Below are 60,948 nucleotides of genomic sequence, written 5' to 3' on the forward strand. Positions count from 1 at the left end.
TCACCTGTGGTGGAGGAAGTTTTCACATCCTTTACTTTACTGATCAGTACCACGCTGTGAAAAATATTCTGCAACAAGTACAAGTCCTGCCTTCAAAATGTCAGTAAAAGTATTATTAGATGAATTTACCTCAAAAGTAAAAGTACTGACTTCGATTAATCTTACTGCTGCATTAATGTGTATGTTGTATTTTACTGCTGTAGATGGTTGAGCTCGTTTTATCCACTTTATATATTGGCTAGTTTAATCTACAGCAATGCATCACGTTTTATAAGTTTATCATATGTTTGTAGTGTTGCCATCCTGTGAGAAACACGTATCTCTAAAAAAATCAGCTTTTCATGAGCTCTGAAAAACAGTCTGTTTTCAGCTCTGTGATTCCCAGCTAATCCAAGAGTTTCTTAAATATCTTATTTAGTTTAAGAAGTAGGAGAACACACACTGATTCCAAGTCAGGGCCCCTGTTTTGCTGTGGTTCAGCCAAAAATTCAGACTCACCAAATTTGGAGATACGTGGTTTTCATTGGACAAGAAGGGTCTGAAAATTGTAATGTGAAAAGTAACTCGTGAGTGAACTGCTGTCAAACAGATGTAGTGGAGTAAAAAGTACATTTGCCTCTGAGAAGTATAAAGTTGTACTTAAGTTTGTACCTAAGCACAGTACTTGAGTGAATGTACTTGGTTACCTTCCACCGCTCTGATGTGACTCATCCTCTCTGTTAGGATCAGTGCTGAGGACTTCTCCAGCCTGTTCGACATCGTGGAGCTCTGCAGCATGAGTCCGGACACTCTCGTGGAGGGACACACACCTGTCTCTCCCGCCTCCCCGTCCACCTGGACCATCAGTGAACATGAAGGATTCTGGGTACCGGGGAGCTCTGCTGGTGGAAGCCGCAGATACCGCAGTATGTTTTCCAGTTTCTGTTGTGTATTCAAACCCGACCTGGAGATCATGGAAGTGATCATACTCAACCTCTTCATGTTTTCTTTTCCCTCAGAGTCATTCTGGAGGAATCCTCAGTTCGAGTTGATTCTCACAGAGCAGGACCAAGCAGACAACGAGGATGATGATGACGACGACAAGGACGATGAAGACGACGAGGACGATGAGGAGATGAGCCCGGAGGAGAAGAAGAGAACAGAGAAACAGAGGCAGAAAGCCAAGCAGTGCACCGTGCTGGTGGAGCTGCTGCAGAAAAACCGCAGGAACAAGGACAAAGTCCACTTCCTCTACATGGGCTTCCACGTCTATAAGGTCACACCTCCACCACGAGACTTCCACCTCACTTCAACTTATTCTGCTTTTGAATAAACTCACACCTGTCTTTGTGTTTCTTCTTCACAGGTTCCTCCTGAGGTGAACATCTCACGGCCAATAGATAAATACATTTTCATGATCTGCTTGAATTAATACTAGAACAATCTTATATTCTTCGTAATTATTACTTCGTCATGTATCTGTCTTCATACAGCTGCAGGGTGTGTGTCTGAGCCGCAACTTCTTCATGAAAAATCGCCCCGTGGGTCGCTCTGGGAAATACAAGGCTCAGAGGTAAAAGGCCATCACGAAAAGAAATGACTGCTTATTAGTAATTATTATGTAATCTACTTATAAAAGAAGAACATTTGGTGCTGATGCTTTTATTTGATCCCTTTACGGGCTGTAAAACAAATGTACTGTGTGTAATCCCAGTTTGTTTCCCTAAAGTTTATATGTCCATGTGAAATCAAGTGATGGCTGTGCAACTAAATGCAAGTCACTGTTTTTTGCTAAGTAATATAATCAAATAAAATTTTACTTTATAATTCAAAATAAGAAAACTAATTTGGCCAGGGTTGGGGAAAAAAAGGCAAAAAGACAATGCAAATTCAGATAAAACCACACAGAGAGTCCATAAAACATGTTTAACAGTCCTCATTGATGCACATGGCTCTGATGGTGGCATGAACAGTCTATTTACAACCACATGTCCAAAGATGTTGGGGCACAGTGTGAAATGTAATAGAAACATAATGTGGTGATTTGTAAAACATTAAAACCCCATATTTAATTGAAAATAGCACAAATACAAACATATCGAATGTTGAAACTGAGAAAAATGTCATTGTTTTTTGGAAGTTTTATCCTCATTTCAACACATTTCAGAAGTTAGGACTGTGGTAATAAAAGACTGGAAGAGTTGTGAAATGCTAAAAGGAAACAGCTGGTGGAACGACTCACAGTTAATTAGGTTAACTGGCAGCAGGTGAGTAACATGACTGGGAATAAAAAGAGCATCGCAGAGAGGCTGAGTCTTTGAATCTTAGAGAGGGGATCGCTGCTCTGTGACTGGCAATTTAAGAATAATGTTTCTCAATGTGAAATAACAAAGAATGTGTGGATTACAGAACATAATGTCATTAAAATTAAAAATCTGTATGTAAGGGACAAGGCTGAACTAATACTGGATGGTCTTTGTGCTATTTTCAACTAAATATGGGGTTTCAGTGCTTTGCAAATCATCACTGACAGTCTTATAGCTGATAACTTGTAGGATGGCATAAATATAAGTCATTAACTTTGTCCCTCAGGGGTGTGTGGAGGAAGCTGCGTCTGGACCCGGGTAACTACATCATTGTGGCGTCCACCTATAGACCCAACCAGCCCGGAGAGTTCTTTGTTCGCATTTTCTCCAAAACTGGAAACACTCTGGGGTAAGATCAGAGGGATTTAGCTTCGACAGCTCGACGGCATGTCGTTTTTTTTCTCTCCTCTACCAAACCACCAACAGGCTGGTGTGAGAAAAACTGCTCCATTTACAAACCACCTCATTTAAATGTTATGTGCTGAGTGAGTGTGTCTCCTCGCGTCATAGATATTCTGTGAAATCATTAGACCCACAACACTTCCTGAGGGATCCACAACACCCCTGAATCACCTCCTCCCTCACTCACTTTCAGCAGCAGAGTCATAGTCACCCACACTCCCCTGGACCTGCACTCAAACTTCGACTCTGTTCCCAACATTATACCAATGTATGATTCAGAAAATGACATTGAGACTCAACAACAACAGGCTATTAAAATCACCTTTTATGGCTTCAGTTAGCGACAACAGGCGATTAAACAGCTGAGAGCAACGTAGTATGAGTACTCACTGACTAATAATCATATTTATTAGGGAAATATTGTACTTTTTACTCCGGTGCTTTTGCTTAACAGCTATTTTACATACAAAACATATGATGAAAGTATGCTTTAAGAGAGCAGCGCTGACGGTCTGTACCATGCGGTCTTTGTGTCCCAGGACTCAGGACTTCACCTGCTCCTCAGGCTTCCTCCAGGTGAGTTGAGTGCTCTCATCCAAATAGGTTAAAACACCAAAAGCAGCTAACCAGAAGAATATTATATGTTTTATGTTTGTGCCGAACAGGTTATGGCAACCCCCGTCTCACCAGAGGATCGAGTGAGAGTTCAGAAGACGTTTGATGCACAGGCTGGCCCAGTAAGAATTCCTCTTTCTCGTACTGCATTCCTTTAGCTAATAAAAGTGTAAATCTGAGGTTTTTGGTAAAAAAAAACAAAAACTGATTTATTCTGTCTCCCCCGACAGGATGACAGACTGAACGCCAAGGAGCTCATGGCGCTGTTCAATTCAGGTTCTATCATGTTTTTCATGTTCAAGCGTCATCTGGAGATGACACAAAGCTTCAAATATCTTCACCAGTGATCTTTGATTATATAATACCTGTAACGGCCACTAGGTGGGAGCAAAGCAGTGACACTTCCCTCAAAAGTTGGAAGAGCGAAGCCACAGAGGTCACCTGTCTAGACAGAGGCTCACTGCTGCAGTCAGATAGAGTACACTGAGCAGGGTTAAACTTGTCCTCACCTTCACCTTTCCTCAGATTAATCCAATTAAAACCCTTATTTTCTGTCTCTGCGTCAATCTGTGCCTTTCTTCCCTAATCACAGCTCTTGACAAAGATTACCATCTGCCGCTGGAGACGTGCAGACAGCTCATCTTTGGAGAGGATGTATCCTTTTGTCCTCAGTATTTTTTATTTTTTTTAATATTACAGTCTCCTTGCAGTACGATCCTTCTCTGGCATCGACTATACTGCGACTATATTTGTCTTGTTTGCTCAAGCTTGCAGAAGTTGCATATTTTTCACGAGTTAACATGTTACTACTGTTAAAAACTTGATTGGCCTTTGCTAGTCTCACAGTTCATTGGGGCAGATGCTTGCTGACGAAGGGGTTTAAAGCTCCCGGTTCTCCAGCTGAGTCATCATGCTGCCCCGCTGTTCACTCTGATTCTCCTTCCTCATAACTTTATCTTCTGTCCTGTTGAGATGTTCTTAACTCCGCCGGCAGATTAAAGGTCACTGCAGTCTCAGCCGTAAACAAACAGAAACCCTGCTGTCCAGTCTGCACTACCTGCAGGTACAGTCCAGTGTGTGTGTGTGTGCGTGTGTGTGTGCGTGTGTGTGTTGAAGACAGAAAAACAAGGAGAGTTGTGCCAATATTTCTTATTCTGCTGTTCTTTTTCAGTCCATCTTCTTCCAGTTCGATGAGGACTCCTCTGGGACCATGAGCCCCTTTGAACTCACTACAGCGCTGGAAGCTGTCGGTATGCATTCAAACGCACACGCATCCGCACCACTGTACGCACACAAACAGTTGTTGCAGTTTGGCCTTGCGTCTTCATCCACTCCTCTGTTTCCCAGGAATGCAGTGTGACAGCAAAGTAGCTCAGCTGCTGTCTGAGCGGTTTGCATCTGGCGAGCTTCACATGCCCTTCCACAGCTTTGTGTCATGTGTCACCAGGCTGCGCAAGCTCTTTGGTAACACACACACACACACATACACATCCATCAATGCAGCTATGCCTCACATTATCAAACACACACAAAAAAAAGCTAAACAGAATGACCAAGAATGGGAAAATGTATCTATGAGCTGACACCAGCTGGTCAACTATAATTAATTAATTTATTTCAGGAAGCTCTATGATCATCTTTCTTCTCCATTTTTACCAATCTATACTAAACCTGCCACCCAGTACCATTATTAGATTATTATAGCAGCTTGAGCAGCTACAGTGACATGCTGCTTACACTCTGCTGCATCAGTATTAATATTCTAAAAATGTCATATGTATCAGTCACAATGGACATTTTACTGCAGACCAAGTAGTTTTGATATATTTTACTGATAATCCCTCTGTTATTGGATTTATTATTGGAGTATTTGTACATTATGTCATTGGTACTTTTATTTAAATAAAAGTTCTGGATACTTCTTCCACCACTGCATACAGGAGACTGTTTCTAAAACGCTTAATATATATTTATATTATAGTTATATATCTCATGGTGTGATTATGATGTTTTACAGTTTGCCTTTAGATTATCTACATGTGTGCAGTTTGTTTGCACAAGAGGTTTAATACATATTTGGAGTAAACTCAGGATATTTGGCTTGATCTCCGTTTTGAAAATGAACATTAAACTTGATGAAGTTACTGAGTATTTAGCCTTTCTAAAGATACTGCATGTAGTCATTTCCTCTCCTCTTGTCCTCAGCTCTGTATGAATCAGAGACCAGCCAAGAGGTGAAAGGCAGAGGAATCAACGCTGTGAGTATCCGGTCAAATACTGTTATGTGTTCATACTGACCTGAACAAGGTTTTTTTTTTTTTGCTCTTTCTGCTCTCTGCTCACCTGCTGTCCCTCCACAGTGGCTTCTTCAGTTCCTGATGGTGTGAGACACTTCATGAGGAGGGTCTCCACATGAGACCCAGCTCAGCCACAGTATGCTGTTGATTCGAAAGCACATAAATTGTATTTCAAAACTGTTCTTCCATGTGTGTCTTATTCCAGAGCGACAGCGGTGGCTTTGAGAGTTTATGCTTTGCCATGCCATTGTTTTATTCTTGCTTCATCTCGTACCAGTCTCATACTTCTGGCTGTAGCTTTGATACCGGCTCAAGCTTCAGTGTTATTGTCATTATACAATACCGGATTGCACAATGAAACACAGTTGTACTTCCCTCCACATGACACACACAGAAAAAATTTAAACATGTATTCAAACATTTAAATTAGAAAATGGGCAAGAAACTACAACAAAGTATGTAAAAGTTGTGCTAAAGGAAGAAATTAAAAGGAAAACTACACAAAATATATGTACAAAATGTGCATGTAATATGTGGAGCCATCATTTCATGATTTGTTTTATGCAGTGTTAATCATTTAATTATTATATAATACTCTTATAATCTGCCCCATTGGAATAAAATGGATTTCATGACTACAGATGTCAGTTTTAAAGGTGTCCTTCTTCCTTTTGTTTCTTCAAAGCATTGTTCCACTAACAAGAAAATTGTTCCAAAACCCAAATATAGTCCACATTGCCACCCTTTTTGATCAAAGTAAGCGTCATTTTCTAAAGTTGCTCTTTAGAGATGATTGTGTAATGATGAAAAGAAAATGTGTTTTCCAAAAATCAAACTGAAATGGCACACATAACCATTATTACACAACTGAAAGAAAAGAAATCACTGCAACCCCAACAGTTTAGTCATCCATGCACACATGAACATACCCTGGGTAATATCTGTACACACACACACACACACACACACACACACACACACAGAGTCAGAGTGAGTACTGCCTGCCCCACTGAGGGTGTGAGGGTGATGTCTCAGCAGCGCTACACGCACCATCTCTATTCTTATCGCACTGACGCCACGTACAGCGTCAATACACACTCGCCCCCTCCTCCACTACGTTCCCTCACTCCCTCCATCCATCCCTCAGTCGTCCCCCCCCTCCCCCCCGTTCTCTCCAGTAACTGTCTGAGTCTCACAATCTGCATCCTCCTTCTCCCCATTACACGATGGCTGCACACAGGTGCTTGTGCACGCACGCACGCACACATAACCGCGAGTGAGCAAATGTCCTTTCTACACATGCTGCTATTAATAGCAGCTCTTCCTGTGTTAGGTGAGTACACACAGGTTGTCCTCGGCAACCGTCCATCTACATTGTGATGGAGAGAAGAGGAGAGAAAGTGAAGGACGGGAGAGGAGAGGGAGCCCATAGACTCTCAGATTCTGGCCTCTCCATCAATTATAACTCATTTACTGTTTTATTCATGTTTTCCAAACCCTGTGCTTCCTTCTGTTTGTGTGCTTGAGTTTCAGCTCTGCAGGAGGTCAACAAATGTGTCAAGCCTCAACAAGGCCTGTAAAATGAGGTAAAAATGAGGTATCTACAGGCCTCACAGGGCTCAGTGCAGACGTGCTCACTCTTCTACTATCACCATCTCTGTTTTCAGAAAAGACAAGAAACAAGACTAAGAGTCAACAGCCTTACAGAGCAACTAGTTTGGCACAGTGGTGCTTTGAGCTAAATGCTAATGTTAGCATGCTAACACACTTACAGTGATAATGCTAACATGTAATGTATTAGCATGCTAACATTTGCTAATTTGCACTAAACAGGGTACAGCTGATCCTGCAGTAATGTCATTAGATTTGCAGGAAAGTATTGGACAAATTAAAACTTTGACCAGATGATGGGGCTAGATGAAAACTCACCAAACTTATTACAAGCTGAAGGAGACTTGAATGTGTGCAACAAATTTCATGGCAATCCATCCAATAGCCATCAGGACATTTCACTAAAAAACAAAAAGGAGAACCTCAGGGTGGCACTAGAGGGAGAAGATCACCAAGAGTCAGGAGGACTCATCCTCTGGGGACCATGAATGTTTGTGCAAAATTTCAAGGCATCCATTTCACAGTTTAAATCAATCAACATTAAACCCCTCAATCCCACAAACCTTGAATCTCACCACTACATGACTAATCTCAACCCTAAAACATGCTCTTATATTTATATGTCCTATCTTAGAAGCCCCTAGTTGGACCTTGCAATTTTTATTTTCTAACCAGACTTAATCCATTCATCCCCCAAACAATTTATCCTCTTCCAACAGTCTCTTGTTTCCCCATATGAAGGATCTGCTAAATAGATATGGATTGGATTTTGTTATTTGATGTACCGTAGTCCAAGATTCTCTCACAAAAGCCAGGACCAGGTCTTGAAAAGGAACTGGTCTGTCTGTAAGGAAAGCCTCCACAGAAGAAGGATGCACTAATCGTTCCTCTGTTCTGACCCACACAAGGATCCTAGTAGGTGGTAAATGTGTTTCAGCCAGTTGAGAAAGAGAAAATGTCAGATGATACCAGACTATTTGTGATAATGCTAATCCCCCTTGTTTTATAACTGAGCAAGGCTTTTCTTCCTGCCCAAATAAACATTATCTCAATATTCACAATATATATTTGAATAATAAGGGAGGAAATGCAGCGTGGATGATGTGACATGGATGATTCAGTCCACCAATCAAGGAAATAATCAATTTATCGTAGTTTTGTAACAGCATTTGAGTTTTCTGAATGACTGGCAGCATGTTGGCTTCCATTATTTTTTGAGACCTGGTACTAATTTGATGACCTGATTTGTTAAGCCTTCTGGAGTCCATCTAAATTGTCATCTTTGTCTGATATATGGAGGACACATCTTTGATAAATTGAATGGTTTATCCCAGAAAAGAGCTTAAAAATGAACAAATTTCTGGTACTGCACATTCAGTGTTACTAGGCATCAATAAAACATCATCTGTGTATAGAGAAAGCTCGTATTTTCCTGACCTGTCTGCACCCTTGTATATTTGTATCATTCCTGAGGGCTATAGCCTATTTTTTCATCCACATTAATTAGAGAAATAGTGTGGGAATTAACACATTGCTGTAGATCTTTTATTATTAATAATGTAGGGGCAGATAATCTATAAATTTCTTAGAAAAATCTACTGAAAGCCCATCATTCTGAGACCTTGTCTACCCTGAAACTAATGTTTGTGTGTGTTGAAACCTTCTGATCTGTTTTCATCAATCCACTCCTGAGATTATACAAAGTGTGGTTTTCACTGTATGTCTCTCTTGGTTTGTAATAAGCTTACTGTCTTTATCAAAAATTGATGGAAGAATGTTTTTAGATGATATCTGTGAGCCAATACTTTTCCAGCTCTCTCACCTTGCTCATAATATTTTTGTCTGGATCCTTCAGAAAATAAAATCTTTATCAATGTTGACAGTTACCTGCAATCGGCTGGCGACCGGTTCAGGGTGTACCCCGCCTCTCGCCCATTGCCAGCTGGGATGGGCTCCAGCCCCCCGCAACCCCGAAAGGGATACGCGGGTATAGAAGATGAATGAATGAATGAATGTTGACAGTTACTTCCAGTTCTGTCCAGTCTTCTCATTTGTAACAGTGTCAGCAGGATTACAGTTAGCGTAGTTTTGCTGTAGAAACTTCTCTGTCCACATCCTTTGGGACGTTGGTTCAGCTCAAACGCTTCAGCCTTGTGTCAACATCCTTCTAGTAGTGGTGGTCTGTAGCATACTTTCAATTGCGTAGGTGCAGTCGTCCCCTCTGGTGGCCCCCGTTTTCCCCTCACCTACGATGTGGCTGGGAAAGGCCTTGGTATCGGCCAAGATCAAGAACTCGTGGTCCAAAGACAAAGCCGTTGTTGCTGGTTATCACAAGGTTGTATTTCTTGAGCTTTTCTTGTGCATAGTGTTGGAAGCCAAGGATCTTTGCACTGTAAATTGCTTCTTCTTTCTTGCCACCATTGACACACCTACCTCGGCCTTATCCCTTAGGAACCAGACAATGTGTGTCTTGGCCTGGAGTTGAATCTCGTCAACTTCATACCATCTGCCTTAATATCCAACACATTACACATAATATCCCACATTATGGACGTTGTTGCAGTGAGAAGAACCTTCGAGTGCCGTCATTTTCTCCTTAAGTATGCTATTCCATCCCGTCAGGTCATTCAGCAAACGCCCTTTTTGCATCTTTGTCTTCCAGTTTCTTGATTCTGCCTCAATAATCTGAAGCCAATCTATTGACCATCTCATTCAGATCCTCTAGTCCTCTATTTACCCCAGAGAGGTCTGTATCCAAGCTCTCAAGGATAGTCCTGATTCCCTGAAGTTCAGCAGCCACAACTAAGGTGTCTTTTGGAGGTGACTGCACTACCTTGGTTGCTTCTGTGGTTTTGCCATGTTGGTATAGAAGAGGGTTACAAGTGAAGTAATGACTTTTTACATATCACTTTCTGTTACTATTTCAACAGTAATACGTGGATTTTTTTAAAATCTCAATTTATGTGAAAAAATAGGTGAAATCGACAAAGTTAGCATAGCCTACTTCTCTTACGCAGCTAACACACGTAACACTGGACTTCAAGCGCTAAATTTGCTAAATTGTTCATAATAAGCTAAAATGTAGTTATAAGCACATTTTAAGTGTTTATCAATACACAGTACTTGTCAACAATCAGAACGTTTTCTATGAGGACATATTTTATGTTATTACAACACTTATGCCTATTATCATATCTATATCTATTACTGGTGTGAGGGTGACATTAGTTTGACAGGCATTATGATGTTTTCTCCTACGGTCCTCGTAAATGGTAAAATATAACAACCCAGACTTCAACAGACGAGCACCATCAGATCAAAAGAAATAGAAACAGTTTGTGGCTGATCCACAAGGATATAACTGTAAACTCCCTCATAGAGAGAGTATTTATTTTGTCGTTCGTCTCTCTGTTGATTCGTTTCTCTCGACAGCGGCTGTGCTCATCCTTCCACCTGCTCCTCTTCTCTTCGCACCGTCCTCCCCCCCCTCCCTTCCCCAGCTGTCCTGTGGGATGTGATGATGCTCTGACAGGCTTGGCGTCTGTTCTTGGAGGTGCTGGTATTTTTGTGGCACAGCAGCGGGGGCTGGTACAGGAATAGTGGCGGAGTTGTAGTGTATAGTGTGGGAGTGGAGATCTGGGGAGGGCTGTGATGGTTTGAGAACTGTGAGATTTTAAGCCATTGTATAGACAGGAGGGAGACCAGGGAGGATTGCGTAAGTTGGCTCCCTGGCTGCAAATTTAGCCTGGGCTTGCTCACGCATAAATTTGATGAGCAGCGCTATCTCAGTCGTCAGAGCTGGGGTATTTAAAGATGTGAGTGTGTGTTGGCATGGGACGTAGGGCGTATTTATCATGCGTGTTTATTTACAAGCCGTGAAGACTGATGGTGGATAATTTGAGATGCAAAGAGCAGCATTTGCATCTACAGTACAGCACCTCTCCTCTTCACTCTGCTCTTGTTCATCACCCTTTTGATGCTGCTTATTTGATAAATGGCAATTTGTTGTAGACAGTGGTGGCTAGCCAGGTGTCTCATAGTCAATGACTGTGCCACAGAAATATAATGTAACACTTGTCATCCAACTTTATGACATGAATAGACTGACACTACAACAATAGATCTTTCAGGCCAATTTATACATTTTTAGCTTTTCTTGGTGTCCTCTCTTCTGTCTATTGCATATGAAGATGACCATTTGGAGAGTTTTTATACAGTACAACCATCTCGACAGTGGTGGACTCAGGCTGTCTGATGAGCAGGAGGATAAATACAATTAAAGGTGCACCAGCTGCATACAGTGGGACACCAGTGCAGCGAAAATTGTAATTTGCTTTTGATGAAACAGCTCCAAACCTTTTCTAACACCACATTCTCCACTGGAATGTAACCCTGGTGGATACTTCATGATGTTTTCTCCATTGGAAGGGCACTCTAGAGGGTACATCGTCAGGTTTTTTTTTGGACATTGAGCCACCATCCACCAGGCCACCTCAACGTCTACCACAGTTTCCTGAAATTGGAAGGGCAACCCAAAGTTCATGTATCCTATTTTCTCCAAAAGAAGGCCACCCAAGAAGGCCCTTCAACAAACGTTTCTCCAATGGAACTGCACTCTATGGGGCAGTGTGTCCCATTTTCTCCACCAGGACACCCTTGTTTTTTTATTTTCATTTTTATTTCTTGCACATTAGGCCACTGTCCACAAGGGCGTCTCAACTTGTGCCACAGTTTCCAAAAGTTTAAAAAATGCCACTATTAAAAAAAATCCCTTAGAATTATAGAGGTTTAAAGGGAAACTCCAGTTTCGTTTTCACTTGTTTATTTATCTTCTTTCTCGTTCTATACTTGCATATGTTTACCCACCTACGTGTTTGCTGGTTAGCTAGTAGTGGATATATGTAAACTCTGAATGCTGTGCATTTTTGACCAGGATCGGGTTTAGGAGAGAGGGCTGTGTCAGGGACAAGATGACGGAGAGGACGGTGAAAGGGTTGTATAGTATGTAAGCATAAAAAAAAATACTTTTGAAATGTGAAGCTTCCATTGCTCTCCACACATTTTGCATTTGTCTTCAGTAAATTTGAATAATAAATTTGGTTAAACAGGTCTGATCAGTCTAGTACTGACTGGTGTATGGGCATCACATTATACATCAGTGTGAGGTAATACTCAAGAACACGTCAGCAGAACTACTGTAAATATGTACATCAAATGTTACGTCTTTTTTGTCATTTATGATCTTTTCTCTGTCACAGCCAGCGTTCTAGACTGATCTCAGCCGTCACTTTAAACACTCTCATACAGAAATGTTGGTTGAGACTTCAGCCGGCTGGCTGAATGAATAAAGTCACACATACACTTTTCTTCAGCAGTAATCAGTTATCTTAACACATTGTTTAGATGTGACATGATGTATGAAAAACTTGAATCATCATACAGGTGTGCGTATCAATCAATCAATATTCCTTTATTTGTCCCGCGAGGGGAAATTTCAGTGTATATATGAGTTCAGTGAGAAGGACTGGCATAATATTACTGCTGTTAAACAGAACATTACACTATTTTTTTACAATACAATTCACTTACTGTACACAAGGTTGTGCAATGAAATATATAATTATATAATAACAATTAAAACTAATTGTGAATACGCTCAAGGGGGACCAAAACATGCTGAAAAGCAGTCCACATGTGCGCAGAGGGGAAGAATGTGTAAACCCAAACATCAAACTGCTGCCGTCAGTCGTTCATGCCTGCGTTACTCTAATGCCCCCCGGCAAAAACAAACTCCATTTATGACTCGAACACTATGTCATCACTGTCGGCTGTGCTCAACTTGTTTGTACACTTATTGTACGCAAATGTGGTTTCAAGCGCCTCATAATCGTTTACACAGTTTACATAGAAATTGCTGGCTGATTGACAGATACGTTATAACTTAGTCCAGATGTTCCCACTGACTGAGATGATGATCAATACGTTCTTGTGCCTGGTGGGATTTCCAGTGAGAATTTCTCATTATGGGTTTTAAAGTTGAATGTTTTGTTTTAATTAACCGTAACAAAGGTTATGCATTGATTGTATACCCTGAGGGTGAAATCATGGTGAAACAGAGCTAAACTTATGACTTATGAAATGATTTTTATTTATTTATTTATTTATTTTACCATATCTACTGTCGGGCAGCTTGTGACTTTCACAGAGGGATCAATTAAGTATCATTACATCACATCAGTGCATCATTACATCAGCTCTGTGGTAGCTCCAGCCATCTTCTGCGGAGTGGGCTGCTGGGGCAGCAGCATCTCGACTGCTGATTGGAAGAGACATAACAGACTGGTTAAGAAGGCCAGCTCTGTCTTGGGAGGCATCCTCAACCCGATGATACAGCTAAACTATCATCCCCGCTGGAGAACATATCCTAATCTGACAGCACTGGGCAGCTCCTTCAGTGACTGGCTGCTTCACCCGCAGTGTGTGAAGGAGAGATATTGCAAGTCTTTCCTTAGTGCTGCTGTCAGACTTTACAATCAACACTCCTCCAAGTAGGCCTGACAAATTAACTAGTAACTAAAGATATTGCATTACAGTATATTTGGCCCCGAATGATAGTGAAGTAGAAGTATAAAGTAGCAGAAAATGCAAATAATCAAGTAAGAGTAAGTAGATAGATAGATAGATAGATAGATAGATAGATAGATAGAAAATGGTCATCATGTAGGGAGGCAGGGGAGACTGAATCTCTAAGAGGGAAGGTGATATTAAAGATTACGTACAATGGATTCAACACTGGGTGAATTCAAGAGAGAGAGAGAGCATGCAGAGAAGAGGAGAGTGATGTGGAGACAAAGGAAAGGGTAAGGAACAGAGGGTGAGGTAAGTGAGGGAGCACTGTGTGGGCACAGAAGGCCAGAAGAGGTGAGGGGGATGACGGGGACACATGCAGGTTTGTATCTTCCTGACGTGTGCAGTGTACACACAGCCCTCTCTTCTACCCCCATATCTCTTCTCTCTCTCTTTCTCTCTCTTCATTGGATCCAACCCTCCATCACTCCCTCTTCCTCACCCACTCACTCCCTTTATTCCTACTACTTACTGGTCCCTGAAAAAATAGGGCAGTCCTTATGTAAGGAGGAGAGAAGAAGTGGGGAGGGGGGCTGTGAGCTGAGGAAAAAAAGGTTGAAACAAAGCCTTCTGGATAGAAACAAGCAGAGAGAGAATGAGTAGGGGGAATAATGAAGTTGGCATCCACTCTCCTCATCCAGGTGGAAGAAGTCTGCAAATCTGCTTAAATAAATAATGCAGTATTTTTCACCGCACTGTGAGAAAGACTGCAACATAAGGCAGTCCTGCTTTCAAAGTGTTGAGTTAAAGAAAAGTGCCAGTTCTTAAGTCCCTCTCAGAGTGTTAAATTATTGATTTGTAAGCAGTATATGAGTATTGGGGTCCAGGTCAAAATTCCTCGTTGAAATTACAACAGTGCAGTTTTTTAGCATTTTGTGTGTTTTAGAGTAATGATATCGTCACACTGTTGTGGGTGTACGCCAGCAATTGAGATTGCAAACACAGGCTACGATGTTTAAAGGCAGACTTCAAGGGTATTTGGGATATTTGCATTCATACAGGGTGAACAGTACACACTTGTTGACCCTTGAGGGCATGTACAAAAATACCTATGATGTCTATGTTGGACCACAAAATAAAGCAGAAAGTCAGCAATTTAACATAGGAGACATATCAGCTTTTGTTTCATAAGATGCACTGTTATAGATGAAACTTCAAACTACACCAAAACATTAATAAGAAAAACAATAATAATACTCCCCCTTTGATTCTTGAAGTAAATTATGCAAATAATGCTTGTATTTATTTATATTTCAGTATTGCCACTTTGATTTAAGTTAAAAAATCTAAATACTTCATTCACTATGCATCTGTATTCAGTGAACAGAGTAGAATTGTTGGTGTTTTTACCCTTTCGGGGTTATACTGTATGTAAAAGTAGCACAATTTCTACCTGCTGCATCAAATTAAATCTGAGTCAGCTCTTTAAACTCATTACTATTGTTCCATTTCAAATCCAATATGGAATAAAAAGACAAAACAAAACTGTCCTAATAACATTTGCAGGTAAAATCCTAATCTGTTTCAGCTATCATGTGATAGCTGGCACAGGTGTAAAGTAATAGAATTAATGATGGCTGAATTCCATTTAGCTGCCTCAGTTTCAGGGCCCTGGCATTGTGCGTGCTGGCTCCCTGTCACGACTTACTGGGACACTTGAACAGAACACAGCCATTGTTAATGGGATTAGTAACATCTGCGCTTTTCTTCAACATGTCTGCTGCGAAAAAGGAAGTGGACTAATGTGTTTAAAATGAAGGAAATGTGAGTCATTTTATGTATAAATGCTGAAAATTAAAAACTCTTAGGTCACTGCCTCGACGCTGCATTTAATGACAGTACTTGACTAAATATACTGAGTTACTTTCCCCCTCTGATCTCATCCTCATTCTCTCTCACCCTCTTGCTCTTGTCCCTCCCTCTCTCTCTGGCACTTTGCCTCTCTGACTGGCAGCGAGCCTTTTGAAAGTAGGCTAGGATTGACGCGCTGCTTGTGTCTGAGTCACAGAGAGCTGTGGAATACTGAAACCCACTGATTGCATTTAACTTTAGGCATCCGACTCCCATGCAGTGCATGATACAATAGAGCCATCCGCTCTGCTTTCTGCATCTCGATGCTGACATTTATTGCTACACTTACATCAAAAAAAAAAAAAAAGGGAAAGGCAATTGTTCTGACACTGTGAACAATTGCAGAGATGGTTATTTAGAGACAGATAAAGTAGTAATCTCATTCGCCACGTACTGTATAATAGCAAAAACACTCAAATTTGATGATCCTACTTGTGGCTACACACCAATGGCTTTAGGAGGATACCGCACAAGTTGAATAATGAGGGGCAAAATGCATAGAAAGTGTAGCACATCATCTTAATTTTCCACCATAGTACAATAATCTCACTCTCTCTCTCTCGCACACAAAGCGGTCAAGCATCTTTTTATTTGTGCTTCATCATCAAGTACTGTGAAGAGCCTTTTCAACGTAGGTCAGACGTGCCACGGTCAACCACAGCCTCGCTCACCTGTTTAATACTGAGGGAAGAGGCCTGATGCTACTCTGCTGGGTGAAATAAGATGATGTGAGAGAACATTTTCATCTGAGAAGAGCCCACAATCGAGGCTGTGACGCATGCACAACTGAATGTTTTACCTTCTCCACAGATCACTGTAAATTCTTGCTGTGCGTGTGCGCTGTGTGGGATCCTGTAAACACACAAGCTCGTTATTTAACTGGAGAGCCACAAGGATTACACCGTATAAACACGAGTGCATTAACATAAACAGGACAAAAGCGAGTTGAAGCTGGGAACGAGAAAAACTGGAAAGTCACAAGTGTAAATAATGTAACCGGCTCTTCTTCCACAGATACGGAAAAGGTCATGGAAATTTTCCTTTTCATTCAGCATGAGGTCTGTGGTCTGGACTGTCCATTGAAGGGTCCTATGGAGTCTACGGGAGGCTGCAGTGCCGGGGCTGTTGCCCAACACATCTAACTGTTGTGTAACTGAAGCAAAAGCTGCATCTGCATCCTCAGCAGAAAGTTTTCAGGTTGAACTGAGGCAGTTCAGGTATCTTGCCAAGACGTGACTCCCTGCTGCATCTGATGTGTTGCATTGACTGCTGATGATCTCACTTTGAATACGTCTTGCTCTCAGGTCTTTCTTGAGAAAGAGTAAAACTCCCTGATTAAACAAAGGTAAAAATAAATAAATGAATAGTTTGCAATACAATGAAATTGTATATTAAATGACTAAATAGTAACTAAATGATTCAAAACTAATTCATTCATTAATTTATTGCTCATAAAAAGAAGGAGACTTACAGCTGCTGAAGCATGTGTTTTTCCTTTCATGCTGTCACTCAAAGACTACAGGGGCAAATACATAAGCCAAACACACAGGGAGGCACAAAATAACATGAGCACTTTACAATATGATAAAATCCTGTGCAGCACCAACACCTGTGACCTCAAACTGTCATATTCCGTAGCTGACATGCTTACAACAAAACTGAATAATAGTCATTAAGGTATTAAGGCGATGTCCACCTGATGTGTATACTGAGGCATCAAACATCTGTGCTTCACTTGTAATTCACCTTCATCACAAACTGGGTTGCCATAATAACTAAGAATCAAATAAGATTTAAGTTTTAAAAGAACAGACAGAAGCTGCTTCGCAGAAATAAAAAATGGGGTGTCCCAAGTTCAAAAGTTTATGCTTCAATCTGCACTGAAATATTAATGAATGCAGAGCTCCACTCCTTTAATTTCAACTCAAGTATTTCAGTTAATACAGTACACACAAGCCGTGTTTACATAGGCGTGCAGGAAGGCCTTGGACTTTGCCAAGAGAGAATTATTGGATTTAGACCAGAATAGATGTGTTATTAAACGGTTACAGGGGAAGAAGTGAACCCCAGCACCTGACAGATCATGTAATAATAAGCTTCAGGGATTTTTAGCCAAAGGCTGAGCTGAAAATTAAGTCCACATAGCTTTTTCATCAACAATCATGGCCTCTGTTTCAATTTTGTTGCATTGAATGGCTCGATGAATATGCACAGCTCTCAGTGAATACAGCAGACAAAGGCTGAAGGAAATCGTTGAGTGGCTGAGAGAGAAGCTGCGGTATGAGGGTATGAGACATTTTGGTTGGCTGCAGAGAAAAGACCGATCATATTTCTCTCAGTGAGATGGGGAAAGCCTGCCAGAGTTATGTAATGTTGTTGGGACGTGGAGCCAGAAGGGGTGTAAACAACACCACTCTGAAGTGGGACAGGCCTCGCCGTTGCCTGGTAACAAATATTTTGGGCAGGAAGATCAGGCAAACATGGCCCGCCTTCCAAAAGGAAACAGGGGCTGGCCCCATGAGCACAGCACAAGTCTGAGGCTTCCCGAAAATACGCTAAGAGACAGGGGCAAGCAAAACAAAGCACATCAGGGGCATCAGACGGCACTGCAGCTATTTTTTCACCTGCCTGGGCTGGAGTCTAGACCACCACAAGCTGTAAACAAACAAACTCTCAAGGAACAAGACCGAGACAGAGGACTGCAGTCTCAGTTAAACTCCATTATTACTCCTCACTGTAAATGAGGCAGCCAACACTAGTACAGTAGATATAGATAGCCTGTTCAGACACTTCAACTCTCTGAAAACTGAAGTACAAGTTCTCAAATATAAACTGAAAGTGTCATTGTTTCATTGACTGCTTTTGGTTCACTTCACATAGTGCTGACTTCCTGAAAGCAGTGTTGATGGTGAGTGGATTGTCCGTATAAAATAAAGTCAATTTAATGAATTGAATTCAAGTCCATGTATCAGATGGTGGCTGAGAAAGCGGGATTAATGTACTAAGAGATCATGATTGTCTGTCCTCTTCACAAACTAAGAGCGGCTGCAGCCACTTGACCATCAGAGGGTTCATTTACATGTGTTGTCTGACGTTGAATCACTTTACTGCATTCACCTGAAAATTGCCTGAAAACAAAGAAGTCAGTTTATCTTGTGGTCCGCTGGTTACCAACACATTTACACTACAAAGATTAATAACAAGATGCACAAACGTGTGTTGTGCGTCGCTCATCGTGCACGTCTTTGCATGTCGCGAGCTGCGCCTAGGGCACGCGACAAACGCGCTTGGAAAAACACCGACAGCGTCAGCTTCACTTCCTCTGTCGCTGCTGACGCTGCAACGCGAAAAACGGCCGCGGCTGGCTGTTAAAACTGTGCTAGAACAACAATGGCCGCCGTAGTATGCGAAGATTTGTTGCTGCTCCCTGCACACGAAGAATCCGGAAGCCATATTGTGTGCTGCTGTCTGTCACTCAGAGCCGGTTACCACGGAAACTGGTTGCTAGGCGGCATAACAAAAAGAACAAATTTATACGTCCTTGCGTCAGAGGCTACGGCGTATCCATGGCGACAGAACGCTACACACATGCAGCAGACCCGTGGATCGCACATGGCGCCTCCCGGCCGCTTGTTTTAGCTTAACTATCGCTTTTTATACGGTTACACTGATTGTGGCATTTGAATAGTGTTGCGAAGGGACTCAAATGTTGTCACCGTGAGGCATGTGTGTGTATGTCAGCACACACATCTGAAACAGCAGCATCTGACATCGTCATCCTCGTGTTTTCTGATACTCATCCCGTCCTGCTCTGCTATTATCGCTTATTTCCCCGTGAATGTGGGCTGTTCGCCTGCGTTATCAGCCATTCACCTCAATAATTCCCCATCATGAGCTGACATCGACAGAGTTAGTCATCCCGGCTCAGCAGCACAGCGCCGGTAACGGCAGCTCGGATGGGACACAACGTCTTCCGCGGATCCTCGTCTCTGACGTTTGTTGTTAGCGCTGACTAATAACTTGTTATCCCCAACTCCTCTCCTTTTTTTTTTTTTTTTTATTTGCTCACGCCTTTCCACACATTGGCCCTTACACAGCAGCACGCCCGCCCCGTGGCATTGTTTGACATCACAACCGAAAAACGTAGGCCTTGTATTTGAGATTTTCATTCATAATATGCCACCAGGTCTTCCCGAAATTTAGCCCGTGGATCAACGTCCCCCCTCCCTCCGAACAAAAGCCAGCCTCCCACCTGCCACATTCCCACTGGTGTCCTCCTGTAGGCTACAAAATGAATCACTGTCTGCTCGGCCGGGTGATGTTTGCAATGACAGGCGCCGATTTCCGTCACTGCTGCCCACTGTCCATGACAGAATTACACTGCTGTTTACCAATTTATGGTGTGTACTTTTGTTTTTTTACTTTGTTTTGCTTTATTTATTTATCATCGGGTTTCTGCTTTGCGTGATCCGTAACAGTCCTGCCCACACTAAAGTCCACAAATATGTTAATCTACCTGAAGGACTGGGTGCAGTCGGGATGTACTGTATTCAGTTTGAGGGTATTTCTCAACCTGCAGTAAATCCGCAACTGGCATCGTGCCTGGCTTCAGGTTTAGGGAGTGTTCAGACACAAATGAAAAGGAGTCTTTCCTCCCATTAAAGGTTAAGCTCTCAAGCTCAGAGGACTCCCTTGGGCGTGTCCTGAGAAACTTTACAGCAGGATTTCCCCTTCAGCATGCCTGCCGGGATTCCGTCCCGGAGTGACATAGATCTCTGGATGTTGCATAAGTGTGCCATTGTATATCCTCTGATGTTTTTTAGGTCAGACTCAAACTTTACATATCCAGATATCCAGGACAGCTAGAGTGGCTATAGAACACCATGTCTTTTGTTTATCAAACCTATAATAACTTATGTTGAAGTCCATAGTACGTGCCATTGATTTCAAGTCAATGAACCCCAGAGCACTCCTCACATATCGCAGACATTATAGGAATAGCTCTATCACAATGTGTTCTCTTGACGTAGCCATGAGCCATAAATGTTCCAATCTCGATAGACGCGGATAGTCCTAAATAGATACTTTCCATGTTTATCACCAAAGTTTCTTAAAATTTCCTCTCAGAAATTGTCAGACGGTGAGAAATATCTCGTGCCTGTGATAGTATATAAAAAAAAATCTATTATTATCCGTCGGTGAGGTGAGCTTGGTCCATTTCGGTGGGAGAGGGATTCCCTCAACGTCACCAAGGATACCAAACACAACAAGCACAAATATGGGCATGTACGTCAGCGGAACTCCGAGGCGGGACTTAGACGCTAGAAATGCCTTGGTTGTAACCGTCGAGGATGGATTCATTCATAAGACAAGATCTGCTACTGTGCACCGTAATACAAGCTGATGTCCTCCGGCGTACCGTGAACGGACTTTATGGATCTATAATCGCATATTTGTCAACGGATAAAGGATAGCGCTCCGAGGATTTAAAACTACACGACAGGACTTCTTAACGCACTGAATTGGGACACTTTCCTCCCTAAACGCGGGGAACTGGATTAAGCTTCTTCATGCAACTTTTTTGGAAAGAAACCAAGAGCATCTCACCGGGGAATTACAAAAAGATCAGCATCTGTAAGTCATATTGATCTCATCAGCATGATAAGTGTCAATGCTTGCTTCAAAAATTCGCCGTTTTAGAGCCGGTCAGGCACAGCTGTCCAGCGCTGCTTGTCAGTCTGCTTAATATGAGATCGTTTAAGACATCTTTTGCTGTTGGTATCGCTTTCGCAAAATATCTCGACGTGTGGTTTTGCGTAAAACACTCTGCTGGGCTTGTTCTGTTCAGTGATGAATCAATTAAAGCAGAGAAAAGTGTGTAGCGTGGCTGGTGGTGGCATTGTCCGACTTTTATCGGAATATGGCTCTTTAAATACCATTATCAAAGTCATTAGATGGGTTTGGTGAACTGCACATTGCCTATAACATCTGTCATTCTCACCCTGACAGCAGTCTACCTGTTCTTAAGTAATACTGTCGTGCGCCCCGCTGCCCTGTCGCTGCAGGTGACATCGCGCGCTCTCCGGTAACTGCAGGTGTCGCGTTCTCTCTCGGTCCCTCCGGGGAAATGTACCAAGGGTTCCCGGGCGACCCAGACAACGGATCCCGTGGAAGCTCGTCTCCATCCATAGAGTCCCAGTACCTTTCCTCCGTGGACTCCTTCGGGAGCCCGCCGACCACCAGTGCTCCGCAGGTAAGTTAGAGACTATTGAGGAAAGATAACGCATGTAGCCGATTGAATCCAAGCCCACTCCGCCTTATGACATCTCATTTATCAGCAAATTTACAAGGCTGTCTCTGTGTGTGTGTGTGTGTGTGTGTGTGTGTGTTCGTGCGTGTGTATATTCATTCATAAATGCAACAAGTCTGACTCATGGTCGTACGTGCACAGATGGACGTGTGCATACTTTACTGTTTGTGGGTTTCTAGGCTAAATAGGTCATGTGCTTTTGCTAACATGCCTCCAGATAAATAAACCCTGCATGCTTTGTTAAATTTACAATGTATGCTTTGTAGACAGCATCATAGAGACGTATTGGTTTGTTTTTCAGATTCAATTTCATAGGCTGTCATGACATATTTCCCATATGGTACAGTCTAAAACTAAACGTTTTGTATGTGGTACTTTAGCATCACATGAGTGTTTTGTATATGACATGTAGGTCAGGTCAAAACAATAGAAAAAACAGCATAGCCTAAAATGTGCTATTATATCAGGATACCCAATTAGTTAGCACGTAGCCTAATCCTTCCTGCAATAAAGTAGTTTTATAGAAAATATAGCATATGTAAGGAAACGCTGAAGCTGTTATCTATACAGTTTACAATATATATACCTCAGACTCTTATAGACTTTTAACGGCACTTATTTTTTATTTTTATCGGAGGCTAGTGATGATGATTCGCACTGGGAGCAGGTAGAAAGCCTTTTACTTTGTGCTACTGCGTTCCTGCACTTAGATATAAATACTGTCGCTAAGTATATCAATAACACAACACAGATTTACCTCTATCTGTTGCTCGTGGCGGCCCCGGTAGCGGCCCTAACGCTTTGACAACGTGCTCAGTTTACAGCACGCCGCAGAACGGATGACAGAGTTCTGGAACTGTCCTACGTAAGCGCCGCAGCCCCGCCCCGCTGCCCGCTCCTCTCCTTCCACGCGCTCCGCTCTCCTCTCACAGGCCTCGCCGTGACGTAAATGCTTGGTCTATTTTGGAGTGCTACGTCGCGTTGCCAAGGGGAACACCGGGGGTGTGACGGGGGAGGAGGAAGAAGGAGGGGGGAGACGCTCTCTGAGAGAAACGATTGGTCGAGGCGGCCGCTGTCACAGCCGAATGTCCCAATGTCTTAACACACTTTATATGAATATTAATGGCAGTCGATACGGTCCTTCTCGGGTCAAAAATAAAACAAAACAGACAAGCGACAGATTTGCGCATTATATGTGTATTTCAAACTTATATATTGACTTGACTTAAGCTATATCTTACTTACATTAAGTTAAAATGCAATTTCTATACCTCAAATGTATGTCATGCCATGTATCTATTTGAAGTGTTTTGTTTTGGTTTTTTTTACAATTTAAAACATGATCTTGTTTAGAATTAATTAGAATATCAGTACAGGCCATTTGTAAAAATGGATCCTTGGTGGCAGCTCTTGGTTGCAGAGGTAAAGTTTAATCTTCTGGAGTTAATCTTTTTGAATGTGACAAACATGTTGCTCCAGACCTGTTGCTGCCTGTATTGCCTCTGTCTAAATGTGTTTACTGATCTACTGTGGCTTTACATGGTGTGTAAGACTCTACTTGTTTATGTCTTCTGCTCAGGAGTGTGTGTCAGCGGGAGCTGGTTTGAGCATTGTGGACAGTGGGCCAGGGGCCAGTGCCGGAGGGGAGATGCCAGGTTCATTCGTGCCAACCGTCACCGCTATCACCACCAGTCAGGACCTGCAGTGGATGGTACAGCCAACCCTCATCTCTTCCCAGGCCTCTGGACAGAGTGGGTCCACTGGCACCACAACCATGACCCAGCCAGTGTCACTGGTTGACCCATATGACATGCCAGGCCCCAGTTATTCTTCGGGGTCTGGATTTACCCCTCCAAGTTCAGACACTCCAGGCCCAGCACCGGGCCCCATCCGACAGTCCAGAACTCGTAGCCGCCGTACAAGAGAAGAGTCTGTGAGTGAAGATGGAGATGTTGGTGTGTTAGTAAGTGTGTGTGCTTGAATGGTTTGTTTGTTGACTCTCGCATGTTACATTTGCAGTGAAGGTATATCGTTTACATGGGCACCAAAAGAAGCAGATCCAACTACTTTATACTGTGCTGCTATGCAGTGATGTGCACAAACACATTCAGGGGCATGGGTAATCAACAAAAAGGAGCACCTCCATGTTTGTTGTAGCACCTTCTCATTTACACAAACTTACTAAACAGGGAAATGTTGTAGCAGTGCAGGTCATTTTAGATGGCTGTGTGGGAGGAGGGCACAGACCAGATGTAAGATACCACCAGAGTGTAAAGAAAATGTTTAACAAAAGCCAAAAATGGCTCTAAAGTCAGTGATAGTTATTGTGGTCACCCTGTTCCCGCCACTGCAGCTTGAACATATTACTACATTTTCAAGAATAAACATAAAACTTTTATCCTAATCAGTTTATTTTTTTTCTCTTCGTTGTAGCTAACACCTGAGGAAGAGGAGAAGAGGCGTGTTCGGCGAGAGAGAAACAAGCTGGCTGCCGCCAAATGCAGGAACCGCAGACGAGAACTCACAGACAGACTCCAGTCGGTGAGCTTGGCCTTGTTATAGTAGCCAAAATGAATAATGATCATAATTACATATTTAACGTTACCTCCCATAGCATTGTGGAGCGTGCTAATAAATGTGTAGCCTACAAGAGACAGGGTTATGGTAATGGAGTGTTGCTGTAGCTGTGGTGAAGACAATTATAGTCCTCAAGACAGACTAATTAATGGGCTCTTATATAAGCCACCTTACATATCCAACTGCAGGTGAGGAAGTAGTTCTGCTTATCCATCATACATCCACCTCCACAAACACTGAAGCAGAGGTTTGATGTAGCTAAGACTCTCGCTTTCTGTTGCACATCTTCTTCCCTCCTCAACCCATTTCACCCACCTTTGTCTTGTTCCCCTGTCCAAATGTCCCTGTGTCTCTCATTCTCTGTACCTGCCCACAGGAGACGGACATACTGGAGGAGGAGAAGGCAGAGCTGGAAGCTGAGATCTCTGAGCTGCAGAAGGAAAAGGAGCGCCTGGAGTTTGTCCTGGTGGCCCACCAACCGAACTGTAAGATCCCCTACCAGGAGCAACCTCAGCAGAGCTCAGCGCAGCTCCCTCCAGTCCAGCCCCAGCTCCCTCCCCAGAGCTTACAACCTCCTGTCTCCATTGTGGGCTTGGCTGTGAAGGAGGACTCTTTCTATCTGCCTCCTGCCTACACAGCCCATCCATCCTCCACACAGTCCCAGCCGCCGGTTCAGCAGCAGCAAGTCCAGCAGCAGCCTCAGCCAGGGATAATGCAGGAGGTAGAGTTTTCTAGTTCTTTCTATGGCTCAAGTGAGCCAACACCAGGCGGGCCATGCCTTATGGCCAGCGACGGTGGTGGTGGTGGTGGTAACCATGACGATGCGGCCATTGGCAGCTACAACACCTCATACACATCTTCATTTGTGTTCACCTACCCAGAGGGAGCCTGCGGGGTCAGTGCCAACCAGCGGAACAGCAGTAGCGAGCAGTCATCTGATTCCCTGAACTCGCCTTCGCTGCTGGCACTCTGACTGACCGACAGACACACGCGCACACATACCAACACAAACACACATGCTCGCTGGAAGTAGAGGCTGAGGCAAGCACATGCACAGTACCTATCAGTCTCAGAGTTTGGAAAAAAAAAAAAAAAACAACCAATCATTTGTTCCTGATTGGCTTAAAGTTTACACATTCCGAAATGCATCCCAATTAAGAGCCATACAAATAGTTGCACATTGTATTAGATCTAACCTTAACGTTGAGCTTAAACAGTAAATCTTTTCTTGTTTTGTATCATCGGAATACCTGCAACTGGACACCATAAGTGAATAAAAAGTCACAAAATCAAGTCCAAGTTGCCAATCTGAAGTGCTCTGAATGAACAGAATTCACAAAGAGTAGTCTCAATCTTCAACATGTACAGTGCATTGAGCGAGGCACCACAAGTTCACTTTACACTCCAACGAGCACCAGTGCCCCCAACTTGTTCCCTCTGTCGGTCGCCCCTTTTCCAGTGCTCTTGCTCTCATCCTTTTCCATCCTTTTCTCCCTTCCTCCTCTTGCTGAATGTATTTGTGCAGATCTGAAGTAGGGACGAAGGACGCTTTGTTCAGGGTCTTTTCTTGTGGGAGACAGACAGCTGATTTCTCGCTCACCTCTAACCCTTCATCTGCTCGACTTCCCTGTGCTTCTTCATTTGCTGCTTGGACTTGGCAAGTTGGGGATCTGAGTATCACAGCCTCCACTAAATCTTGTGCTTTCTTCTATCGTTTATAAAAAAAAAAGTCTTCTGCCGTCTGCCTACCTGCCATGCGACCCATCTCTGCCCATCTCTGTTTCTCCTCTTCTGTCTCTGTGTTTCTCCCTCTCTCTCTGAAGTCTTCGACCCCCGAGAGCCCGAAGACCCCTTCCAGCCCTTGGGACCTTGAGTGAATGACGGCCCAACTAACACGCCCTTTTGCACCCTCTCATAGAAGGACATGGACGCAACCCCCCCCCTCCCCCCCTCCCCCATACAGAAGAAGCTTTTTCTTGAAGCACATTGCTCAAAGCGGATCTTTACAGTGAACAGCAGCTAAATACTTTCACACACGCACATAGATGCATAATTGATGAACGCAACATGCAAGACGGATGCCACTGTCTTCTGCTGAGCCATTTTTCAATGTTCACACAATGATTAGACACATCTTGTGTTGTCAGGATGGTTAAAAGAGAGGATGGAGAGGTCTAGTAGAAAGGGAGAAAGGAAGCGCAACCCAGCTGGACAGACTCAAATGGAGAGATGATGGATAAAGAGGATGACTTCCATCCTGGCCATCGATTTTTGCAACCAAATGTCGCAAACAAAGAAAGAGCTAAATGTTAAAAACAAAGCAAAAAAAAAAAAAAAAAAAGAGAGAAAGAAAGAAAAGAATCCTGCTCTCGCCAACTGTGTGGAAGGGTGACCTCAGTAAAACCACCTCCATACCACAGAGCCTCATCACCCTGGGCCTACATGCGCATATTCAAACCATCGCTTTGAAGTCTCTGAACTGAAGATACAGACGTTTTGTTGCAGCGCACCAGCTCAGTGTTTTGCTCAGAATCAATCAGATGTGAACCAATGCCTTTATTTAGAGGAAGAGACGTTTTTTGTAGTGATTCAGACAACCTCTAAACATTGGGCTCAGTGGTCTCTGTACCTCCCCTGTTCTCTCAGCAGAGACGAGGCGGGGGTGCGTTTATTGTGAGTGCGTCCACTCTGAGGCACCTGGCCCGTTTATTTCTTTCTTTATTGAGGTTGATGTGGCGAGTGAGCACAAAGCAAGGCCTGGAAACAAAAGGGGAGAACATGTGGGCTGATGTTGTGGAGTGAGCGTCCTTTCTTTGCCTGTGAATTTGTACAATTTGTTTTTCTTGTGTGTTTGAGTGAGAATTGTTATATATTTTAATGTCTGTTTGTTTACGTGTTTGATTGTTTTGCATTGACCTCTGCTTTCATTTGTACTGTTGCCATTTCTTTTTTGTTATTCTGTTTTGTTTTTTTAATCTGGAGATTTCCTTATAACTGTTACTATTATTATTGCATCGTAACGATTGTTTCATAATTTTATTGTATTTTCATTTGGCAACTTTGGAGGCATGTTGTGCACTACGAAAAAAAAGCCTAATTATAAGTCTATATGCATATACATATATACAGGTAACATGTATATATAAGTGTATGTACCATGATTGTAAAGTATGAATGTCTACAGATCTAAATGGGATATTTTTGTCAATGAAGAACAAGATAAAATGTTACTGAGGTTTAGTTTTAAAATGAATATTTTTCTAAAGGAACAAAAAAACTATAATAAATTGAAAGAACTGCCCTGTCCCTAAACATGAAGCACGATGTCACTGCCTCTATCAATGTGTATTTATGTTTTATAAACAATATAAAGCACTATCCAAGTTACATTAAATGTATGTTTATAATTATGATGTTAGAAGGTTGTGGTAATGCCTTTGTTTTTGTTTGTTTTTCTCTGTGAGGTCTGTCCCAATGCTACTGACACCTTAATGCCACTCGATCCTTAACAGATGCAAAATGAGGAAAAAAAAAAAACGTGATTGAATGTCAATACACATATTAAAAGTGTTCGGATTATAACAAAATGACTAAACTGTTTCATTTAAGGACAAAGTATTTCACATGCAGTAATGCATTTCTGTCCAGTATAAACATATCACTCAATAACATTGTTATTTCCTAACTGAAATGTGTGTTTGAAGGGTAACCGCAGTTTTCGCTTTGATATGAATGTCATCAAGTCAAAGTTTATCCATTCTTGTACTCAAGCAAAAATGTTGTCTAATCGACCTAAAAATCTCTCTTGTGATTGTATTTGCTGGATAAGAAGCTTTATTTTCAATAAATAAACATGTTTGTTCAAAACAATTAATGACATACATTTTTGTTCAAATGTGGCTCTGGGTGGTCAGAGAATGGGCAGACCTCATTTTTTTCAATGTTGAATAAGGACTGTGTTTGTACAGATGTTGGAGACGCCTTTTGATTTCTCTCCAAATGCAAATGTGATGAGAATATGTTCTGGTGTGAGAATAAGCATAAAAACATATTCAATAGTTCTCATGTACATAGGTTTTTGTGGTGCTACTTATGGTATACTTTAATGACGAGACCGTTTCACATTGTATGGTGGAAGTTTGAGGTTCCAGACAAATGAACGCACTCCTTGTCTCATCGGGATGTTTTATTGAGAATGGAAGCCAATAGCACAGTGAATTCCCAGCAGCTGAAGCTCTGAGAGCCCAGTAATCACTCTACGATTACATCATGATTTAATGCCAACTGTCTGCTATATCTTTAAGTGTGATAAACAGATCTCAGAGGGTCCTTGTACTTTACCTGCACTCTACACTTGGGCCCCCTGATCACCACACAACATATTAGGCTCATTCCCTCGTCTAATTTCTTTGCCTTGGATTTTACAGAAATTCTCTTAATTCGTTTTAAATACTTGTTTCTGTAAGGTTACAATCACAAATGGGTTACTAATGAATTGGAAATGGTGACATAGAAGGAAAAGGCATGATATTTAGCTATAAGACAGAGAAACTGCCTGCACCCACCTGTACTGTACAATGGCTACGCTGGCGTTAACTGACCAAGAGCTTTCCTATTTTTCTATGATGAGGTGAATGTTGCTATGTATTTCTATTTTTCCACAAGTCCCACATACGTTCTGATTTCACATTTTCCCTGGTATGAAATGCAATACTTATTATCCTCTTGGTTGAACATAATGTAGTATTTCACACAGTTCTTTAACTGACTGCTACTATATGTCAAGTGTGATGATGTATTGCTTTAATTATCCATTTTTGTTACAATATTAAAAGTTATCCTTAACACTTATTGTAACATTTAATTTTGAGACAATCATCATGAAAAATTGTGTTACAACATGACTCAAAATTAGCTCTTTTTCATTTATTGGAGTTTCCTGCACTTCAAAAACCAATGCTTCTTTTCAAATTTATTTTCATGAATGTTTCAGCAATTTTTGTGACAATTTACTCTGTTTTTCTTTTTCTAGTAGCAAAAGTTGCAATGTGTCACATTTGGAAACAGAGGATATACAGTTTGTTCTGATACTGTTGAGGTTACAGCTGTGAAAGGCCCAAAGAAACTTTGTTCTAGATGTGACATTGTCAGACCTAAACGTGAGATATCACTTAGGACACATGGATGATTGCATAACTTGCTCATGAAGGTGCTCTGATATCAAATTGTCAGTTTGATATCAAATTTTTTCAGTGCATATAATTTAGCATAACTTACTCGTTTTCTGCATTTCACTATACATTAGCTTACTGTTTGCTTATTTTTATAACTTCATTTCCATTTGCTTTTACTCATCAACAGGACCAAAGTGTATGTTAAATTTGCCGCTTTTGCAGTCCCTGTCTCTGACTTGTCTCCACATTTCAGCTTCTGGTCCTTTTTGTTACCCTTTAAACGTTTACATGATGATTTCTAGACTGCAAAAGCTGGGTGAGCTGTCTCCTTTAACGGTGGTTTGACCAAATGCCATTGATTTCCAATTTGTGAAGAAACTACATAAATAAACAACATATTATAAGGTACATGTCTCTCCCTTTTAAATGCTTGAGCTTCAGTGTGCTCTTTGACCGAGGCATGTTTTTTTGCAATGTATTTTCTTTTAAAAGGTCAGTCACCATCTTTGTTACTTGAGCTGAGACTGCAGGTTAGCATGTTTTTGTATGTATATTTCTCAGGACTGCAACTAATGATTATTTTCATTATAATTGAATCTGTGGATTTTTTTTCTTGATTATCCTTACAGTTATAAAATGTCAGAAGACATGAAGTGAAAATGTCGATCTCAGCTCTCCAGAGTGTAAGACAAAAGCTTTATTCAGTATTAAAGCAACATTATGCAAGCATTGGTATTTTTTGCAATTTGGCGCCCCCGCATTTTCAAATTGCAATTCACTTCTACACCACCAATGTAAATATGGACAACTGTACAAGTGCATTTGTTATAATATCATTACTTATTACTTAAACTAGAACACGTATTTGAAGCACAGATTGGGAATTAAAGAGTCACCATTCTCCTTGTTACAAGTCAGAGTACCATCAACATTATTTTGAAGTTGTTATTTTAGGGTAAAATTGTACATTATATTGGTTTAAAAGCTCTGCACACCAATAGTGGGCAGAGTTTATTTTTATGCAAATTTCAGGGAACAACATGATGTAATATTTTCAAAACTGACAATAGACTCAGACAGATGTATTAATTGGCGAGGCTTAAAAAAATATGTATATGCTACATATGAAATGTATAGTAAGGCACTAAATTAAACAGAAAAAGCATGTATTTTAAGTGGCTATATCAATACTTTCTATTAGTTTTACTATAGCTTTTACTTTTAGGGTAGGCATTACACCCCTCTCCCCACTTCAAAATTGACCAATCACCAGCTGACTCTATCATTCCTCTTTGCACTACAGAGCTTTATAATATATTTTAATTTTCTTATGCAGCCAACGCTTTACTTCTTTGATTCACAAGACCTCCATAGTGTCGTTTTTCCGCTGCATGCAGGTTTTTTTACTTAACTGAACTCTACCTGTCCAGCTACAAATAGCAAAGTTAGCAACCAGCTGACACTGTAGAGCATTTAGCAAACTATTTCCTCAGAGGTCGGTGGAGACAAAAAAGAAAAAAAGAAAACAGAAAAAAAGAAAAAAAAGAGCTGGAAGGAGAGTGAATATTGGATTTACATTCATCAGGTGGCCAGAAAATGACTCCAAATGAATGTGAATCTGTATCTGTCCTATGTGTAACTTGGCAACTATTTGCTAACGAATAAATGCTCAATTAAACGATGCAGTCAAACAAAGGACACTTTCAAAAACGCGTGTCTTGAAAAACGTCATGATAAAAGAGGTCTCGAATGTCTGCGAAGGTTTTGCGTGAGTTTGCAGTCTGTGTTGCTCTCTAGCGTCCATAAATAAAAATTAATTTCACACGACTATTTAGGGCTCGGGAGGAAGTAGCGTCACGGCAGCAGCGCGAGCTGTCCGGATGTAGCTGACGTCACCACATATTTGTTGTAAACATGGCGTCCGTGACAACAGGTGAGAGCACAAAGGCCAGGCTAGCTAACGTTACTAGTTAGCAACAATTAAAAATCTTTTGTTGTTTCACTGTTTATTAGACATGACAGCTAAATCTGTTCGGAATGCTGTCTGGAGTTTGTACAACCGGTTTTGTTCTTATTGGATGTCGCAGAGGGCCGATACCGCCTCTTAATTCATGGCTGTAGCTACCGCTAAGACAATGCTAACGTTGAATGCTAATTCAAACGGTTCTGCTAGCGTACTTGAGTTGCTCCCGTAAATGTGGGATTTCACTTTCATTGATTCGAACAGACGACAAGGGAGAATTGTGCACCGATTTATTCAGTGTTTTCATCTTTGAATCGGCTAAGATGGCTGGTCGTCGTTTAATGCTAACTTGAGCTAACCGGCACTGAATCTTAGTGAGATTTGAAATAACATTTCGCAGCCGTTTGCCAGTGTTTCTTAAATCTAGCGATATAATGCTACAATGGGTCATTTATTTTTTTGATAGAAATTGTTCGGGCATCATTTGTGACCCGGCCTTGGTCAGGCGCAAACGTGCCAAGTGCGATATTAGCCACCGTGTGAGTTTCGTCGCTGTGTAGCTGTGAATTCATCAGTAGCAGTCGCTGCACGTTGGACAGAGCCATTGTTCTGGCAGCTGTGATGCACCCTTCACCCTGTATCTGTTACTCCAACCACAAGACGTTTCATAATTGGTGTTATAAATAACCTCCAGCTGGCCGTGGTCAGCATGTGTTAGACCTCAGCATGCTGCTGTCTCCTCAGGTTTATGTCTCCCACTGGCGTTTTGTCCAGGCCTCTTTCCCACTGTAGATTACACTGTAGACTACAGTGTTGCTGAGAATCATCTTCAACCACATAAATGTATTTTGTTAACTTTGGACTGGCCAGTTTATTGGGACTATTGATACATTTGATTGTCACTCAATGTCACAAGCAAAACAGAAAGGCCGGTGCACACTGATTTTATCTTCTTGCATGTGTAAATCTTCTGCCTTTCATTATTCGTTATGAAGCGAATACTTTGGGGATTTGGGCTGTTGGTCAGGCTAAAGAAGTACTTACAGGATGTAATTGTGGGTTTTGGGATTGTGATGGACTTTTTCTGACACTGTATACACTAAGAAATGAATTGATTAATCTAAAGAGAGATTAACCAGTTCATAAAGTATTCACATGCTGCTGCTATACTCTACTTTTGTATTTAATTAATGGTAAACATCAGTGGTATAGTCAGTGGTTGAGTGTGCCTTTCGTTGTATGATTGCTAATTGTCTTTTTTTTTTTTTCTTAAGCCACCTCAGAGTGGATACAGTTTTTTAAGGATGCTGGGATCCCAGCCGGCCTCGCAGTGACTTATGCAGTCTCCTTCGTGGACAACAGGTATTGTAATGCCCCATTTTCATAGGCTTTGTATAGCACGCTTAAGCCATATTGTGTTCTGGTGATATTATGCTAATTTCCTTTGCACCCTCACATCAGACCATAGCTGGGCTGAAACACAGTTAATTGTCCTGCTTGGGAGCAGAGTCATGAGGGTCTCTTTCATTGTCTGAGTCACCACCATAAGCTTATTGGTTTCAGTCTTAAGAAGTTAATCATAAAGCCACAATATGTGATGATAAACAACCTAATCATGATCTACATGTGAAAAGCTCAGGTTGCTTCATAGTAAGCTCCATTGTGATTCCCTTGTGGTGGGAATACAGTGCAGTATCCACCACCATGTGAAAATGTGACATTTCATGAATTCAAAATCCAAATCTGTTTGATTCATCTGGTTATTGTGGCAGCTGTCATGAGAAGAATCACATCCCTAATTAAAAGTGTCCAGTGAATAATTCAGCTGTCCATGTAAGTCCATGTAACTTGCTGTTTCCAAGGGAACAGAATTGCATACAGTATTTTCTGATTTTGTTCGTGTCACTGCAGAATTCACAAGAACATGCTGATGGACCTCAGTAAAGACATCATGATGGACCTCGGCATTACAGTCATTGGTGACATCATTGCCATTCTTAAACATGCCAAGCAGGTCTACAGGCAGGTGAGATCAGAGTGTCATGTTTTGAAGTAATGAAATGTTCAAAAAGGATGGTTCAATGTCATCGGTGGAGGCATTTACAAACAAAATACCACTGGAATGTCTCCACTATTGTTGTGAATGCAGCCATGGAGAAAGAATGTCTTTCAAAGTCACTGCTGTCTGGTCAGTGAATCACAGTAGACTGGGTTTACATAACCTCTGTATTATGTATTCCCCTTTTCAGGACATGTGCAAAATGGCCACAGAAGCCATCTCCTCAGGACAGACCAGTGTTAAAGCTGAGCTCAGAAGAACTGCCAACACTCGTAAGTATTTTATTTTCTACGTCAAGTTTACAACAGAATGATCAGCGGTCTCTTTCATTTCGTATGTCTTCTCTGTTTCTGCTGATTTCACCCATTGTTCTACATTTATTTATTGTAATGAGACAACCATGTGACCAGTGTGTCGGTCCAGTAAGAAGCAATACAAATCAACAGTTGTATGATAATAATCTATGCCTGCTGTAATTAAATCAATGGCGCTTCATATGTGTCATAGGACTAAGATAAGATAAGATAAGACTTAACTGATTCCACCCTAGGGAAATTAAGTAGTATATACAGTATACTATGTATATGAACATTATGTGCAGATTGTAAAAATACTCATTTCCATGAAAAATGGTACTGCCCATAAAAACACTCTTGCCAATATTCTTATGAGAAAAACTACCAATGCCAAACTAGTGTTTGCAAATACAATTTTTAAGTTAACCATTAGGGTCAACCATAGAGAAGTGAACGCTGTACATGCAGAGTTTGCACATCAGCTGCCTGTCAACATGCACACTGCTGTCACAGATAATGTCGCCTGCATGCTAGAGGCAGGCATATTGGTAGTACTTCACCCTGGTCCTGGTTAAAACTTGAAAAGTTACTGTCACATGGCTGGTCTGTACCCTTATGTAATAAATGTTTGACACACAACCCACACAAAACTCGGAGTTTCCAGGGTCATCTGTACTTACATCTTGTCAGCATATAGATAAATGTGTTTGTTACTTGAGATTGACAGCATCCTCAATCATGCCAAATTTCCGTTTATCTTCCACCACTCAGATTAAGCATCCATTTGAAAATAGTCAGAAATGCTCCATCACATGTAAATAACATAACTGCAACACACAAATCAAGTTTTATTATGAAACCTATTTTTCCCCCAAAATGGCCCACCCATTTTCATTCTTACTGCATAGAGTATATAAGCACCTTGGATATTGTATAACAGTCTTAAGTATTTACAGCTTTGTTCGACTGTTCACACTCACACTCAACTTTCACTAGTTTTAACCAGCACTTTAACACGAGTATGTATGAGCTACTGTTCAATATCTTAAAGGAATTTAGTTTGCCATTTTAATACTTGGGGCGTATTAGAAGAAGTCATCACTTCTATTGAAAACAAACAGAATCTAAGCGAAGACGAGAGTTGAGCTGACTGGGAGGAGTAAGAGAGAGATTTTCTGTCCTGTTTTTATTTTGAGGGATAACCTGAAAGGGACTAAAGCTGCACAAAACTATGTTTACTAGCTTTATTTATGTCAGACAATAGGACACAATGAGGCATAATTCTTTCCATTAAGAGATAAAGTCAATCAGTGTGATCAAATGTCACCAGAGCAAATTGCATCTCTTAGTCTGTTGGCCCTTCACAACATGTCCTTGTACACACGGCTTTAATTTTGTCATGTCTAGAAACGCCTCACACATTGCAGAAGGCAACTGTGAAGCCAGCTGTCCTCTGATCTCGTCTTGGGAACATGAAGAGTTCCTGTAAGAAATGAGCTAAATCAGACCATCTTTTCTCTCTCTTTTTTTTTATTTCCTCAGCTGCCACTCGAATGATAGCCAACGCTTTGAGTCATGACTCCCCGCCGGCCACTCCAGCCCGCCGACCTGACAACCGCCTGTCTGTTACAGTGTCCAACATGCAAGCAAACAAGAGTTGCAAAGCAGGTAGATATCATCTTTTACTCCAGCCGTCCCATATTTCCTGTCCCTCCGGAGCCATGAGCCCTGTCTTCCTCTCTTTTTTTTTTAATACCTCTGTCTAATCCTCACGTATCCACCACTTTGTTTGTCAGTTGTTAGTCAACCAGCTGATGAGGGGAACGGTTTACCAGCAGTGAAGCGCAGACGTGTGACAGCTGAGATGGAAGGCAAGTACATCATCAACATGCCCAAAGGCACCACGCCTCGTACGCGCCGCATCCTGGCCCAACAGGCTAAGAAAGGTAGGCCTGAACCGGTGGCCTCGCTGACAAGTCGCTCAAATAATGCCGTTGCTCACCACAGCTGATCAGTGCTAAAAGCTTTCATGGACTTCTTTCCTACTAAAACTGAATCAGGTGACTTGCGGCTGATAAACCGAGCCTGTTTGACCTTCATTCATTTCTGTCATAATTTAATCCCTTGTTTTTACTAATACGTCCCACTGCACCATCAATTAATCCCTTGTTTCTTCCTTTGTCTCACACCATGTTGATTTTACCCGACTGCAAAATCTTTGACTGACCTTTTTTTTTTTTGGCGCTGATTATTTGACCATCGCTAATGAGTTATCAACACATAAACCAAATATATCAGTCAAGCTGTCTCAATCATTTCTGTGTCAAACTTTCTAATTGCCTGTGGCTCACTTTCTTTAAAAAGGTTTGAAACGCACCTCTGTGTTTGCAAGACTTGGGGCTGAATCAAAGGCAGACACAACAACAAGCAATAACAAGGTGAGACCTCTCACTATAATGTGTGAAATCTCTTTGTATTGTATTAGATAACGGCCTAAATATAAGTTTTGTGCTCCTAATGCTCGTGTTTTGCAGCCCACCGGTGTGTTCAGTCGTCTGGACAGAGGGGTGGAAGAGGAACACAGGCTGGCTGGAAACGTGGACGTAGATGAAGAGGACGACAGTGACGGAGAAGGCTCCGTCCTCCAGTACGCAGGCGTCCTCAAGAAACCGCCTCCCTCCCAGAAGAAAGAGCCAGCCACAAAACCAGCACCAACCACCCTGCGACGCCTGGGAGGCAAATTCAAACTACCTCCCTCTGACACGCCCTCCTCCTCCTCCACCTCCTCGTCTTCCTCTAATGGCCTTCCCCCTGCCAAGATTAGTGTGCTTCAGAGACTGGGCAAGCTCCCTGTCACACACCAGAGCACGGCCGTGTCAACCGCGCCTGCTGACACACAGGACAACAGGGTGACCACCAGCACCAGGCCCAGAGCCCAGGAGAGACTGACCATAGCGAGCCCCAAGGTCAGCAGCAGCACCGGGGGAGGAGAGTCTGTGGGTGCCCAGATGGACGTTAGGGCTGTCAGTGTTTTTAAGAGACTGGGCAGCAAAAAAACCTAACACACAGTAAATCCTCCAAAACTATTCAGACTCTTTCTATACGTCCTTTATAGAATTTGTATCTCCACCTTTTTGCATTTATCCTGGAAACATGCAGGACTGCAGATTGGAGTGTTTTGTTTATGTTCTGCCTGAGCGTATGGGCGATTTTAATGCTGCTTTGTGGCTTTAGGGTTGCTTCTTAGATAAAAAAAATGCATCTTTTTTTTTACACTTCAGTCATGCTGCCATTGGAAAATCACCATTATTTAGTGTCTAAGCTTTTATTTTGAGGGCTCAAAGCTCTCTGTGTATTATGTTTCTCAACCAGGAAGCTATTTATCATGTCACAGACATATCTGCCATTTATCATTTAAAATATATATATATATATATATATATAGTTAGCTATATCTGTGAGCTTACGGAATGAGCATGACATCAACCAGGCTGCCATTATGGCGGTTTTAATTTTACCCTGTAATTCAACATATACGGATGCTGCTGCCTGAACTTCCATTTAGAGTTCTCCTCAATGAACACAGTTGCGTCGTTGAAAATGTTCTCCAAGATGAATTGTGTGGTCGTGTTGTTGATATTTGCCTGAAAGTGAATTATTTCTTGTAAGAAATTCTGATGTAAAAGGTACAGATAGGAGTCTTTTTACACACCTCAAGCAACTGCAGTTTATTCTTCCCGTTAAAAACACAGGACAGCAGTCAGTCGTTTGACTGGCTTTGAGGCGATGTTTAAATCTTCTGTTTCTTGTTATCTTCACCACCTCCAAATGACCTCTATCATGTTTTGAAAGTAGAAAATGTAAAAAAGGTTGCTGATGAATTTACGTCTTTTTTTCACTGAAGTTCAAATGGTTCCACAGAATGACCTCTTGTAACACTTGAATCAAGGAAAAGCACCACACCTCCTCCTCTTCTTCTTCTTCTGTGCTTTGTGGAGTAGAAGTTCACACCTCTAAACGAAGGATGCCCATGTCAACTTTTCTACCATAGTACTGAACGTTTTCTATAACCACCTACTTGAAGGCTGAATCAGTAGAATATTGTTTATTTTCAAATGCAATGTATAGATTTGTTCGACCTGATTTCAAACAGCACAGAAGTCGTTCTGCTGCATATTTTTCTATGTGGACAAACTCAGAGATGCCATCGGACCACGTGTCATCGGGCCACTGTAGGTCTCAGTAGGTAGTTCATTAACACCCGTCTTTAAGACTTCGCACCAGAACTTTGTTACACTGTAAATATTTGAAATGTTTAAAATCACAATAAGGAATTTTTATCGTTTTAAAAACAAAAAAAAACATCATGTTTTTTAAAGATATTGAAGAAAAAAAGTTTTTAATTTGAAGAACGTGTGCTTGGAAAACAATTAAAAGAGACAAAGGGTCCAAACATCTTCGCTGTTCTTTTCTTTGTCTGTGTGAAGGAGGCGTTTACGTACATGTCACCGGCTCAAACTGTACTTTGCAACTCTCTTTAAGTATCAACATGACAGCAAAGTCAATAGTTATGTTCCCCTGGGAACATTTAGCTGATCATTTATCAATGAGCCCATTAAACTCCCACTCCTCTCGTAATGAGGTTGCTGCTGCATAATGTTAGCGGATCTGTCTGAGTTATGTTAATGTTTCATCAGAGGATGCATCTTTATACAGCTGCAGCCGGGGACACATATTTGATATCCAGGTCTTAACTATATTTTTATGACCGGTACAATGTTTACATCGTTATATCTCCTCAGCACAAACACATGGGTAATCTAAATAGGGAATTTGTGGCCTCTTAGATACAGAAATGCCATAACTTTTACTTTACATTTACTTAAAATGGAAAGTAAATATGTATTTATTTTCTAATGTCATGATCTCACAGTACTATTACTATAGAAATACCTCTGTTGGCCCACAGACATATTTGTTTGAGTTTGTGCCCTGGTGTGAAGACAAAAGACAAACACAGGCTCAACATGAATCATAATACCCTGCTTGTAGTATCACCCAGGAAATTTTATATACAAAAATTATATCAATCATATGTATTCAGTGTGTAGCTGACCTCACATCTGTGAAACTGCAGATGTTTGCATGACTCAGTGCGAGGATAGCCTGCTGCTGGAGATTACCTCAGCAGGCTTCCCTCTGTCTGCTCATGAGCCAGATGAATCACACCTCACACATGCTTCTTATTAACGTGCTTATAAATCTGGAGGAAATAAGGTCACAACCTTGCACAAGTCACACAATTTTGCCGAGAAGAAGAAATGTATCGTCTGTGTGAAGCTGATATATGATTGGCTGGTGGGCTGCAGGTTTAACCATGCTGTCGAAATGAGTGTAATTGACACTTTGTCCTCTCGAGGACGCTGTCGCCCTCCTCCTTTTGTCTCTGCAGCGTCCTGCTGTCCGTCTCCATCTCCTTGAAAACCTTATCAGCTGAAGTCATCAGGCGCTCCACTTTGGCCGTAATCTAATGTTTATAGTGGATTTCGATTGAAGTAAACATTGAGTTAGCCTGCACGAGCCTGTTCTTCTTATTGTGACCTCTGTGCACTTCCAAACAATGGGAGTAACGTAATCTGCAATCTTTTATAAGACTAACCTACAAATTAATCATTTAAATATTGTTAATATGGGACGACTATCACTGGGGATCGTATAAATAGGGCGTACCCTTTGCCAAGCAGCCCAATAAATATGCAAATAAGCTATTATTTATGGTTAGATCAAAGTATTATTGTATTATTCATACACTTGTTTTTACCAAAGTGCAGTGTCGCTTTGACAAATAATCGATTGTTTCGGGATATTTGTACACGTTAGCTCCTCTTTTTGTCATGTAAGATCTGGACTGCAGCAACGCCTCACGACTTCTCTTTTTTCTTCCCACAATGCTGTGCGGTAGAGGTTGTGTGTGCGCTGTTTGTGGTGCTGAAGCTGCGCGTGCCTCGGAGGTTGCTACCATAGAAATCCACCCGAGCATCCTTCCGCAAGAGGACCAGAACGAGGAGCCCGTTTTTTTCGACGGCTGGGAGATTCAGCATGTTTCTGCCAGCGTTTCTGACGTTATTTATCTCTTTTTAACTGCTAACATCCTTCAAATTTATTCTGCATCCATTTTTCAAGCACAAGCTACAACCCGGAGACGTTTCCGAAGCCGTTATCGTGGCTGTTTAACGAGACTCGTCGTCTCTCCGGTGCCGCCGCCTGTCCAGCCGCCTTTGCCGCTCCATCCCGCATCCTTTATGCACAGCACGCTGCTCCGGTCCTCCCCTACAAAACACACATTCGTGTCCGAGCACCATGGCCCGCTCCAGCCGCTTTCACTGAGAGACATGGAAGCCAAACAGCACCCGATAAAGAGCCTAAAAAGCTACCCGGAGACCGGTGGCCGGAGCCTGGCAGCGGCCGCCGGAGGCGACGGCGGCGGGTATCGAGCCGGCTCGGCTGAAATGGAGATGGAGGCGAAGATCCAGAAAGCCATCGACTTCAAGGCGGAGGGTCACCGCTGCTACAAGGAGAAGAAATTTCGGGAAGCGATCGGCAAGTACCACCGGGCGCTGCTGCAACTCAAAGGGGTTCATGTTGTCGACGGGACGACGGGCTCCGAGGTCAACCTGCTGAACCAAGCCGCGGCCAAGCTGACCGAGGAGCAGCGGAGAGCCGTGGAGAGCACCGAGATTGAGTGTTACGACAGCCTGACAGGTGAGCGGCGCCGGTACGCCTCCACAAAACAGAACAGCTCGTTCCGGTTCATCGGGTTTACACAACACACCAGGCTGACTGCTAGTTCTCTCTGCAGGCGCTGGATTTCTCTTGTGCAGAGGCAGGCGAATTAACATTTAGTGTTGGCCTGTAATTAAACAGGAATGGATGATACTGAGTGTTTGTCGATGGACAAATAGAAGACTACTCGGTGAAGACGGAGGGATGTGTGCACTGTCTGTCCAAATTAGTGCAGTATTTAGCCAATTAAATGAACACATCATATCATTGTCCTGCCTATTTCAGGCTCTTACAGCCCTTTCAAGTGGCTTATTTGCCATTTCTTTTCAGCACATTCATTTATTTTACTGCATTTAAATACAATACAAACAACAACAAAGACCAAAGTCCCCGTGTAATAGGAAATTCAGACATGTTTTCATTATGTATGATGCTGTTGTGTTGTAACATTTCACAAGGGGGTCCGAGGTGAGAGGACGTCCCCTGAACCATCCAGTGGGTGATGTAAGGACTGTGCCTACTGAGCTCCTGGGAGCAGAAAAGATGAACACATTACTGCTCTATCACTGTAGTGATTCCACAGGTTACTGCTTTCAGTCGCTCGCTTTACGCTCATGTGTCATAACAGACCTAATAAGGCTGTTTTTGGGTGCTCCAAAACCAGGCCTATTAAAATAGATTTTTTTCTCTCTCTCAGTTAATAATTTGGGGGAAAATACTGAAAAATGGCTATTGCACTCTTCTAAAGGCCAAGGTGACGTCCTCTGATGTCTTCTTTTGTCTGACCAACAGTCCAAAAACTGAAAGATATTCAGTTTAAATTGATGTGAAACACAAAAAAGCTGCAAAAACGTCACACTGGTGAAACCGGAGCTGTAATTTTTGCTTGTAAAATGTTTTGACCAATTAGTCTATAATCAAAAGAGTTGCAGATCAATTTTACTGAGCTAACTAAATGTAATTAATCCAACAAATTATCACATTTCAATGCTCCAGAGTTGTATAATCTAGCAGTATTATGAATAATATACCAACATTTTGATAAGATGAAATATTCCAAACTCAGAGTTAAGGTCTGTAGCTTTTGACCATATCTCATAACCTTCTATACAGTTAAAAGCTCGGGAAAAGGCCAGTGAGTGAACACTGAGTTCAGAGTATTTTATCACACGTACAGTATGCGTTCACTTGCTCGTGAACACACAGAACAGATTTGTCGGAAGAAGGTCTTCAAGTAGTCATGGTCTTATTTTCCATATTTCACTTCAGCTTAAAATGTCAGTGACTTTGAAGACAAATCAACCAATCAGTCAATCAGTTACTCCTCACCAGCCCACACTGCTCAAACTAGATTTCCAGTATTCAAAGAGTATTCAGGAAGAGATATGTCTTGTATTTGTTTTGTAGTGTTAATTTAAACAGCAAAAGAGTGTATCACGATTTACTGTTTACTGTAGTATTATGTTACAGTGATGAAAGAAAAACTATAATCATGAATATATTGCCTAGCTTTGTTGAAGAAAAATGTAATTATGACTACCGAATGTGCTCAGCAGATCATCATGAATGTTGACACCCCGGAGGGGATGATGAACGGTGCACACTACAGCAGTTATATCACACCACTACATATGTAGATGATGTGATTTTGGGTCATGAGTGTGGCATGATGTCTCGCTGCTGTCCCGGGCGCTGCTCAGTCAGCCTGCCATGATGCATTGAAGGTCGCCTCGTTCTGCGCAGCGTTCAGGGCCCGTCTGAAGCCTGTGGGGAGGCCACTGTGGCGTGAAGCAAAGATGGGGGAGGGAAGGGGAAGAGGAGGAGAGGGACGGCGAAATAAGGATGGAAGAAGCAGCAGATATGGCGAAAATGACAGTAGGAGAGAAAAGAAGCCAGATTGGAATTAGAGAGGCGTGGAGAGGAGTAGTGGAGAGCTGTGGTACAGAAAGGGGAGAAGAGGGGGAGGAAGGGACCGCTAGCACGCGACAGGGGGCCATATTTACCATGGCAACCATCGCTGGGCCTTTTCCCTGTTGTTGTATTAATACGGCTCATACCCTCCCCTCACTGCTGCTTCCAACGGCAGAGTGAGCACATGCGCACACACACAAAGAAACCTCGCTTCGACCATTGCAATGTTTACATGGACTACAATAACGTATCTGCTTCACTCTGATTAAGATGTTTGTACTGGTGGCTCATTGAATCGTGACATTCGCATTCCTGCTGATATTCATCGCCATGCAATGACAGAACACGTCCACATTATGCCACATCAGAAACCCCTTAAACCCCCCCGTGAACCCCACTTCTTTCTGTCGTGTTGAGGTTTACCCCTGCGACTATCTCTGCTCAAAACGCTTCATGAGCTCCTGTCAACAAATCCCATGAAAGGACTAAAAACAACAACGTGTTAGTCTGTCTGCCGATACTTACCAGCTTCCCTCCCCTATCTGTCTCACACCCCAGATGATTGGTATCTACTGAAGATCTAAGTCTGCTCACAAACATATGGTTTCATTTTTAAAACAGGCTTATTAATTTCCGGAGACAGCCGGGCATTGTGGTTTTTAGCAGGCATTACTTAAAGAAGAGAATATAGTCCATTTACTGGGGACTATTTTAAGCCAGGGATTAACACACAATCGCAGCAGTGCTTGGCTTCCATATTATGGCACAGAGAAATAACATAAATCAGTCTGCAGCCACACAGGAAGGACATGCTGGTTGGATCAGTTCATTTTTGGATTTGTTGTCAACGAGAGAAAAATAGAACATTATAGCCTCTTCTTTTAATAACGCACCTAAACTTGAAATACTCCTAAAACATTTGTGATGGTCTAATTAATGCTTTACCAAATATCTTAATATATTTAGTTGTATCTTTGCAAATTGTCGTTATTTCAGGGATGTCAGAAAATGTTACAGACATGTGTCACACTCACGTTGAGCGGTTGGGATTTTGTGGTCCACGCTGGCCTCAGTCTGAGTTTATGAGTCAAACAAAATGGCAGTTCATTTGGTGAGAGAGAGGACAGGTGTCGTTCAGAAGAACAGAACACAAAGAAAGTCGGAGGAAACTCTCGCGCTCACTGACATGAAGCGGTGACTCATCGTGTGTATTCTGTAGTCATCCAGCTGCAGCTCTTTGTTGTGCAGCTCCACCTGGTTACCCAGAGTTCTGCTGGGCAGGCGCTGGTCACCGTGGTTATGAGTGGGGAGCTGCCATTTGATTGGTCAGCTGTCTCTGTCACGGACGCATAATAAGAGAGCAACAGCAACCCTAGTCACATGTGAGAGTGACTGCATGCGTGTGTGTGTGTGTGTGTGTGTGTGTGTGGACGGTGTATTTGTTTGTCTCAGCATTCACAGGCCTGGGGAAGAGCAGCCTTGGGGATGTGGAGTGTGTGTGTGTGTGTGTGTGTGTGTGTGTGTGTGTGTGTGTGTGTGCGTGTGTGTGTGTGTGCGTGTGTGTGTGTGTGTGTTAACAGTGAAAGGGAGTTGCTTTCAGCGCTGATCGTCCATTGCTGACATTGCTGATTTTGTTGAAGTGGAGTGTATTGGTGTGCATGTGCATATGTGTGTGTGTGTGTGTGTGTGTGTGTGTGTGTGTGTGTGTGTGTGTGTGTGTGTGTGTGTGTTTTATCGTCTTCTTGACTTTGTTGTGATGAGGCCAAGGTTTTCCCTCATTGCATTGGTGAAGAGTAACTGCAGTGCATTTACTCAAGTGCTGTACTTTAGTACAATTTTGACGTACTTGTACTTTACTTGAGTACTTCCATTTTGAGCTCTATATTTCCACTCCACAGCATTTCAAAGAGGAATATTTACACATTGCATTGCATTTGCTTTTTCAGCAATTTTTGGACAAGCTGTGGACCAAACGATTAATCAATAAAACAATCTGCAGATAAACCAATAATAGAAATGACTGTTTGTTGCAGTCATAGTTTTAATACATACTTGAAGTGTATTTTCCAAATAATATTTCCATAGTTTTACTGAAGTCACATTTTCAGAGCTGTGAGTGTTTTTACAGTGCCGTTCTGCTGCTTTTACTTCTTCCACCGCTGGTTTCTTTTGTCAATCACAGCAACTTTTTAAAATGCTGATGAGTGAGAAGTTTTCACTGAGTGCTGAGTGACTCCAGCTCAGCATATTGACACAAAGCACAAAAGATGCAAGTTGAGAAAAAAAAAAGGAAAGGGAAGAGAAGAGCAGAGAGAAACCCAATGTGTTTTCAACAAAGGAAATAATTCAGGAACGAACGAGATGATTCTTATTGGAAAGATGCCGGGAACAGAGAAAGTATGAGTTTTTAACCTTATACAGGGGAGTGAATGTGGTTAAAGAGAAGACAAACAGAGAAATAAGTCTCAGCTCCAACAGCAACGTCACCCGATTCTGTCAAACGGAAAGACGATGGATGATGAATGTCCTATTTGCTGGCCTTGTTAAGGAGACACCCCGAGTCTGTCTGTCCCTGTAGGGCTGTATCTAAATGGGTTACACCACCACCACCGCTGTGTCTGTCGCAGTTCGCTGTGGTGCAACATGTTGGCCAGAGGCGGACTGCCTGCCTGCCTCAACCATCCATCCACCCACCACAAACACTCGGAGGCACATACAGAAATAACAGATGTGACTGGGGTGTGTTTGCTCTTTTTCCTGATATTGATCATGACTCTCAGCAGCAGCTACTCCGAGTTTACGGAAAAAGCACACAGTCAGACTTCTACCAACCAGTTATAGAAGCTATAGTAAGTTTTAATCAGTTCAACTCTGCGTTAGAGAGTGCACCGAGAATAAAACAGGGAGCAGCGTGGTGTGATCTTGTTGTGAGAGCGATCAATCTGACTTTTCATTAACTCCTGCTCGCTCTGATCTCTGCCTGAAATCTCCCTTTGTTCCTCCCGACTGGCTCAATCTGTGAATGAGTCATAAGTCACAGCCTTAGGAGAGGCGCAGCAGGAGGAGATGAGTGAAATCGTTTGTTTCGTAACACCAGCCACCTTTTTATTCAGCTGCTTGCCATGATGATGATCCAGCAATTTCCGCCCACTCATCACGTTTAAAAGAAAGCGTTAAAAGAATGAAAATAAAAACACAAACAATTGTTTTCTGCAGGGAAGCGAAGAAAAAGCGGCTTTCAAATTTTGCGGTGCCAGTTAACAAAGGTCTTTTGTATTTACATGCAGAAGCAGCTGTAGGGTTGGAGGATTTAACCTGAATAAGACATAAACTGACAGGATATAAACAGCCAGTAAATGAACTGGTGTTCGTAGAGACCTACTGTGCTGTTACAGTTCGTAACGTGCATCTCATGCCACCTTAATTGTCAAACAAACTCCACATTCAGTTTAATTTCCTGTTCATAAGGAAATAAAATATGTTAAAAATAGTCCGAAGCCGCGATAAGTGAGGCACAAGCGCAAAGTGACAGTCTGATGAGACCTGTGCTTTGGGTGTTTGGAGCAGATTTTCACTAAAAATGATGCTATGAGAGCAGTGAGAGCGATCTGAAACAGTGACCAGCGAACAATGACCTGAAAGACGTTAAACTGCTCCTTAGAGTCAGGTCATAATTAAGGGGTCCTTACTATCGACATCCTCTTTTAATGTATTCATAATAAATGTCATGTAAATGTAAATGCATAAAGTCTTGCTTGGGCCAGGGACGCACCATGTTCGTCAACAATGATCTAATTTGCATATCGAGATCTGATTCAAAAGCATTTTAATAGCAGGTAGAAGTGCAAAGACCCACAGATCTAATGTCATTATCCAGATAATGTATCCAGATATAGATCCAATGTTAATACCAGGTGTGTCCCATCACATGTTCTGTATTCAGAGCCTCAGGATATTTCACCGTCAGTGAACTTTTGAACCATGACATGCACTCACAGGCATTATAATAAAGATTTAATGAGCCTGTTGGTGGCATCAACATCTGTTCCTCGCTGGATCAAACATAAAAGGTGCTGCCTTCATCGTCAATCACAAGACAGGGAGCTGTAGTGCTATCGCTGCACTTCCCCATCGGCCTTGAAGACTCACCACATCACAGCCTCTAAGCCCAACCTTGCCTCAGATGGGGGCTGCTGGGGCTGTATTAGAATGATGTCTGTGATGTGTAACGCCACAGACAGACTGATTTCACCAGTCCACTGGAAACCGCTCCTAGTTAACAGTCTAGGCTCGTTTACAAAAGCAGAACAGAAGAAAAAACTCCTCCCTTTCATCTCCTGCCAGCTCCGTCACCAGGGGACGTGGTGGAGTGCATGAGATAAAGGCAGAAGAAGAGAGTGAGGACGAAAAGGAGATGGGGAGAAGAAATGTTAGATTAAGGTTAAGACGAAGAAAGAGCAGAGTTGCATAAGAAGTTGGGAGAGGAAAAGGACATGCCAGGTGCTTTGGCGAGAGCTGTGCAATGTGCTCGTAGGAGGACGGAGGATGGAGGAGGGAGAGCGATGCCATGTGAGGGTGAGAAGGGGAACGGGGGGGAGGTTTGGTTGGTGTCTTTCCTCCCTCTGTGTGAGTACGTCTGCCATTGGAGGGGTGGAAAGAGCAGAATGAGAGCAGTGGAAGTGTCGTGTGCCAGGGCTGCAGATGGCGTGGCATTGCTGTCAGGGGTACGACTGGCACTCCCTCTACTGTACCACTCACACTGTACTCTATACCAACACTCTGAATTACCTCACAGCTGAGAAAGAGAGAGAGAGGGATTTGGAGGATGGGGGAAGGGGGGAGTCAGTAGAAAAGATGCAGAGGCTGAAATGGGGGAGGGAGTAAAACCAAGGGAGCAGAAAGTGGACAGAACTCTGAAATATGGTGGGATTACAGGACAGAGGAGGGAGGGTACGACTGTAAAGGAGAGTGACAGGTCGGGAAGGAGAGGAGGAACATGCTTGCTTCTATGACCTCTAAGTAGTGAATAGAGGGTTTTTAGAGCTGCATTTGTTTTGTTTTTTCATTGTGAGGAGGAGGACGCTGAGAAATCCAATCCAGACCAAGCTGATTTATATCAGAGCCCTGACAGGCCCAGATGACTCCTGTCAAGAGAGAAAATAAGATCCAGTCATCTGTCAGGAAGGAAAGGAAAGAGAGGGGGCAGGCAAGGACTCAGAGGCAGGCAGAAGAAGGGGGCATGAAGGCAACAGGCCAATATTTTTATTATGCTTTTTGTCATATCTATTTTTGACTATTCTAGCTCTGTTAGTGTCCACAAAGCTGGAGCAGCTACTTCAATTTTCCATCAAGCGCAGTACAACAGAAAACCTGATTCTCTCAAGATGGTTCAGATGTTTTCAAATATTGAAGTAAGATAAGGCTGTGAGCACATTAATGGCACATTTAATGTGATTAGTGTGTCTCTGATGTGCCAGAAATGATCAGCATGGGGTCTGGTTGCGCTACAGGACATAACACTAAAAAGGAAGAAGTTAATCAGCGTGGAACAATAAATAAAGATTTGCATTGCAGCACCTTTGGCAGAATTACATTTCTCACACTGTGCTGACACCTCAGGGATTCATTATAATGCTTCTGTTGTGCCCATGTGCGTGTTTGTGATATGCGTGGTGCGGTTATATGTGTGTGATTTAGATTGTTGGATCATGTTTCTGATACGGACTGACAGTTGTGTGAAGTAATGAATAAATTGAAAGTGTCTGTCAAAGCTTTTTTTAGTCTGAGTTGAAAGTCGTGGCATCGGCTGAGGGGACGCCGAAACAGATGCCCTTTTCTGACACCCTCAGAGAGAGAGAGAGCAAGTGCAAGAGGGAGATAGATAGAGAACAGAATATTCATCCTCTGTAAGCCATCAGTAATGAGAATTTGCCGAAGCTATTTGCGCACATCAAACACCCTGTGCTCCAGTGGACAGTACAGAGTAAACCAATTGGCTGTTTATATTTATCCTCTGAGCTCCGTGCTGATAAAAAGCCATGTTGGTCGTTATCTGAGCTTTCCGTACCCGCTCTGCTCCGGCCTGACACCGACCGCTTCATTACATGCACTGCTGGGGGTTGACATTGAAAACTCGTCGGTGGCGGTGAAATATAAAGGTTGTGTTGAATCTGTTTTGCTGATCCAGCACTGAGGGCGATCCTCAGTGGAGCAGGTCTTTTTGCAGAATTACACTGTAGCTGTCTTTTTTTTTTTTTTTTGAAAAATTAGGAGGAGTCAAAATGTGAAATTTAAAGCTGCTTGTCATGGAGCCTACTTTCTCTAATTGGTATGTATGGTTAGAGGAAGGCGTAATTTTGACATTGTGCCTGTCGTGTTATTTATCCATCTGGATTGTTTCGCTGTGAGTCGCTGAGTCGTGGAGATATTGGCTGTAGAGATGTCTGCTTTTTCTCCAATATTATGGAACTAGATGGTTTGTGTTGCTCAAAGCGCCAAAAAATAAATTAGGAAAACTCAACAGCGACGTCTCCCTCCAGAAATCATGACCTGCTTACTCAACATAAACGACAGACCTTGTTGTGAGCAGTTTCATGTTGGAACTATTTTCTTCCTCCTAAACTACACCCACCGACCGAATCACTGAAGGAAGCGTGCATCCACTCATGGACGAGAGGCTCGTGCTGGTGGCAGGTTGGCTGTAAACATTAATGGTCTCCTCCTCGGTTGTGCTGTGACATTAGTTAGCAGTATTGGTGGGCTGTGAACTAATCTGCAGAAGCTAGCATTGTCAGGCTCGGGTTAGGAGAGTAGATGCATGCGTCCCACATAAAACTGCTCACTAGGTCACTGCTGTTAATCTTTTCAAATGTATTTTTTTTAGCACTTTGAGCAACACAGGCTGAGTGGCATCTAGTTTATCCATTATATTCAAGAGAAAGCAGACATCTGTACAGCCGATACATTAACTCACACCAAAACAGTCTAGATGGATAAATGGCACTTCATGTAAGAGGAAACAATTGTGTTTTGTCTTTTGGGATGAGGTGTCCATTTAAAATGTCTGTGTGGTTCATTTTTTCTGCCATGATGTCAGTCAGTTCCAACAAAGGGAATGTTTAGTTAAAGCACGACTGAGCACCGTGTAGCTCCTAATGAGGGGATATTGATTCCACCTGGGTCAAAGTGGCACTAATTCCAGAGACCCTCCCTGATTAGCCACAGGCAGCAGGTGATGGGATTTAAAAGGTTTTGGAGGGCTGTGAATCTGTTTGTCTGGTTTTCCCTCTCCAGGAAAGCAGAGAAGGGCCCGTGTTTTGTGTACTGTGAAGGTTTTTTTTCTCACTAATTGTCTCCAGATGATCCTCAGCGATAAACCTAATGAAAATTGTTTTTGTGGCCGCTCTGACTACAGACATCGCCTGCCTGCTGCCATCCTTCTCACTCACACTACCAATCATCCTCAAGCACAGCGCTGCTATAATCAATAAAATGAACAAAGGATCAAAAGACTAACTGTTTGCTAAAGAGGGTGATGAACCCACAATTATCCCCAACTCTAAAAGCATCTTCTAAGCACATCATTCGACTACCAAACCAAACTTCTCAAAAATGCATATTAATGCTTGTTTTCATCCACCATTGTTATGTGGTTTCTTGGAGTTGGGTGCACCAAGATAAACAGTTGGGGGCCTGTACCTCTCCAGCCGGGTGAATTTTGTTTATTTCATGTGGAAATCTGAGGAAGGTTACAGTCTCCTCATCGCTCCACACAGATCAGATGTTTTTGTCTGCTGCCATTTTTTTGTTTCTTCAGTAGACGTTTTAAGTCACGTCATACATGTCATGATTTATTCACTGTGTCCTTTTCCACTGCAGTTTGTCATATTTTGTTTTTAGAAACTTTCCACCTCAGCTAAACATAAAAACTTTTTTATTCCAACTTTTTATTGTTTCAGTTTTATGGATCACATCTGTATTGTTTTGGTTCACTCCCACCATTGTCAACAGGCCTGTTTTTGGCCAAAGCAACAGCTGTTCTCTCTGAAACAAAGCTCTTAAAACTCACTGCACACTACCTGCTCATCACCAAACAGCAGACGGACACAGTTAGCAACTAGCTGGTGAAGATACTGAAGCATTTGGCAGCCAAAGAGCCAGATGTTTCCCTCATGGGTTGATGAACACCAAAACACAGAGCTAAAAGGAGAGTAAACATCAAACTTATTCATCAGGTGGACACAAACGCAGCTCCAATTTAATCTTAATGCTCCGTGTCTGCTGAATATGCAAATAGGCGACTTTTTGCAAGCACGTTCGCAATATCAACTTCACAATTTATCTGAATAATCACTGTTGTGTTTACAGCTTGTTTCCGTCACCCTTAAGTGGCCAAAGTTGATGTGCTGTTTCGTTGATGTTTTGGCTGCTTGGTCCTGGATTGTACACCTTGTTGGGAGTAAGGTGCGATCCATATCCTCGAACACTGGACGCCGTCCACGCTGTGAATTGGCTGCTTTCTAAACACAATGGGCTGCCAACACATGGCTGTATCATTTTTGCAAATGATGAAAGCCCGTGCTCCATCCATTAATTCACTTCAGGTACTTAGTGGAATAGCTTTACTACCTCACAGATTGAGGCTGACTCCATCACATTGTGAGCCAAACCATTTGGCACTTCTCTCTGTTGACCTTTCCATAGACTCCTTTATCTAGCTTATAGCCAGTATAGTGCACAGAGCATGAACAACTGCTGTACACAGATTATCCAAACAAACCCGAAAATACAGGAAGTGGATCAATATTAGCAAACACAGTTTTCATTTTACTTCACGATGTTAGAAACAATATGTCTGCCAGCAGCGGAAGACAGTAGCCATAGATCTGCTGGGCTGATGGCAAAGGTCTGCACAGTGTCCACAGATGACATCACCAATCAGATAAAGGCCTAGCTAAGGGCCACAACAAAATTATGTCTCTGTCAGAGAGTTCAACTCCAGTTACAGCCTTAATAAAACTCTTTTATGCTTTATTAAACTGCACTTACCTCCTATTTGAATGTCTGTTTTTACTCTTGAGAGTAAAAGTAGTTTAGAAATTCCCAGATCCCCCCTTTGCCCTCGAACATATAAGGATATATGTTGTAATGAATTAAATAACATAAGTATCTGAACTTTTGATTTTCCTCAAAGAAACTTTACAAAGACCCACCCTGAGTACCATGGGCTTACAGCGCAGCTTAAGTTCTGGAAACTGTGATGTGCAACGGAGAGCATTAAATGATTTCATCTTTGGTGAAGTCATAGAGAAGATAGCTTCCTCACTTGTATAAATATTTAAGTAGATGAGCATTAATCCTGAGTCAGCTACTATTTTAGGAGAGTGGTGCGATGTCGGAGGGTGCACATGCAGAGTAAAGTAGAAGTTCGGCACAGCCGGGACCTTTGTGAAGCTGGGGTTCAAGGATGTGTGGTATGACTGGAAACGCTCAGCATGCTGTATGAGTGACGTTAAAACAATAAGTGCTCCTGCTGGACCAGACCTTACAGCAAACAGTAAGCAGAGGAGAGGTGGACCAGTTGATCTCGTATTAAAAAGCCTCCCTCTGCCCTCTTTGCTCGCTGCGAGATCTAACAGAATAATCTGGCTACTTCACTTCCCTTCACTCCTGGGATCAGTGTTGCACTGTGGGTAATCCATGCAAATATGTTTGATGCAGCAGCACTTTCCAAGCACGGCAGGCGGTGTCAGTGTTATGAGGGAATCAACATGCCAACATGGGGTTTTTGGAGAGGAGGGCAAGACAGATTCTGTGAGGTTAGCATTGCCAGCGTATGTATAAATGAGAGGCAGATTGAGTTTTTAAAGGATTATTGTGAAATTTGGGGAAATGTGCTCTTTTTGCTTTCTCGCTGAGAGTTAGATGAGGAGATCGATACCAGTCTGATGTTTGTCCACCTAGTATGAAGCCACAGCTAGCAGCTAGTTAGCCAGTTAGCCTGGAAACAGCTAGCCTGGCTCTGTCCATATACAAAATATTCCGACCAGCATGTCCAAAGCGCACTACTCAACACATACCCCCTGTGAGAAGACAAAATGTTGATTTATGAAGGCAGGATTTTGTTAGCTAGTGAGCTGGTTTGGAGCGTTCACACATTATTCCAAGATGGCTGCCGGAGATGTCGGGAATTTCTGACTCCAACTCAGACCTACAACTAGTTGCCCATAATTATGGTGTGAAAGGAATGCTGTGAATGCTAAGCTACAGCTGCTCATGTAACCTATATATATATGTAGTGGTATGGATTGGTCATGCAGTATTCAGGACGTATCAGCAAACTACACTCATGAAGGTGATGATGAAGATTTCTAGTCCAAATCAAGTTGTGCTCACTTTCTTGTCCCCCAAGATCCACCCAAATGCACATTTCTCAACTATTCTCACTGAAAATAGTCTCTGACTCATTTGTGAGGCTGGTCCCAGCACTCTGCATTCCTGACTACCCCAGAGGGGCCTGTGGAGGCCTATGAGATGCACACAGTCAAACAAGAGCAATAAGAGGCAGTAATTATGAGGGTTTTTTGACACCATATGGAGCTGCAGTAGTCTTCCGCTACAGTGACACACAATCAAAGAGATCATCTGCGCCGCTTGTTTTAAGTTAAATGTTACTTGATGAGAAGATGAGCTTTTATAATAAGAAATCACAGCAGTCATTATGAAGAGCCTATTTTATATCCCTAATGTCACATTTTGAGTGATATAAGCGATACTAAAAAAACTCATCTGGTCCATTACTGGAGTGACATCATCTCAGAGTAAAAAAAAAAAAAAAAAAAAACCAGCTATGAACTGATGGGTTCAAGATGAAAAGCAGCAACTTCTCAGAAACTGAGATGCAAGAAGACGACAGAAAAAGAAAAGACAGATGATATTGCAGGTAGTGGTGTAGCTGTGACGTCAGCATGCTGGATCGGATTTTGCTCAGAGGATGTATGTGTGAGGCGATTTCATGATGATGACAAAGCATGCTTCATTTGACTCTGTAAATAAATCTGTTACAGGACCACGGCAGTTCTATAGGAGAGGCAGTGAAAGGTGAGAGGAAGGCAGGGCGGAGGTGGCACACAGCCGGGAAGAAACTGAGGGCGGAGAGAGTGAAGGACGAGGGTCAAAGGATGGAGGGATGAGCGAGGAAATAAGGACTGTGTGTCTGTGTGGGAGCATCAGTGAGAGTGATGGGTCTCTCCATCTGCCATTATCTTCTCGCAGAACTAATTACAAGGTGATGGACAGCAGACTAATCACCAGGGCCACGAGTGGCTTTAAATTAGCCGGATCGTGGTGTCGTGCCTGGTGTGATGGAGAGGGACAGGAGAGGAGGGAACAGAGGCGGGGGGGGGGGGGACATGGGTCCAGAGGGAAGATGTGGTGATGTAGAGACAGAGGAGTTAAAAACATGTATTAAAGGAGAGCAGAGGAGGAAAAAAAGCCTCACTTCCTCTGCTCGCTCTGCCTGCTCCTTCCTCCTCTCTCCTCTGTCCTCTGTACCTGTCATACAGAAACTCCGCCGTTATTTTCCCTCGGCTGTGTCTGGATTTTGTTTTGTCAGTGCTGTCTCTATCTCTGTCCTCCCTTGCCCCCTGTCTCTCTTGTCTTATTTCCTGCCTTTTTTCTCTCTCTCTCTCTCTCTCAAATCTCTCCCTCCTTTATTCCTCTCAGGCTTTGGCGCTCTGTCAGCTAAATGAAAGCCAGTCTTTGTGCAGGCACTGTTTTTTCAGACATGATGCTTCAGGAAAACCAGTGGGGTTCCTGAGCATGTGTTAACCACTCCCACTCACAGCACCTCTGATTCGACATTCAAGCAACGGAAACACACATACAGTCGCATGAAGACAGGCAGACACACACACACACACACACAATCACACTTAACAGCTGCTTTGCATCTGTTGGGTTTTTTCTTAGGTTTTAGACATTCAAATACATTTTCAAATACATTTTTCTATTCCATTTATTTCCAATTTCCTGTGTTTTGTCTATTTCTGCAGCGCCTTAAATTTGGCAGCGAGACAGTTCCTGAGAGGGAGAAAGAGATGCTTACACTCATGACAATGACACTAAATGGGCACACACATAGCCAGTGTCCCAGCCTCAGCTTGTTCTCTGTCCCTGTCCTCACATCAGGTCTCGTATTAAGGCAAATCTATCTTGTCTGCACCACCAGCTTCCTTTATGCAGTCACATCTCATTATTCCTCCTCTCACATCTCACATGTGGTAATAAAAAGCTGTGGGAGCACTGCATTTTTAATCAAAACAAGAATCCACGAGCCATAGCCGCAGTTCAGGGTCAGCGAAGCAGCACAGGACCTTGAGCAGCATGGATGTGGTAGATTGTGTCCCCGATCACAGTCGCTCTCAACCTTTTTGGCTCACGACTATGTCTGCGTGAAAAATGAGCATTGTAATTTCCCATAGCCCAGAGTTGCATCTTCAAATTGCTCATTTTAACCTGCCATCGGTTGAAAAAGCTTAGTGTACCGTCATATATCATAAAGAAAACCAGCAAATCACATCTCAGAGGCTGGAACCAGAAAATATTCAGCATTTTTGAGTGAAAAGATTAAATGATTGTCAAAATAGTTGCAGATTAATTTTCTCTTGATTGACTAATTCATTAATCTACTAATCCAGCACTAATCAAAACTAATCATGTCTGCTCTACTTATAACCCCTTGTCACCAGTTGCATCTCTGCTGTTTGGCTGGCTGCACTGCACTTTATGAAATTCCCACTTTCACATAGCGACTATGTTGTGATCAAGGTGAAGCAAAGATTCTGGTTACAGCAAGTAAGATGTGGTTAGAAGCAACAAAAACACTAGTTTAGGTTTAATAAAAACGGGAGTGCAGGTTCATGACGTATGCAAACTCCTCACTACGTAAAGGGAACACCACTGCCTGTGCTGGCACTGAACATTGGCATTGGGTGTAAAGAGTGTAATTTATCCTGTAACTTACAAGAAAAAAGCAAAGATTAGAAGAAAGCAACACGTGTTTCTGCCTTCACCTCGTTAATCAGTTCAGCAGACGTCCAGGTTTGGAACTGCTGCTGAATCACTCTATTTTTAATGATAACACGGGACGCAAACAGAAGCCCTCGGACTCATATGTCTGTTTCTGTCAGTGACTGGGACACCTTGGCTCCACTGATATTATTCTGCTGTTTTTATGGAGCCTTTGTCTGTCTGTGTCCCTGCCCAGCCTGCTCCGATGATCCCATCATTATCACACCCTTAATGCATCTCACCGCACTCTACATTTCCTCTGGCATGCCATCCATCTGCCTAATGGGCCAGTAGGGTGCGGCCGGCCAGTCATCACTTGTGCACACTGCTTTTGTGTTTGTGTGTATTTGTACAGTCACGTATGTTTCTAACCATTGTTTGCATCAGACAGTTCATTTAAAGTCACCTGTTTGTGATTCTGTCGTCAAGTCAGATCCACTTGTTCCTTTGCATTCACCTGTGTTACCTGTGTGTTTGTGCCTCTGCCCACGTCATTGGTAACTATTGTGTTGCTTGCGTGTGTTTGTGAGTCCCAGTGAACTCTCTGACTGCGTCAGCCATTAGGCCATTATAGACTGTAACTGGATCCTCTGAAAGCCCAACTCGCGTCCACTGCTGGAGGGCGATGATGGATGGGCGTGTGGAGGGATGAGAGTAGTCATGTCGTAGCTGGACGGTTGTAAAAACAAATAGAGGAGTGGAGTCTGTAGAGAGGTGTGCAGAGTGGTAGAGGGCATCTGAGGTGATTCCCACTGTACCGGGCTGAGCAGACTTATGATCACAGAAGATGGGAAACAGCTTCGACCTTGCTCCTCTGCTCTGGGCTGAGTCATGAGCTGAAAAATAAGAGGATTGTCAGACTTGCTTTTGTTCCTCTAACTATGAGCATGTGTGTGTACGTCCACCTAGCAACTACTTTCATGCAAGAACTTCAAGGGCTCGACAGGAGGATACAGTCAAAAGCAACACTATGCAGTTTGTTATTCTGCGCAGCCAGCTAATTAATTAAGAATTTAAAAACATCTCATTGTCTGAATATGCATAAATACTCATCAACATCTCAGAAATGTCAGGGGTATTACGGAGAATATGATGCCACTCTGAGCCATGTCCTTTGGTAATAAGCGTTTTTCACTCAGGCATTTTGACATGTCACAGTAGGAAAAGCACATAACTATTAAAATGAATGATGGCTTAATCCCATTTGGCTGATTCAGTTTCAGGGTCCTGGTGTTCTGTATGCTGGCTCACTGTCACCAGCGTATTTACATGCATATCAGTATGCTGTTTTAGTCATATCCACGAGATGGCGTTTGCATGGAACAGGAGAAACATGGTTCTCCATATTTCTGTATACATGATCATAACAGTATCCAGGTGTCTGATGGTCAGGTGTGTCTTCTCTCTGCCGATTGAGTTTCTGGCTGTCTGAATTATGCTATAGTTAACGCTGTGCTCGATTTGCTTGCTGTGTAACTGAAATTGATGATGCACCTGCACGTATGGCAGTGAACGTTCAGAAACATGTTGACGTGCTACAGTTTCCCAGTTTCTATCAGATTCCTCCAGCTAACCATTTAGCCTTGGGGGGCAACGGCCAATGTTTCAGGGCAGATATCCAGGCCAAGAGCTCCTGTCGTGCACAGGTCATTATTTACAGTCCCGTTATGAACTTGAGACATTTTCTGGCGACATTTCAGCTACTCTCTATAAACAGATACCTAAATATAAGCTAATAAAATGCTTCATATGATTCAGTTCTCATTCTGTATTCACCATAATTTAGGGGAAAATGCCAAGAGAAATGGTAGATAAAAGGGCAGGTATCCCCCCCCCTTAACATTTTAATTGCATGTGATTGCAAAGTTCATAGCTACAGCTGTGAGGCTTGAGGCAGAGGCTCACACACACAAACAGACGCATGCAGCACACACACCGTGCTGCCTTCATCTGCCAGTCGCACATGCAACTTCAACCACTAAATACCAAAACACATTGATTGTTATTGAATTAGCCGTCCCCTGATGTCCACCATGAATTATTTAGTGTTTTGCACTTGCATGGTTGACGGCAAGGCCAGCCTTCTGCAGGAGTCTCTGAGGCTCAGGGGGACATGACAGGTAGAGGACCACTAACGGCTTTTAACACACTCTCCACTTCTCCTCACCCTATAGTCTCCCATAGGTCTCACCTCACTCACCTCTTCTCCTCTTACCCCCATCCTCCCTGCATATCAACCTCCTCCTACTGCAGCCATGCCCCTCACCCCAGCCTCCCCCCCTCTCTCTCTGTCTCTCACTCCTGACTCACCCTGCCTCCCAGCTAATAGTGCCTGACTCATGTTATTCACAGAGCTGTCTGTGTGTCAAGGGCAGACTCAGAGGAGAGAGGGAGGATGGAGGGAGGGTTGAGAAGGAGAGTACGGGAGGAGATATGACAGTGGAGGTACAAGGAGGGATAAAATGAAAATTATTTCTGGTATATGATCAGATTAAGACACTGATGGAAAAGAAAGAAATGAAGGGATGAAGGGAGAAGTGAAGCAAAACCGTGAGTGTTTGTGATTATGAGAGGAGTAGTGTTTGAGTGATCAGATATCTGAGCCTTCAGCAGGCATTTAGAAGCTTTGGTGGACTAAAAGCTGTGTGTGTTTCTGTGTGTGTTTCTGTCTCTTTAGTAATGAAGTTATGGTGACCTTAGCTGATCTCAGATCGCTACAGCGAAATGCTGCTACAGGAATACAGTTTGCACTTCATGACGTTTTTCAGTTTAGTGAAGTGCCCGTTGGTTCCGGTGTAGATCCCTTGACCTCAGCTCTACATCACCACTCACACCTCATCCCAAAGGACTTCTGCGGTATCTGTCGCTCACTTGATCTCTGCATCCTGCCTTTCTTTTCCACTGCTCTCGCTACTTACGACGCCAAGTCAGGGGGAAACGATTTAAGCGTCCTCAAACTGAGTTTTCTTCCATTTTTCTGTTTTGCATGTCAAGCTCAAAAGCAGCATGTAGAGACATTTCTCTCCTGCCCCAGGGCTCGAACTGCTTGCACGACGTTTTGTGTTTTCTCCACACTGCGAGACATTAGTATTAGCTATTTATAGTCAGCCTGAGGAAGTACTGTGGAGGCCAGATTTCGCTGTGGCTCTATTAAAAGGCACAGAGTGAGATGTCAGCAGAATATACCCATCTTTGTTTTACGCTCATAGGACTTACTTGACGTTTAAACTTCACTAAGTGAGATTGAAGGTGTCTGCACGGACAAAATTTTTCAACTGACTGCCTTGTCCCCTCTCTCCGTCCCTGCAGCGTGTCTGCTGCAGTCAGAGCTGGTAAACTACGAGAGAGTGAAGGAGTACTGTCTGAAGGTGCTGAGCCACCAGAGAGACCACTTCAAGGCCATGTACCGAGCCGGCATCGCCTTCTATCACCTGGGTGACTACGAATGTGCCCTACGCTACCTGCGTGACGCCAAGAACCGCGAGCCCACAGGTGAGGATGTGCCATGCATTCAGTTACACTCAAATAACAAATGATAGAGGCAGATTACTGTTAGTTAAAGCAGAGCGCTTTAGTATTTTACTGCAAGGTGAATTATAAATTTTTTTTTTTGTTTGTTTACTACATTTCTTCAGCAGTGGGGCAGCGTGGTAATATTTGCTGGGTTGTGTACCAAAGTTACAGAGTTGGTAGCCACAACAGCGGAAAAGTAACGTAATGTTGTGCCTATGAGGAAGCAACTTGCTCCACCAGAGCTTTTCATCTGTTCTCTGAACTACGTGAACCAGAGTCAACAAGCTTTACATAAACAAAATAGAGCAAGCTCTGTTTTCAATATCAGAGAGTTTGTGTGTACATGCAGGTCATTTCCTCGGCATGTTTTGACTGCAGAGCTTCGTGGGATTAGTGGCTGATTCCCAGTTTGAAACATGAAGTATTTAGCCTTGTACCTTTGCCTGTTTTTTACTCCAAAACTAATTTCTTTTTGCTTTGGGTGCATTTTTGTAAGGCTACGTTCTGTCTCAACTCTTAATTAGATATTAAGAGTCGTAACCCGACTCATCGCTGTGCCTTTATTGCTCTGACATGAAAGAGGCCTGAATTTAACTGCATTAACTAAGGAGATTGCACTGATTGAAGTGAAGATGTGACTCTTCCTTTCATTTCTGTCTGCCTCACATCCATTACGTTTTCTCTCTCCATCGCAGACACCAACGTGCTGCGGTACATCCAGCTGACTGAGATGAAGATGAGCAAGAGTGGACAGCGGGAACGAGAGAGTGGCAAAGAGACCCAGGGCTAACCCTCGACCTTTTCGCCCTCCTGACCCCTCAACCTTTGACCCTACAAGCAGTCCCCACATCCACCCTCCCTCTCTCCACCTCCTCTATCGACTCCTGACAGCAGCACAGCCCACAGACAGAAGAGACAGACCCACTCACCAGGGAGACATATCAAACGCTGTCTGCAACCCGACCTCCTTTTCCTTCTCTTCCCTCTTCTTCTATCCCTCCTCTCCCTCAGGTGCTGTGGTTCCTCTCCCTAGACGCAGACAGTCGAGCAAACATGAAAAAAAAAAAACAACAAAAAACAAGGAAATGCTGTATTATACTCAAATGAAACCGTCCATGTGGTGGAATGAAAACGGAGCTTCAGAATATACATATGAATAATGGACATTTGCGTGATTTAGTAAATGTTTTAAAAACATAAAATGCATTTCGTTTCTGCTCTCTTGCTCTCTCTTTTTCTCTCTGCCTTCTTTCTCTCCGTCTTATTTCAGTCTCTCCAGGAGAATATCGGGGGTGGGAAGCTCGACCACACCGGGAGGAGGGCGGGCGGGTGGGTGTGTGTCTGCGTGTGTGTATGTATGCGTGTGTGTGGAGGCAGTTCGAAGCATAAGCAGGGGATAGTCAGGGGTGTGTGTGTCTGTGTGTGTGTGTGAGAGAGAGAGAGACACACACATATCAAGACCATAGCCCAATTTGATTGTACATCCTACCCCAACAGGGCTCACTCAGACCCCTTACCCAGACTATGGGACAGACTAGCGCGA

At 42.7% G+C, this 60,948-nt stretch overlaps 4 protein-coding genes across 7 annotated transcripts in view; all 4 read left to right on the top strand.

Annotated features, from left to right (window-relative positions):
• capn12 (calpain 12) overlaps positions 1–6,299 on the top strand; it is a 12,844-nt gene extending 6,545 nt beyond the window's left edge. Inside the window, exons 10-23 of the mRNA XM_076735368.1 lie at positions 724–905; positions 999–1,255; positions 1,346–1,357; positions 1,473–1,552; positions 2,572–2,694; positions 3,287–3,323; positions 3,413–3,484; positions 3,593–3,638; positions 3,955–4,016; positions 4,357–4,425; positions 4,534–4,612; positions 4,710–4,826; positions 5,568–5,620; positions 5,723–6,299. Coding sequence (XP_076591483.1) covers positions 724–905; positions 999–1,255; positions 1,346–1,357; positions 1,473–1,552; positions 2,572–2,694; positions 3,287–3,323; positions 3,413–3,484; positions 3,593–3,638; positions 3,955–4,016; positions 4,357–4,425; positions 4,534–4,612; positions 4,710–4,826; positions 5,568–5,620; positions 5,723–5,749 — 1,216 coding nt within the window. The 3' untranslated portion in view covers positions 5,750–6,299. The remainder of the gene's footprint in view (positions 1–723; positions 906–998; positions 1,256–1,345; positions 1,358–1,472; positions 1,553–2,571; positions 2,695–3,286; positions 3,324–3,412; positions 3,485–3,592; positions 3,639–3,954; positions 4,017–4,356; positions 4,426–4,533; positions 4,613–4,709; positions 4,827–5,567; positions 5,621–5,722) is intronic.
• A 14,798-nt stretch (positions 6,300–21,097) lies between these two features.
• fosb (FBJ murine osteosarcoma viral oncogene homolog B) lies at positions 21,098–30,217 on the top strand. Of its 3 annotated transcripts, XM_076736081.1 has the most exons (6): positions 21,140–21,382; positions 21,814–22,001; positions 23,638–24,021; positions 24,492–24,599; positions 25,012–25,356; positions 25,517–30,217. In XM_076736081.1, exons 1-6 carry the CDS (start codon positions 21,319–21,321, stop codon positions 25,580–25,582), a joined length of 1,155 nt encoding a protein of 384 aa, XP_076592196.1. In that variant the 5' UTR covers positions 21,140–21,318; the 3' UTR covers positions 25,583–30,217. The 3 variants fall into 3 exon arrangements, with proteins under 3 accessions (XP_076592195.1, XP_076592194.1, XP_076592196.1); XM_076736080.1 differs by having other exon boundaries at positions 21,098–21,382; positions 23,638–23,991; positions 25,012–30,217; XM_076736079.1 differs by having other exon boundaries at positions 21,108–21,382; positions 25,012–30,217.
• A 1,466-nt stretch (positions 30,218–31,683) lies between these two features.
• c7h19orf47 (chromosome 7 C19orf47 homolog) lies at positions 31,684–38,578 on the top strand. Of its 2 annotated transcripts, none has more exons than XM_076734216.1 (8): positions 31,684–31,742; positions 33,047–33,134; positions 33,684–33,798; positions 34,022–34,103; positions 35,670–35,795; positions 35,924–36,073; positions 36,492–36,565; positions 36,662–38,578. In XM_076734216.1, the coding sequence occupies exons 1-8, from the start codon at positions 31,724–31,726 to the stop codon at positions 37,187–37,189; spliced, it is 1,182 nt and encodes a 393-aa protein (XP_076590331.1). In that variant the 5' UTR covers positions 31,684–31,723; the 3' UTR covers positions 37,190–38,578. The 2 variants fall into 2 exon arrangements, with proteins under 2 accessions (XP_076590331.1, XP_076590333.1); XM_076734218.1 differs by having other exon boundaries at positions 31,692–31,742; positions 35,924–35,998.
• Positions 38,579–40,080: 1,502 nt separating this feature from the next.
• ttc9b (tetratricopeptide repeat domain 9B) lies at positions 40,081–60,565 on the top strand. The gene is made up of 3 exons (XM_076734828.1): positions 40,081–40,889; positions 59,202–59,384; positions 60,101–60,565. Exons 1-3 carry the CDS (start codon positions 40,430–40,432, stop codon positions 60,193–60,195), a joined length of 738 nt encoding a protein of 245 aa, XP_076590943.1. The 5' UTR covers positions 40,081–40,429; the 3' UTR covers positions 60,196–60,565.
• Positions 60,566–60,948: the final 383 nt, after the last annotated feature.

Source organism: Chaetodon auriga, chromosome 7, assembly GCF_051107435.1.
Source record: "Chaetodon auriga isolate fChaAug3 chromosome 7, fChaAug3.hap1, whole genome shotgun sequence".
Classification (NCBI taxonomy): domain Eukaryota; kingdom Metazoa; phylum Chordata; class Actinopteri; order Chaetodontiformes; family Chaetodontidae; genus Chaetodon; species Chaetodon auriga.

What these genes read in the sequence shown, in the direction of transcription:
- ttc9b (XM_076734828.1), top strand. Translation starts at nt 40,430, where the DNA reads ATGCACAGCACGCTGCTCCGGTCCTCCCCTACAAAACACACATTCGTG. An exon ending in GTGTTACGACAGCCTGACAG is followed by an intron (nt 40,890 to 59,201) that starts GTGAGCGGCGCC and finishes CCGTCCCTGCAG; the next exon opens with CGTGTCTGCTGCAGTCAGAG. An exon ending in CAAGAACCGCGAGCCCACAG is followed by an intron (nt 59,385 to 60,100) that starts GTGAGGATGTGC and finishes TCTCCATCGCAG; the next exon opens with ACACCAACGTGCTGCGGTAC.
- fosb (XM_076736079.1), top strand. Translation starts at nt 21,319, where the DNA reads ATGCAACTTTTTTGGAAAGAAACCAAGAGCATCTCACCGGGGAATTAC. An exon ending in TTACAAAAAGATCAGCATCT is followed by an intron (nt 21,383 to 21,813) that starts GTAAGTCATATT and finishes CTGTCGCTGCAG; the next exon opens with GTGACATCGCGCGCTCTCCG. An exon ending in TCACAGACAGACTCCAGTCG is followed by an intron (nt 24,600 to 25,011) that starts GTGAGCTTGGCC and finishes ACCTGCCCACAG; the next exon opens with GAGACGGACATACTGGAGGA.
- c7h19orf47 (XM_076734216.1), top strand. An exon ending in CCAAGCAGGTCTACAGGCAG is followed by an intron (nt 33,799 to 34,021) that starts GTGAGATCAGAG and finishes TCCCCTTTTCAG; the next exon opens with GACATGTGCAAAATGGCCAC. An exon ending in CAACAACAAGCAATAACAAG is followed by an intron (nt 36,566 to 36,661) that starts GTGAGACCTCTC and finishes CGTGTTTTGCAG; the next exon opens with CCCACCGGTGTGTTCAGTCG.